A 72,089-nucleotide genomic window follows, 5' to 3' on the forward strand; every position below is an offset into this window, starting at 1 on the left:
TTCTTGAAGACAAGACAAAACTATCTACCAGAAGCAATAGCCTTGGTATGTAGGTGTTACTTTGGCAAGATGCTATTCAAGAAGCTTCTAACTTTGAAAAAGCGGCGAATACAGTCTCAACAACCATTAGGTTGGAAATTTTCCACTGGATGTTATATGATTAATGCAATAGCTAATGGCATAGCTTGGATTGATAGAGGTGTGGATGCAAATTTTCAAAAGAAATCATGTGCCTAAGAAAGCAAGATCGAATCCCCCATTGGTTGATATGTCTTGGTCACTCACATTCCCTAATAAACACCTACCAAAACAACATCATCTATATCATCCTGTGGAGAGAATATTTCATGAGGGATAGAACATAACAACATTATGTTCTCCCACGTGGTAGTAAAGGACAATTTTCAGAGTTAATGGGCAATAATTATTCTAGTCCTATGCAAAATTGGATGGACAGATCATGTAGTAGCTTATGTCAACACCTACATGTGTTTGAACATTGATGGTACCACTGATTTGCAGGTATCCAAATTCCTGTTCAGCCCAACATTGATAGAGAACCGAGCCTACGAACAATGGAATTTTGATGTTTCATTATTTTGCATGATGACTAAGCATAAGGGAAGAAAGCATTGTATTGATGAAGTTCTAAGGTGGTTGCACTAGCTCACTGATTTGAGGCAGCACCCTCATTTTTCACTTGCTACAATAGGGTAGGAAAGGAATAAACTCCTTTGAGCAGTAGTGTAGCATGAATAAGCTCCCTTAATCACTAAATTAAATTTCATATTGTCATAAATAGATGATTTGTCTTTTGCTTTGTAAAAGACAAAATTGTTTGGTGCTTTTACTAGATGTGGAGGCCATTCTCATATATACATGACAAAATTCTGAGACTCTCATGCACTCCCAAGAAGAGAACATCTCTAAGTTGGAGCCTGTGTTACCCCTTATTTTGGCATAGGGTTAATACTAGTGAATTATCAAGAGTTAACCAATTTTGATGCTCGGAGGTTGGATATAGAAATGTTAGCTATGTTGAAGGATCAACGTGTTAATGTCTTCTTCGTGATGAAGAATATGTTCACAATGGTCTTTGTGAGGAGTGATTGAAATTAACCATACAATACGGTGGGCCAATACCATGGCTTATCAATACCACATGCCCAAAAACCACCTCTCATTTCAATATATATATATATATATGTTAATTTAATTTTATTACACTTTTTGACCCAAAGACACTCTTCATCCCAATATGGAAGAGCTGTTGTAATGTCTTGTTAATAAAAATGAAAATAAAAATAAAAATTATTGATTACAACATTTTGACTTAGTGAAATTACATAAAAATAAGAATTAAACCAAAAAAATAAAATTTATAATTAAACCAATCTACATCTATATCTCTCCAGATTCAAACTTTTCTGCAAATTTTACACTAAAAAATATGTTTACACATAATCCTTTCGAAACTCAATAAATACAAAGTTAATAAAAATTTAAACTAATTTAATTATTAATTTCATAACTGAAAATCCTGATGCTCATTTCTTTAACTTATACAAAATTCTATTATATATTTTATTTGACCATCATAATGCTCATCTCTTTAACCTATACAAAATCCTATTATATATTTTATTTGAAGAATCGAGAATCTCAGTGTAATCCATACATTATAAATTAGATTAATAAGTTAGATATCTCCTTTGATACAATCTTATAAAGTTAATTATAAAGTTAATCAACCAGAATCTGTTAAATATAGACTATAGTCAAGAGCAGGCCACCGGTTAAATATAAAAGAATATACAGATACCATGTATCAGTCAAATTTCATCGTTCTTTAAAAAACCCAGATCCCAGAAGTCGTTGGAAATGCAATTTTCGTAAAGTTGACGAACACAAATTTGCTAAACACACAAAAAAATTGTAATTGTCAATTAAAGAAAGCCAGTTGTTTCACGTAATTATCTCACCTGCAACAGTCAATGTTCTTCAATATTCAAAAGTCCGATTTCAAATAGGACACTGTTAAATATTTTGAGTATATTACTCATAATCAAGGAGGCACGTTGCAGGTCTCGATTGTTTCCCAGATTTACATTCTCAAAGCAAAGTAATCAGTGTCCCTTATCTATAAACGCCACCCTGCGTAGTGAGCTCATCCCACACTTCTTCTCTGCGTAGTGATTTTACCCGTTTTCCTTTTATGGGGTGTACAACAAATCAATGGAGTTTTTAGATTCAAACAGTGCAATTATTCGGTGAGAAACTGCACTTTTATTTATGAGTTTTATGTTGTTTCCTGTAGCATTATTTTGTGATAGTTGCCTTCACAAAACAAAGCTCGTGTACAACAGTCAGCCTCCATTTCTGGAACTTATCAGTGGTAAGTATGCAATAGACAATCTCGCCACTTTCACACTTAGGCTTCCGTTTGGAGAATTGATGCAATATACTTATCAATATTATATAGAGTTAGATATCAATTTCATTTCAGTTGATTTGGGAATATTTTAGAGTTCAAGATAGTAACCTCATTCCTGTTAGTCTGAAATTTTAAGTATTATTGGAATCGGCAATAGAGATAAGAATAATTAGTGTGATTTGGTTAGAGATAAAAGTAGTTAGTGTGATTTGGTTTTTGAAAGTTTATATAATAAAAGTTAATATTACATAAAGATTGAGTATAGATTTTGGTTTGTTTTTGATAGAAAAGGTAATATAAGTTGATATTGTATAAAGATCTTGTAAATAAATTCAAAATCAGAGAAATAGAATATGTATGTCTTAATACATAGTCCCTTGTTGTTCCGGTTACTGGTTACGGGAGGCTTCGATGGAAGTTGGATAGGGCGCCCTGGATACAATTTGCTACCTGCAAACTGGAAAGTTGAGTCTGTTTACGACTCAGGACTTCAGATCTCAGAGAGGGCACAAGAATTTGACTGCAGTTCATGCGCAACTGGCGACTGGAACGATAATTTATTGCTTCATTGTGCTTCTCGTTGCAATTAGCGTCAGAATATGAGATTCCTATGATTCGTGTGTTTGCCATTAATTTGTTTTTGAGAAGAAACAAATATCGGTTTTATTATTATTGTAGCTAGGCGATGGTGTCACCTACTTCAAAAACCTTCGCAGTAATAAATAAAAGATCTTTCAAATATATATATATATATATATATGTGTGTGTGTGTGTGTGTGTGTGTGTGTGTGTGTGTGTTTACTATGCGTTTTATCTTCTTGTACTGTGTCCATGTTATCAGTCGCCAACTTCAGAATTGTGGAACCTGTGTTATTTGGGTGTTGTTCATGACAACGAAGAAATAACACAGTCGCTGGCTTCAAAACTGTGGAACCTGTGTTATTTTGGTGTTGTTCATGACAACGAAGAAATAACACAGTGGCGGATTTCAAAACTGTGGAACTTGTGTTATTTGGGTGTTGTTCATGACAAGGAAGAAATAGAAAACTCTTTTTTTGGGGGGCAACAGTTTCTTGCCATTTATTATTGAATCAAAGATACACATAAAGAGCATGGTTAGCATGGAGCGGAGCACAACAAAATTTGCAGATCAACTATGAAGGACCTATAGTAAACCAAGAAGATAGATCTGTACAATTATATATCTAGTTTTTCAACAAGAAATCCATAAAAAACAAAGTTTTATCATGAACTTATCTAAATAAGTAACACAACATACAACATAAAAATATTTCTGTACCCTCTAGATATTAAACAACCTATATATCCACAAACAACCTATAGAACTACCTTTATACTTCTAGACAAAAACAAAAAAAACCAATAGACTCCCAGAACAAAAGCTATAAGAACTTAAAAATCGCTGGTATGGACATGCAAGGAGTATTTTCCCATTAAGACGTTTTTCCAAATAAATAGTCCTTCGATGAATTGAAGCCCACTTTTTACAGGGAGTCTGCTCGAAGGTTAAATTCTATGTAGATATGGAGAAAGGACAAGGATAAAGGATACTTTGAACTTTTAATAGGACATATTCAGAACTTACAATTCAAATTTCTCGAATAGCTAATATATAATAATCTTGGAATCCTACCGAATAGCCAATATATAATAATCTTAGAATCCTCGTTTATGATAATATTGGAATCCCACCAAAAGCGATCTTGTAGATGTACAAAGATTTTGGTATAAACATGAAGGACCAACAGCTAGTAGTTTTGCTTTAGTATTGGTGCGCAAGCCAAACACCAAACTAACTTTTATAATGTGCACTGCTTAATGTGGCGATCATACCACGCTTTTTCTCCAGCCTTTTGCGCTTACTGATGAAAACCTGCCAAGAATCGATCCTCTTCTAACTCAAGTATCTACGTGAGGCGTTCTTCCATTATATCCCAATCTGCATTCTCTGTGACTGTAGCAATCCTCAAACTGGGCACTATGTACTCCATCGGCATCACTGCTTCTTGGCCATATTCCAGTCGAAATGGTGTTTGTCCGATCAACTTTTTACAGTTATTTCTATATGCCCAAATAACAGTGGGTATGCGCACATCCCAATTGTTCCTATTCACATTACAAATATTCGTCAAATCATTCTCCAAGATCTTACTGAAAGCTTCAACTGTGACATTTTCTTGAGGATGGTATAGTGTGCTTTTCTGATGATACATCTAGAATTCTTCTAGCAAAGAAGTAATCGTTTCATTCAAGAAATGTGAACCCCTGTCGCTCATTAAAATATTAGGACAACCACACCTAGACATAATGTACTCAAATATAAACTTCGCAGTTGTAGCTGCGCAACAATCCTTCACGGGTTGCACCTCAACCCATCTGGTCAAGTATTTTGTCGATGTGATGATGTAGCGTGCTCCTATTTTTTTTCCTGGTGGCTGAATAGGTCCCAAAAAATCTATCAGCCATTTGTGGAATGTCTGGAATGAGACCTGCAAGTTCAGAGGCAGTTCATCCCTTCATGACAACTTCCTCGTCCCGTGACAAACATCGCATGCCCTACAATATTCCTCGGAACCTTTGTGCATAATTGGCCACCAAAACCCAACTCATAGGATCTTCTGCATAGTTTCTCTTCCAGGATAATGTACTCCAGCAACTCTTCCATGTGCTTCATCAATGATACTTTGTCTTTCATAATCCGGTACATACCTGTGCAAAATTTCATCCAATTCCTTCTTCTCTTGCATCATATATCCTTCAGGAGCAACACCCGTAAACAAGAATTGGATTATATCCGCAAAATTTTCATCTGCAATGCGCACTTCAAAGAGTTGCGCATTAGGCAATCCTTCATCAAGACTTGTAGGTTCTTCGCCATTCTCAATCTGTGAAAGGTGATCGGGTCTAGCATTTAATCTTCCTGGTTTCACAATTACTTCAAAGTCATACTCCTGAAATAGTAGTAACCACCTACAAATTGCCCCCCCCCCCCTTGCAACACAAGCTTGTTGACTAGGTACTTCAAAGCTGAATGGTCTATATACATTTTGAAGTGTGAACCCAAGATATAATTCTTGAACTTCTAGAGCGCATATACCATCGCCAATCCTTCGCGCTCCGTAGTTGAATAATTCTTCTCTGCCTTAGACAATTTTTTTCTCGCAAATTCAATCGGATGGTCAATATCCCCTGTGCCTAGTTGGGTTAAAACTGCTCCTAACGCTATGCAGGACGCATCCTCATGTACATGGAATTCTTTCTTCCGATCGGGGAACACTAGAATATCAATCATCATCCCAGCAGAATGTCACATCTTTCTTCAATAATTTCTCCATGGGTGCGGTGATCTACACGTATGCCTTAATGAACTTTCTATAGTGTCATGTATGGCCCAATGTTGCGAGCAACTATTTTACATTCCTTGGGGGCTCCAAATTGATAATCATTGCAATTTTAGTAGGGTGTACCATCAACCCTTGCTTACAAAAATGTGGCCCAAAATTATCCCATATGGTACACAAAATATACACTTCTTCATATTTATGGAGATCCGATACTTCCTACAAGTATCTAGCATTAGGTGAATACTTGCAACATGTTTTTTAACTAACCCAAACACCATCCTATCATCAAAGTAGACCTCCAATAAAGGTTGCGACTACCACCCTAGAAAAGATCGCAGGGGCATTCTTTCCTCCTCATAGTAATCTTGGATTGGTTCAGTATACTGCGCACCCTTTGCTAGATCCAGTGTAAAAATGACTCTTAGTTCCTTCTTCTCAAATGTCATGTTGCGCTTCTTCAAGTTGATGACTACATTCATATCAATTGCCCAATTGATTCCAAGCAGCGCTGGGTAGGGATTACTATTATCCACTATTTAGATTACCTCAAAATCAGCTATAGTGTGTGCCCCTTCAATGTCGATAGTTACTCCATGTAGTCATCCCATAGGAATAATATTTTGTTGGTTTTCCATTCGCAGCTGGAATGGGGACCAATCTAACGTTGGTTTTCCCATTCTTTCCCAGGTCTGTTTAGGCAAAACATTCACATCAGATCCCAAATCTAGGATCACCTGGTCCATTTCAAATTCTCCAACTTTTGCAGTCAATCTCATCTCCCGACCAGTCATTTTCTTACTTTTTTCTACTTTATGCATTTTGCGTTGTTCAGGCAGCGGATTACCCTTGCTAGCGCAATTGTCTATTAACTATTGCAATCCCTCTACTGCTTTCTGGTCCCTTGAGAGCTTCATGCAGGTTTGCAAGAAGGATTTTAATATTGAGGGATCTGTTTCATGCACAGTAATGACCTCTTCAGGGTTTTATGTTCATGCATTCTGATTCTTTGATGTGGATGCTCCTGAATCCACAAAGCTCTTCTTTTCTTCCATAAATGTTTCTTTTGCCTAATGCAAATAAAATTCATTATCTTGGTCAGCAGCCCTGTGCACCCACGGATTCTCTTTTGGTTGTTTCCCTATGGTTTTATCATCCCCGGTATCTATACCACTTCGCGTAACTATATTAATGTTGGGGCCATCGTTGCATGGTTCTGACCTCATCATCTGGATGTTCTGAGTGGGATGTTGGTTCTTCTTCTCTTGCATCTTTGCAATTAGTATAGGACAATCTTCTATTACAAGGTCAAATTGTCGACAATACTAACAAGAGGGTGTGTCAGGTTTTGACAATCTTGGGCATTGTGGCCTGGTTCCCTACAATTGTAACAAATAATTTGTCTGCGACCTCTTCGAGCTCCTCCCCCTCGTCCTCTTCCTCGTCGCTGGAATCCTTCACGTGCTCAGGTGCGGCTTGATCCTGCTGCAAACGAGTCTTGGCTTGTACTCTATATCTCGAAGTTCTATCCATCATTAACTCATAGCTTCAAAAATTGTGCTCATCATGGCCTACATACTTACAAAAATTGCAGAATAGTTGTTGGGGAGTCTATACGAACTTCTGCAACAAATGACAATTGTCAATTGAGTGTTTTCCTGTTATTTTCCACATAACACATGAGGGCATGACACCATTACTTGGTCCAGCAAAATTTTCTGGCTTCAAGGGGTTAGGACCTCCCCTAATTAGATAGTTCTGATATATCAGGCAATGATCCTTGTCACGACCATTTCCTTTGCACTTTCGGCACCATACTTCAAAATGGGTCTCAATTTTGACCTCCTTTCCCTTTTTGAGATCCTATAACTCCATATGCAAGCTAGCCAACTGCATATGAATCTGCTTCACTCCCAAATTTGTATCTTGAATAGGTGAAGCCTCCAACTTCATAGCAATTTCTAGTGCTCCAGCTTGTGATCCAAGCTTTTGTTGTGATAATTGTAATCTCAAATGAGGAAACAACATAGCAATGTACTAGTCCTTATGTTACTCGTCTGAGATTTGTAGATTAGCCTGTTGTAGTATACATTTCAGCCTTTAATCAATATCCCATGCAAATTCATTCACCTTATGCTTAATTTCTTTTACCTTGGTTACATCCTGGGCTTGATACTTTGGCTTTCTTAATTCATTATTCAGTGCATCTTTTGTGTCTTTTAATGATGCAGTTGGATGTGTCATATTGTACTTAATATACCAATTCAGTGCCCTATCTTGCAATGTTGTGACCAACCACACTTTCTTCAAATTGTCATTCATTATATGTTGTGACTTTCACACAACATCTGCTACAAAACAAAATTGAGCAGGGTCTTATGTCCCCTGACCCCTGAATATAGGCATCTTCATAGTGTTTACCATACTAAATAGCAGAGGTGGAGGTGGAGGCGTAGGTGTGTGAGGTGGAGGTGGAGTGGATGGATGTGGAATTCCTGCAGCACCCTAATCTATTGAATGCAATGCACCTCTGGGCGTCTTTGGACTATTGCTTTATTCTTCGGTATTGGATGCTCCCAATAGAGGACTGTACTCAACAAGTGTATCTAGATATTTTCTGAACTGTTTCTCACTTCGCGTAGCTCTCGTCGAGTCTCTTCTAAACATCAATTTAGTGGCATAACCCATTTCTCGCACAATAGCATTTTAATCTAGGTTTTCAGAGACTTCAGATACTTACCTCTTGGTCCTTTGAAAAACTGGCGTTTAGCTTCACTATAACTGGCAGACGTATCAATCGCGAACTCAGTAATAAATCCACCCAAAATACTATCGATCCAATAATTGAGAGCCTTCGCAACCTTGTATTTTGATCCTTCCAGGCGCTTCACTAACTCTAGAGTCCACACAATAAGGTTATCCAGCTTCTAGGTAGGTTGAACATTCGCCAATTTAGCCAACAATTCGTATAATTCGCACGAAAAAGAGAAAAAGAAAACTTTGTGTTCACCCGTATACAGGTATCTTTGCAACCACTCTTCTTTTGATAGGCAAAAATTTCTGTTTTCCTGAGCTGCAAACTCATGTAGCTTCTGATCTATCCACTTCTCAATTTCCTTCTTAGTCGGTATCCACTTATGCCACATCACACGTCCTTTATATAGATCCCATTCCCAGAAACGAAACCATTTGTTAGCTTAAGGGGGCTTAGACTTAGGTTCGGAGTTAGCTGTGCTAACGAACAAAACCCTACACTGTCGCCCCTTTCGACAACAACCCATGTACCACAGGGTGCAATCTCTCCCAAGTCAGTATTGGGGGATGCTAGAATTAGGTTTCTACATCCAGAGGGCTATGTGATTTGTTTTTTGTGGATCTAGGGATTTATCTTGACCTTTGCGAACATTAACCTTTGAAACCCATAACTTACAGTATTCAATAGTTAACATATTTATGTCCTTCACCGATTGCGCTAAACATGCATAACATCATATAAAGAAATAGATCTACATCTTCACGAATTTATTAAGTACTTTTCTTGATTAAATGAATTCAAAAAATCATAAATACAGTAAATTCAGAGATAAAACAGTAATATGCAAATGCACATATAGTTCTTCAAGATAAGTCTTTATTATGATTTAGATCTTCAAATACAACTCTTTCTAACCCTCGGCACACAGCTGCGGGGGCCCATGCACTCAGCTGCAGACTTACCAAGGTCTTTGCGCACACAGCTATAGGAGCCTTCCCCTTTGCCCAAGTACAGAATAGATAAAATCATACTCCACTCATGCAGTTCTCTTTTGCCCCCTTTTCTTATGACTCTTCTATGACTTCCTTTTATATTCTTCTTCATTACAATACCATGGTTTGTGAACCATGGGCAGGTCTCAAAATGAATTGACTTTAACAAACTAAGGGGATTTGACCTTCCTAAAGCCCCTTTAACTCCTATTGACCTGTGCTACTCAAGCTTCGCTCCTCAAAATGCAAAATCTTAATAAAATCTAACCCCGGGGACTGTATTTTCCTATTTTGTATGTTTGGGAAAGTAAAATATAGGATTGTAAAGCGCTAGAGCTTGGGGTGTTGTTTGAAGCATTCATGCAAGGTTATTAGTGAGTTACAACAAATGAGCCCTCATTAATTAGAACTTGGTGGATTGGACCACCAAACCATCACATGGAATAGAGTGGAGGGTGAATGGAGCCAAGTTGTCTTTAAAAACACCTTGATCTATAAGTTTTCCTTTAGGGAAGGCACCATCATAGTATTCTCCATTCATAATATGGAAGAAAATTTTTCTTTATAAAGGCATGCCACCTAAAGAATGAAAACAACTAGTGGGTGCAGTGACAACATGCTTACCTCAGGGTTGCGTGACAATGGTAGCGGTTGAAGAGTTCATCTCACATACCCTTTTTACCAGTTTCTAAAGAATATAATCCTCAATAACAAGGGAGCTTGTAGGGATTGTCCAACCACTATATTATATCGATAAGAGACTCCCATTTTCAGTACAATTATACCAAAGAAATGATTTCCAAAAAAATATGTCAATGATTGCTCTTCACAGCTAAAAAACACATTGTATTGAAGTCATTCATTTCTTTTTATTTTGTTATCTATTGTTCGTATTTCACATCAATGGCATTCCTCTACCACAATATGCATGGATTATGGTACCCATTTTCAATGATTATTCAACCACAAAAATTGGAGTTCAAATTCTCAACAAAATTTTATTAATAAAGGACACACATATGTAAACAATAATAATTAGCCTTGAGAGTTAAATAAAGAAATTATATGACATTCAATATAGTAGAATAAGGTAGACTAGTATAACCAGGTTTCAGACTGATTATATACATCCTTTAAGATATCCTCTATCCATATTACTCTTGGCCTCTAGGAAGCAATATAGGGTTGATGCCAAGCTTGTAACTAATGCATTCTAGTCCACCTCCTTTTGCAAGCAATGTGACTTCCACATATGCATAAGAGGCATTGCTCAATTGAAACTAACTATCTATTGGAGACATAACAACCTTTGAAGAGAACATTCAAATGGTTGTTTGTCTCTGTGTCTATAAAGGATAAACATGGTGATAATATAGACCAAGAAGTTGCATTTAATATAAAACCACTACAGGTGATCCTAACATGTGCTTCTGAGCATTTCTCCTAATATGTGGGACCAATAATTGAAAGTTCACTAATCTTTAAGTATTTTCTCAACCTTAATCTTGAGAATGTATGGAAAATATCATAATATTTGATTCCAGGAGGTAGGTGCTATGAATTCTATGGCATTCAAGGAATTTATTTTTCATACAAACTGAAACAATGTCAATATCCTAGTGAAATGACAGTTTGGAAGTTTCAAATATCCAATATTGATATATTAGATGCCTTCTCATGATATTGGCTAGTGCAATATGTGTGCTTATGATAGACTTAGATTGGAGTAATGTCTTCAACATGAAGGAAATTGGTTCTAAATTTTTTAAGACAAGACAAAACTATCTACCAGAAGCAATAGCCTTGGTATGTAGGTGTTACTTGGGCAAGATGCTATTCATGACAAATTATTTCAAGAAGCTTTTGACTTTGAAAAAGCAGTGAATATAGTCTCAACAACCATTAGGTTGGAAATTTTCCATTGGATGTTATATGATTAATGCAATAGCTAATGGCACAACATGGATTGACAGAGGTGTGGATGCAGATTTTCAAAAGAAATCATGTGCCTAAGAAAGCAAGATTGAATCCCCCATTGGTTGATATGTGTTTGTCACTCACATTCCCTAATACAAACGTACCAAAACAACATCGCTATATCATCCTGTGGAGAGAATATTTCATGAGGGACAGAACATAACAACATTATGTTCTCCCACGTGGTAGTAAAAGACAATTTTAGACTTAATGGGCAATAATTATTCTAGTCCTATGCAAAATTGGATGGACAGATCATGTAGTAGCTTATGTCAACACCTACATGTGTTTGATCATTGATGGTACCGCTGATTTGCAGGTATCCAAATTCTTGTTCAGCCCAACATTGATAGAGAACTGAGCCTACAAACAATGGAATTTTGATGTTTCATTATTTTGCATGATGACTAAGCATAAGGGAAGAAAGCATTGTATTGATGAAGTTCTAAGGTGGCTGCACTAGCTCACTGATTTCATGCAGCACCCTCATTTTTCACGTGCTACAATAGGGTAGGAAAGGAATAAACTCCTTTGAGCAGTAGTGTAGCATGAATAAGCTCCCTTAATCACTAAATTTGATTTCATATTGTCATAAATAGATGACTTGTCTTTTGCTTTGTAAAATACAAAACTGTTTGGTGCTTTTACTAGATGTGGAGGCCATTCTCATATATACATGACAAAATTCTGAGACTCTCTTGCACTCCCAAGAAGAGAACATATCTAAGTTGGAACCTGTGTTACCCCTTATTTGTGCATAGGGTTAATACTAGTGAATTATCAAGAGTTAACCAATTTTGATGCTCGGAGGTTGGATATAGAAATGTTAGCTATGTTGAAGGATCAACGTGTTAATGTCTTCTTTGTGATAAAGAATATGTTCACAATGGTCTTTGTGAGGAGTGATTGAAATTAACCATACAATACGGTGGGCCAATACCATGGCTTATCAATACCACATGCCCAAAAACCACCTCTCATTTCAATATATATATATATATATATATATATATATATGTTAATTTAATTTTATTACACTTTTTGACCCAAAGACACTCTTCATCCCAATATGGAAGAACTGTTGTAATGTCTTGTTAATAAAAATGAAAATAAAAATAAAAATTATTAATTACAACCTTTTGACTTAGTGAAATTACCTAAAAATAAGAATTAAACCAAAAAATTAAAATTTATAATTAAACCAATCTACATCTATATCTCTCGAGATTCAAACTTTTCTTCAAATTTTACATTAAAAAAAAAATATGTTTACACATATAATCCTTTCGAAACTCAATAGATACAAAGTTAATAAAAATTTAAACTAATTTAATTATTAATTTCATAAACGGAAAATCCTAATGCTCATTTCTTTAACTTATACAAAATTCTATTATATATTTTATTTGACCATCATAATGCTCATTTCTTTAACCTATACAAAATTCTATTATATATTTTATTTGAAGAATCGAGAATCTCAGTGTAATCCATACATTATAAATTTGATTAATAAGTTAGATATCTCCTTTGATACAATCTTATAAAGTTAATTAACCAGAATCTGTTAAATATAGACTATAGTGAAGAGCAGGCCACCGGTTAAATATAAAAGAATATACAGATACCAAGTAACAGTCAAACTTCATCGTTCTTTAAAAAACCCGGATCCCAGAAGTCGTTGGAAATGCAATTTTCTTAAAGTTGACGAACACAAATTTGTTAAACACAAAGATAAATTGTAATTGTCAATTAAAGAAAGCCAGTTGTTTCACGTAATTATCTCACCTGCAACTGTAAATGTTCTTCAATAATCAAAAGTCCGATTTCAAATAGGACACTGTTAAATATTTTGAGTATATTATTCATAATCAAGGAGGCACGTTGCAGGTCTCGACTGTTTCCCAGATCTACATTCGCAAAGCAAAGTAATCAGTGCCCCTTATCTATAAAAGCCACCCTGCGTAGTGAGCTCATCCCACACTTCTTCTCTGCGTAGTGAGTTTACCCGTTTTCCTTTTTTGGGGTGTACAACAAATCAATGGAATTTTTAGATTCAAACAGTGCAATTATTCGGTGTGCAACTGCACTTTTATTTATGAGTTTTATGTTGTTTCCTGTAGCATTATGTTGTGATAGTTGCCTTCACAAAACCAAGCTCGTGTACAACAGTCAGCCTCCATTTCCGGAAGTTATCAGTGGTAAGTATGCAATAGACAATCTCGCCACTTTCACACTTAGGCTTCCGTTTGGAGAATTGATGCAATATACTTATCAATATTATATAGAGTCAGATATCAATTTCATTCCGGTTGATTTGGGAATATTTTAGAGTTCAAGATAGTAACCTCATTCCTGTTAGTCTGAAATTTTAAATATTATTGGAATCGGCAATAGCGATAAGAATAGTTAGTGTGACTTGGTTTTTGAAAGTTTATATAATAAAAGTTAATATTACATAAAGATTGAGTATAGATTTTGGTTTGTTTTTGATAGAAAAGGTAATATAAGTTGATATTGTATAAAGATCTTGTAAATAGATTTGTAAATAGATTCTGTGTGGTTTGGTTTTGAGAACTGATTTAGTATTAGTATACAGTTTGAGTGACCCAAATAGTAGAGCATGTGTTTCTTTTTGAAAGATTACAGGTTCAAAATTAGAGGAATAGAATATGTATATCTTAACAGATTTAGTAGTCAAATCCTTGCAGGTGGTTTGTTCCTTGTTCCGCAAACAAAAAGATTTTATACACCATTTTAATGTCTAACTTGGCTATAACCTTAAAATTAGATAAGAATAATAATATTAGATCAAGATAAATAAAAATCTGATTTTCAAGGATGTGTTTGTTCTCCATTATTGTAGCGGGAAAATGCGGATACGATGGGTCGTTTGCTACATATATCATGAGTGGTGGAAAGCTGTCAGTGGCAACTGCAAGTGCCAAAGTATATAGGGCAGGCAAAGGATGTGGGGCATGTTATCAGGTGTGTTTACTAGGATGCTAACGATTTCATTTAAACCTGTTTTTTAATGGAAAATTTACTCATTAAATTAAATTTAATCCATTGCAATATATTGAATTCCTCTAACATCGTCCAAGGAAAATTTACTCATTAAATTAAATTTAATCATTGCAATATATTGAATTCCTCTAACATCGTCCTCGGGACATTTCTAGTGTAATCCTTAGTTGATTACAGTTCAATCTTCTTTTTTAATTGTAGTACAATCTTTTTGTTCTCTCCTCTGCGTTGTAACTCTTTGTTTGATTGTATTATAATTTTTTTCTAATTGTATTTTGTTTGAATTATTGTTTGAATAAAATCAGATAAGATGCACAGATTCAGCACCAAATCGGGGGGTGAAGTTGTGGTTACGGACTTTACAGACGACAATAGGATAGATTTTCTTCTATACTTTTCCACCTTCGAAAGCTTGGCACGTCCCGGTAAAATCCACCAACTTCTCAACATCGGGGTTGTTGGAAATTTCTGGTAATTTCAAACACAAATTAACTGAATACAGAGCAATACTCTATTTTTCTCCTCAGGATCTTTTGCACAGGGAAGCCAAATAAAATTTCTGAGCAAAGCAGAGTTTCTCAGCCAAAACAAACTTGTATTAATTTATAAACTGCCTAATACAATTTTCTTCCTCTCTCTCAGAGGGATTCACCAAAAACTTTTACCAAAAACTAAATACTCTGCCTCTTTTACAAATGATTTTTACACTGCTGTGTAAAATCTTCATTCACATTTACTGCTGTAAAAAGGGCTTTTACATTTACAACAAAAAAATTCTTACATATGCTGTAAAAATTTCTTACATTTCATTTCAATCTCAAAAATAAAACTCACTCAGTTATTCTTCATTCGCTCTTACTTCCCTTCGTTTGAGCAACCAACAACCATTACATTTCAAAACCCTTTTTTATATTTCGCACTGTTGTGCGTTATATGCCTTGCATCACACAATAGTCAACACATAACAAAAAAAAATGTATATACATATGCGTTCCCCTTTTTTTCATTACAAATATTCGACCTTGCACTGCTATGCAAACCTCTGGTTCTTCATTCCTCGCTGCTGCAAACAACTCACCTTCATCCCCGTGTTACAATGACAACAAAAGGTCAACACTCAATCTATACATTGCTGTGCATTTGCCCCTGTTTTTTTTTTTACTGCTCCGAACCCTTTTGCCTTTTTTTTATCTCAGTGTGAAATGCTCAATTCATATACCAAAATGAGCGCACTCACAAAAAAAGCACTCACAAAAAAAAAAACATATATCAAAAGCATTAAAACTAGGGCATTGACTTGCCCATACCATTCTTTAATTCGCTGTACATCCGTGCAAACAAAAATTAAAACACTTACCAACTTTTTCTTACAATTTACGAAACACCATTAATTACATTAATTCCTTCACGTGCGTGGTCAGGCAATAAGGTTCAGGCAGGTTGACAAAGATCCATGTCCGTTGACTTGATCGGACGCATTTCGCAAACTTCAGCCACACAATCCAAACGATTTTTAACGTCCGGGAGATGGGCAGTTTTGGGTTCGTACTGTGGACGCGTGGCTGGAGCTGATTGTGTCAGAGGCCCTCTGACAAAAACCACATTGCGCGAAAGGTGGTGCGGGGAGGATACCAGTGGTTTTGATGGAAAAAATGCGGGCGGAGGTGAAATTAACGTTTCAACACTCCCCTTTAATTTCAGCTACTGGGCATTCAGTCATACCCAAACATTTCCTCAAAAATTCGAAGCTTTTCTGATCCAATGGCTTGGTCAAAATGTCTGCGACCTATTCCTGAGTCCTGCAATGTTCTAAGACAGTTTCTCCATTGCTCACCAATTATCTGACGTAATGAAATCTTGTGTCAATGTGTTTCGTTCTCTTATGAAACACTGAATCCTTGGATAATGCAATAGCTGAGCTATTGTCATAAAAAAAATCATTGTTGCTTTTGCCTGCTCTTGGCTTAAGCTCCTCAACATTCTTCTCATCCACATTGTTTGACATGCTGCTGCTGTAGCTGCCACATATTCTGCCTCTGCTGTAGACAACGCCACGATAGGCTGTTTCTTAGAAGCCCATGAAATGGCTCCTGAACCCATGTGAAGAACATAACCGGATGTGCTTTTCTGATCATCTACACTTCCAGCCCAATCACTATCAGTGTATCCAACTAAATCTGAACATTCTGAGATAGTATATAAAATGTCAAACCTTTTAGTACCTTTAACATACCTCAGAATCCTTTTTGCTGCCTGTTACAAAAAAAAAGGTCTTCCTCTTAACAGAGGGATTACAAAACTGCTGTTACAAAAGAGTCTTCCTCACACAGAGGGATTCACCAGAGATTATGCTGAAGAGCATCTTCCTCTTGACCAGAGGGATTTACCAGTCTATGCTGAAAAGCATCTTCCTCTTGACAGAGGGATTCACCAAAGACAATAGATCTTCCTCTTAACAGAGGGATTCACTGGAGATTATGCTGAAGAGCATCTTCCTCTTTAACAGAGAGATTCACCAAAAGACTGTTTCAAGTGCAATTCTAAAACAAAATAAACTTCACTGTCTCTTCTGAAATATACTCTCTCTCTGTCTTCAAAATTAACATTGTTGAAGCACTGCTGTGTCTGCACTGCTGTGTATTTTTCAAAAACAAAATACTCTGTCTCTTCTGGAACAATTACTCTGTCCCAGCTTACAAATTTACACTGTTGTGTGTAAATATTTCTTACATTCATTGCTGTTGCATATATTGCATTTCAATTCAATGAACAACACACTCACTACACTTACATTTACTGCATGTGCTGCTGCCCATTACATTTCGTTTCTTCAAAAAAAAAATTCATGTTGCTGCATTTTTCATATTCATACTGCTGTGTGTTTTTACTACATATTCTCCAACAACAAAAACAAGACTTACATTACCCTTTTCACTGCTGTGTGAAAAATTTCATGATTGCACTAATGCGTGCTTCCATTTTCTACATTACATGCTCTTCCTTCATTTTACTCTGCTGTGTAAATTCTTCATTTCATTTTATTTTTGATTTTACTCACCTTCTGCTGCATTTTGTTTCGCACTGCTGTGTGTTTCTTCCCCTTTTTCTTATCGCACTGCTGCGCCTTCACTTTCATTACATTACTTTGAACAATAAAGAAAACTTACCTCACACTTCTGTGTATAATGCATTACAATGCAACAACAAAAAAAATTTCATGCAGCCCCTGTTTTTACCCTCTTCGCACTTCTGTGCATTTCATTCCCCTTTCTTTATTCGCTGCCGGGTTCTCTCCATTTACATTACCATATTACATGTCGTGTAAAAACAAATAAACTTAAGAACTTTACCAATAACTCTACGGCCATAATAAATTCATTTACTACTTCGGCATGGTGAGGAATTAATTCAGTCAGGTTTACATACGGTTTTACCAGACATACAGAGGTCAAACAAAAATTTCACTCCACGCAATCTCCATGCCCTGCAGACTTTTCTTCTCTGCTTTTATGGCAGATTTAATTTCATATCTCTCCCCTATAAGAAGATTTTCATCAAAGAATGACTGTTAATCTAGTTCAGCAATTATGATTAAAAATTACAGGCTCCCCCTTAACTGTATGCATCATCTTCTTTCAGCAAAGTCTTCTCAAAAGAAACTTAGATTGGTTGGGGAGCTCGAAGGACTTTCGGACTGTATTTTTTTCCTTCTCCATACTTGTGTAACTTTCTTCTTTTGCATGGGTCTAGCTTGTTTAAGAGCCCATGTTAAGTTACAATCACGTGCCATATGCCCAATGTTATGACACTTGAAACATTCTACATTGTTCATGAATAAGGTTTCATGATTTCTTCCTGTAAAATTGTTTCTTGGAGGTTGTCAGAGACCATAACATCTATCTCTATGAAATTCTCTACAGTCTTTTGCCATATGACCAATGTTTGAACAAGAATAACAATAACCAAAAAATGAACTTTGGTACCTGGGAGGTGGTGGTTTCCTTGATGTACTTCTGAAGCCTTTTTGCCTTGAAATCCTTTGATGATAACCATTGCCTCTTGCCTCTTTGACATCATCAATATTTCTTCTTGGAGCTGGTTTTCTACTTGGAGTAGGATTTCTTCTATTGTAGCCTTGATCTTTCTCCTTGCCTTTGCTGGAACTAGGAGCATCACAATTTCTTTCTGCCTTCTTCACATCACCTTTGCTTAAAGCATTTTCATTCTTGCTTCAAGGTTCACCTACATACCCGAGTCCTGATTTATCAGATGGACATCTGTGATAGCTGAGCATGTCATCCAAGGCTTGAGAGCTCTTCCTGATTTTGTTCATCCCTTCAACCTTTTTTCTGAGGAGGACAGTCTCTTCTTCTAATCTTTCACACTCATTATTCTTCTTTGCAAGTTGTTCCTCAGTCTCTTCCTTGCTACGAGTAGCTTCAGCTGCTACTATTTTAAGAGAGATAATATCTGACTTCATTTTGGATATTTCTTCATTTTTTGCTTGACTGCTCTCCATTTTCTTCTCAGCTTCTTGTGCCTGTTTCCTGGCTTCTTGTAATTCAGACTTAAGGGAGGAGACCTCTACCTTGTACTGTCCAATCTCTTCTACAAGTTTGTTCACTCTCTTGTGCCTTTGTTCAAGTTGACTTGACAAGGCATCTTCCTGCTTCTTTGCTTTATTCAATTGATTTGTCATGGATATGACTTCTTCATGATGTTTCCTTTTGCTTTGATCAAGTTCCTTCTTAAGCTTGGCGAGCTCTTCATCCCTTTCTTGTACTTGAAGCTTGATGAGGTCAACCTTCTCATTTTCAGCTTCTATGATGGGTTCAGAATTTCCTTCTTGACTGATGGTCATGGTCAGTGCTCCCTTTGCGTGAAGGTCATGAAGTCTGTCCCATATATCCTTTGCTGATGAATATTTTCCTAGATTCTTCTTTACAGAATCAGGCAGTCCATCCAAGATTGTCTTTGCTGCTTTTGCATTGCACTCCTTGGATTCTTTATCCATCCTGCTATCATCAATCACTGATTCCCAAATTTCAATCCCTTCAGACTTTAAGAAAGTCCTCATTTTTATTTCCCATATATTAAAGTTCCCATTGAACCTTGGAGCCTCAAATAGAATGCTTTCAAACAAATTGTCTTCTATTTTAGTAGTAGAGGGAGAAACATCCTTAGGAGGATTGGAGACTTTCTTCTTTGACTTTTCCATTGTTAACTATGCTTCAAATATTTGACTGTATTTAAAATACTTACTGTTTCTTCAACAGCAACACAGAAAATTAATCTGAGAACTACCTTGGATTCTTTTACTTGAGACTTCACTCTGCTGGAAAAGTTGTTGCAGCAAAAAAAAACTCCTTCCTTTAGCTTCTTTGTCCCCTTCAAAGAGCCTGGATCTGCTCTGATACCATGTTGGAAATTTCTGGTAATTTCAAACACAAATTAACTGAATACAGAGCAATACTCTGTTTTTCTCCTCAAGATCTTTTGTACAGGGAAGCCAAATAAAATTTCTGAGCAAAGCAGAGTTTCTCAGCCAAAACAAACTTGTATTAATTTATAAACTGCCTAATACAATTTTCTTCCTCTCTCTCAGAGGGATTCACCAAAAACTTTTACCAAAAACTAAATACTCTGCCTCTTTTACAAATGATTTTTACACTGCTGTGTAAAATCTTCAATCACATTTACTGCTGTAAAAAAAAGGGCTTTTACATTTACAACAAAAAAATTCTTACATATGCTGTAAAAATTTCTTACATTTCATTTCAATCTCAAAAATAAAACTCACTCAGTCATTCTTCATTCACTCTTGCTTCCCTTCATTTGAGCGACCAACAGCCATTACATTTCAAAACCCCCCTTTTTTTTTTTATATTTTGCATTGCTGTGTGCTATATGCCTTGCATCACACAATAGTCAACACATAACAAAAAAAATTGTATATACATATGCGTTCCCCTTTTTTTCATTACAAATCTTCGACCTTGCACTGCTATGCAAACCTTTGGTTCTTCATTCCTCGCTGCTGCGAACAACTCACCTTCATCCCCGTGTTACAATGACAACAAAAGGTCAACACTCAATCTATACACTGCTGTGCATTTGCCCCTGGTTTTTTTTTTTACTGCTCCGAACCCTTTTCCCTTTTTTTTTATCTCAGTGTGCAATGCTCAATTCATATACCAAAATGAGCGCACTCACACAAAAAATATATATATATCAAAAGCATTAAAACTAGGGTGTTGACTTTCCCATACCATTCTTTAATTCACTGTACATCTGTGCAACCAAAAATTAAAACACTTACCAACTTTTTCTTACAATTTACGTAACACCATTAATTACATTAATTCCTTCACGTGCGCGGTCAGACAATAAGGTTTAGGCAGGTTGACAAAGATCCATGTCCGTTGACTTGATCGGACGCATTTCGCAAACTTTAGCCACACAATCCAAACGATTTTTAATGTCCGGGAGATGGGCAGTTTTGGGTTTGTACTGTGGACGCGTGGCTGGAGCTGATTGTGTCAGAGGCCCTCTGATAGAAACCACATTGCGCGAAAGGTGGTGCGGGGAGGATACCAGTGGTTTTGATGGAATAAATGCAGGCGCAGGTGAAATTAACGTTTCAACAGGGGTTGGCCTGGATGTGGAGTATAAACGGTGAGCACCAATTCAAGAATCCAATTTTTTTTCCTAGTGAAGCTAGTACGAGGAACATTATTACTGAAACAACCATAAGTTTGTCTACAGCTTGAATCTTTATTTGTTTCTCTATAGTTTGAATCTTTGTTCAATTCCGGACAGTGACATGATGGATATGTGTTTAATTGTTTATGACTTGAATATGATTATAGCATTGTTGGAAATTTCTGGTAATTTCAAACATAAAAGAACAGAGAAAATGCTCTGTTTCTGCCACAGGATCTTTTGCACAGGGAAGTAAAAAAAAAATTCTGAGCAGAGCATTACATACACCCACAAAATCTTTGTATTCATTAAAACAAAATTCCTGATACAGGATTCATCCTCTTACAGAGGGATTACACAACTGTTGTTACACAAAGGTCTTCCTCACATAGAGGGATTCACCAACACTGCTTCAAGTGCAGTTCCACAAACAACAAAAGAGTCTTCCTCACACAGAGGGATTCACCAGCACTGTTTTTACAAAAATATCTTCCTCACACAGAGGGATTCTCCAAGAGATTATGCTAAAGAGCATCTTCCTCTTAACCAGAGGGATTCACCAGTCTATGCTGAAAAGCATCTTCCTCTTGACAGAGGGATTCACCAAGAGACTTTCACCAAAATTACTCTGCCTCTTTTACAAATAATTTTACACTGCTGTGTAAAATTTTCATTCACTGCTATGTGAAAAAGTTTTTACATTCACTGCTATGTGAAGAACTTTTGCATTTACTGCTGTAAGCTGAGAAATTCTTACATTGGTTTACTGCTGTAAAATAAAAATTTCTTTCACATTCACTCCTGTGTGAAATTTCTCATTACATTCAAAATTCTGGGTTTTCACATTACATATAAAAAAAATACTTTTTCATTCCCATTCGTTTCAACAAACTATAAGCACCTGTAAAAGGGGATTCCAAATATTCATTTGCTACCGCAAATCTTTCTTCTCTTCCACACTGCTGTGCTCTTCTGGTTTTCAATTCGCTGCCGCGAACCCTCCTTTTCATCTCATCCCTGCTCTGGTTTCATTTTTTTTTTCGCTCTGGTTTCATTTTAATTTTTTTCGCACTTCATTACACAAGGTCGCACTGCTGTGCATCTCCTGGTTTTTATTCGCTGCTGCGAACCCTCTCATTCATCCCGTGTGCAATGAACATAAAACACATTACAGCCGCGAGCCCACTCTTTCATTCCATTACACACACCACTCCTATGCGAATGAGCACACACAAAAACATATACCAAAAGCATTAAAAATAGGGCGTTGACTTGCCCATACCATTCTTTAATTCGCCATGCTTCCGTGCAAACAAGAATTAAAAACGTTTACCAACTTTTACCTACAATTTACGAAACACCATAAATTACATTAATTCCTTCACGTGGGCGGTCAAGCAAAAGTTCAGGCAGCTTGTAAAAGATCCTGGTCCGTTGACTTAATCGGACGCATATCACTTGCCTAACTCACACAAACCAAATGATGTTTAATGGCCAGGAGTATGGTGGTTTTAGGATCGTACACAGGACGCGCGACAGTAGCGGAGTGTGATCGGAGGCCCTCTGACAAAAACCGCTTCGTGCGAAAGGTGGTGCGATATGAACTGGTGGTTTTCCGGAGCTGTTTTCCTGCTGCACGATGGCTGATTCAGCAACTGACTGTGCTGCCGTCGCTGTCCAACTATCCGCGTCCGCCAACACTGCATGCAGTTGGAATTAATATTCCAACAAGCATCCCATGCGATTATTCAGGGAAAAATATGTCCATCAAAGTAGACAAAAGCAGTCACTATCCCGACTATCTCGCTATCTAGTTTCTGTATCAGGGAGGCCAAACAGGCATTTCCTTGGTTCAAGTTACGAAGGTGGAGTAATCATGGACCATGGCTCATATAAGTATTAAAATTTATTTTTCTAATATGGTTCATAAATGATATTGTATCAGATAAATTGTTTTAAAGGGATCACTTGTGGTTAGATTAACCATAGAACTAATCCTAACCCAAAAATGTCAAAAGAATTCAACCCGTAAAAATAGTATTAATATCCTATAGATCAAATCACAAACAATTTACAAATTTTGCTGAAATGACTGTATTCAATCATGCGATCTGAATTGGGGGATTTTGCATGCAATGCAGGTAGGACACTGGAGTTGGCATGAAATGAGCCTGCGCAATTACAGTGTAGTGTGGGGTATTGCAAACCCTTATTCATTAACAGGTCATGCCAAACCCAGTCCCTTGTTGTTCCGGTTACTGGTTACGGGAGGCTTCGACGGAAGTTGGTTAGGGCACCCTAGATACAATTTGCTACCTGCAAACTGGAAAGTTGGGTCTGTTTACAACTCGGGACTTCAGATCTCAGAGAGGGCACAAGAATTTGACTACAGTTCGTGCGCAACTCGTGACTGGAACGATAATTTATTGTTTCGTTGTGCTTCTCGTTGCAATTAGTGTCAGAATATGAGATTCCTGTGATTCATGTGTTTGCCATTAATTTGTTTTTGAGAAGAAACAAATATCGGTTTTATTATTATTGTAGCTAGGCGATGGTATCGCTTACTTCAAAAACCTTCGCAGTAATAAATAAAAGATCTTTCAAATATATATATCTGTGTTTATTATGCATTTTATCTTCTTGTACTGTGTCCATGTTATCAGTCGCCAACTTCAAAACTGTGGAATCTATGCTATTTGGGTGTTGTCCAACACAACGAAGAAATAACACAGTCGCTGACTTCAAAACTGTGGAACCTGTGTTATTTGGGTGCTGTTCATGACAACGAAGAAATAACACAATCGCGGACTTCAAAACTGTGGAACCTGTGTTATTTGGGTGTTGTTCATGACAATGAAGAAATAACAAACTCTTTTTTTGGGGGGCAACAGTTTCTTGCCATTTATTATTGAATCAAAGATACACATAAAGAGCATGCTCAGCATGGAGCGGAGCACAACAAAATTTGTAGATCAACTATGAAGGACCGACAGTAAACCAAAAAGATAGATCTGTACAATTATATATCTAGTTTTTCAACAAGAAATCCAACAAAAACAAAGTTTTATCATGAACTTAACTAAATAAGAAACGCAACATAAAAATAAGTCTGTACCCTCTAGATATTAAACAACCTATATATCCACAAACAACCTATAGAACTACCTTTATACTTCTGGACAAAAACAAAAAATCCAATAGACTCCCAGAACAAAAGCTATAAGAACTTAAAAATTGCTGGTATGGACATGCAAGGAGTATTTTCCCATTAAGACATTTTTCCATTTTTCCAAATGAATAGTCCTTGGATGAATTGAAGCCCATTTTTTGCAGGGAGCCTGCTCGAAGGTTAAATTCTATGTAGATATGGAAAAAGGACAAAGATAAAAGATACTTTGAACTTTTAATAGGACATATTCAGAACTTACAATTCAGATTTCTCGAATAGCTAATATGTAATAATCTTGGAATCCTCGTCTATGATGATCTTGGAATCCCACCGAATAGCCAATATATAATAATCTTAGAATCCCCGTTTATGATGATATTGGAATCCCACCAAAAGCGATCTTGTAAATGTACAAAGATTTTGCTATAAACATGAAGGCCCAGCAGCTAGTAGTTTTGCTTTAGTATTAGTGCTCAACCCAAACACCAGAGTAACTTTTATAATGTGGTTATTAGCCCCAAAAAAAAATGGTGAAACCACCTGAGCTACACCATCAAAGAAGGCGACTTGATAACAAGACTTACTGCATTTTTCTTATGAAAACCTTGTTCTTATAAAGATATTCCTGCACTTTAGGTGATCACTTTTGGAAGATATTCCTGCCAGCAGGATATCACTTTAGATGTGGCCAAAACTAAATTAGACATTACATTTTCAAACATCAAATTGTTCCTTGAACCCCATAATTTCCAGGCAATAAAGATGGGAATGGAAAATAAATTTTTCAAATTAAAATACGCAATCACCTAAAGAGTCGAAATGGTCAAACATGTTAATCAAAAGTACAACCAGAACATTAGACCATAGAGTTCTATTATGGAGTGGGATTCATTATACTTTATTACCAACTTTTAGAACTTTGGACCTTTATTTTAGATTACTTTGACTTAAATTAAGACAATAGAGAAATAATAAACTTTATCATGGAGTGGGATCCATTATACTTATGCGTTATATCAATAATTATGTATGAATTTATTACGATGTACATCTTCATTGTTAGTTTGGTGTTATTTAGGGCAATGAAAAAATAACAAACTCTACCATGAAGTGGGATTCACCATACTTAATCACCAGCTTTAGACCTTTCATCTCTGTTATTTTGGTTTCATCTTTGTTATTTTGGTGTACATTAAACTAATAAAAAAATAATATACATTACTATGGAGTGGGATTCATTATACTAAATGATATTCTAAAATTTGTTATTAGGTTCTAATTTTTTAATTTTGGATTTTTCATTTTTGTAATATAATGAAGAAATAACAAAATTTACAATTGATTTATTATACCCATGAGTTGTAGATTAATTGGTTTGTGTGGGTTTAGTCTTCACCAAGTCACCAGTTCAAATCTCATGGGGAGGGCTTGATGGGACCCACTTTTGGGGGAATTAAACTATCCCAAGGGACGTCCAAGCTTCAACGAGTTTTGCACAATCTACTGATAGCATCCCGCTGGCGGGTAGATTGTTCTTCGATGATAGCATCCCGCTAGTGGGTAGATTGTTCTTCCATCCAACACGCATCCAGCTGGTGGGTAGATTGTTCTTCCATCCAACACTGGGCTAGCCCGGCCTAGCCTCAACCTCCACTAATTATGTACCGGTTTATATTGAGTGTAGAGCAAATGGTGACTTGGTGTCTTGTTAAGGCACTATATGGTGTAAAGGTCACCGATTTAAAACTCCATAAGCAAAAATCCAATCATGCTAAGGGTTGGCATGGCCCATGTCATGTGTGATCCCCAGGTGATTTTGACGACTTCAATGCCCCTAGGTCACAATGACTGAAGCCACAAGTTAGGCATGTCACTCCTCTTAATACTTACATTATAATAAGTCATTATAATGTTTTCTAAGAATCACTTAATGACATTCCAAAACTTTATAGAGAAACAAATTGTTCACCAAACCGTCTCCAACTAAGATCTTTCAACCTTAGAAAAAAAAAGACGACAAACTCTAATCTCTTTCATATATATAGAGAGAGACATAGAGAGAAGTAATTGTGTCATGACTCTTTGTGGTTTATGGGTTGTTTGGCTTGTTGATAATGTGTTATAAAGGGGAAGGATCTTATGGTATTGAGTATTGACTATTAGATTTACACATGATTAGATATGTATATGTATATTTTTATATATGTATATGTATATGTATACATATATACATATATATAGGTGGTACAGAAAGGTCCACCCATATCCAAAAGGCTCCACTAAATCAAGATTGACTACTTACATTATAATGCAACGTTGAGCCAGGACTTAACTCAATTTGTAAAATTTGTGACATACCAAATAAATGACATTTCCTTTAACATGCCCTATCATCAACAAGGCTGCATATCTAGCGTTCCCTCCGGCTTAGTTAAATTATTAAACTTTGAAAAGTATGAGTCAGCGATTTATGACATATTTCGATGGTTATGCTCTAGTTTATTTTTTTTTTTCCTTGTGTTGTGGATTATGTGTAAAAGTAATAAGGATTGTTTTTTTTCTTATGCATATTATTTAATATTTGACGGAAATCATTATAGCCAATGCATATTATTTCATTTTATTTATTAATCAACGACAAAAATTTATAATAATTTATAATAAACGTATTTACATTTGAAAAAAAATAGACAATAATGGTAGCATTAGTATCATTAAACATTGCGGTCAATTTTACTAATCTTCACAAAATAATCTAAAGAATATTTTCTCAGAACCAATAAAAAATTGAAGTATTGGGTGAAGAAAAATATTGTGCTCAAGATAATGTCCACTAATTAAAGTATACATTTTCTCAAGCATAATTGTTACAAATATAAATTACCTAAAATAAAATGAATATAAATAATGTAAATAATATATAATCAAATATTGATTACGTTAAATAATCATTAAGTTAAGTGAAAAACCATGTCTAAAAGACATGCTCAGTCACGAAAAGACACCTACTTATGTATATATATGCGGGTATTCATTGTAACATTCATCACTTGTATATATATATATATATATACACACACACAAATACCTCTCGTGTATTTTTACATTCAAGCCAACAAGTCTACAAGTTTTGTTGCTTCAGTGGTATCAGAGCCATGGCGCACAATATAATCATGTGAGTCTTTGAACGTTGTTCGCTGCACAATATGCCATTACATTCATGTCCTGAATTCATGGAGTAGTTTAGTAAAATTCAAGAAACATTTTAGCATTTAGAAAAATCCTATGTAGATCTAAAGCATGTCGAAAAGAAATCAATAATAAGGAAGATAATAGCGACAATGAAGAAACAAAACAAGGTGAAGCAAGAGAAGAATATTTTGATCAAAATGATGACAATGAAATGAAGGTATAATATATCATGATGAAAATGATATCGATCAAGATGAGGATCTAGATGAAGATGACGTGGATGAGAACTATCTTGAGAAACAAGAAGATAAACAATATCATAACAATGAGGAAAATGCTAAAGAAGACAATGATGATTCTGAATATTGCAAACTTTAAGTCATGAGGAATCTATATTTCCAAAGGAGCTACAAAAAACACATTGGCCAAAGATTAAAAAAAAAATTGCAATTTGCTGCCTACTAGCAAATTTATTCAGCCTAAAGAATCTATGCAAATAGAATCTGCGAAGTCTTAGAATGATTCAGATGATGATGTTCCCTTGCGTATGTGGTTTCAGGTAAAACAATTGACAAAACCACCTAGTGAAGGTTTCCCTATGTGTGGTGTTGACTCCGAGAATGAGAAGCCTTTAGCGTTAAGACATAAACCAAAATCTCCCAGTGGAAGTTCCCCCATGGATAGTGACAAATTTGAAGATGAGAAACCTTTATCAACAAGAGACAATCTAAAACAAGCCAATAAAGGGTCCCTTATGGATAGTGATGTAAATAATGTAGCATTAAAGAACAAACCCAATGGATTGGTTAAGAAAGACATAAATGGAAAAACTCAATTTGTTAAAATTGAAATTAATTCGAAGAAGAGACCTTCAGATCAGGGGATAACAATCTAAGCTCTTTAGTCACCCAAAAGGCCAAGCCATCAAGGGTATCACCAGAGGCCAAAGTGAAAGAAGAACCAGAGGTTAAGGTAGAGGTTGATGGATATATTGACGTAGAGAGGATGACGATAAAGGTAAGTAGGAAGATACGTTGAGGCAATGGAAGGTAGATCAACTACCGAGAATTCAGAGATAAATATATGAAGACCAATGAACCAGTCCTCCTCACTGGCCTCGTGGATGATTGGAGGTCTTGCCGCGATTGGGTTTCTCCTGATGGCCAACCCAATCTCTCATTCTTCTCCCTAAATTTTTCCAAATCCCGAGTTCAAGTTGTAGATTGTGACAGGAAATAATTCACAGACCAGAAGAGACTGGAGATGATTGTTGCTGAATACATCGAATACTGGCATAATCTCAATTGCATATTTTATGACACAAACTGTGATGGGAACAAAAATTACTCATCATTTCTTTAAGGATTGGCATTTTGTAAAGGAATATCCTGATTACAATGCTTACACTACTTCAACAATTTTCTTAGATGATTGGCTCAACTTATACCTTGATTCTTATAGCATCCATGGCATTCAAGGTGTTGATGAAGGTTGTGAATGTGACGTGTCATGCTCAGATTATCGCTTTGTATATATGGGCCCAAAAGGTACTTGGAATCCATTACATGCAAATGTCTTCAGGTCATATAGTTGGTTTGCAAATTATTATTGCAAAAAAGTTTGGCATGTTCCTTCACCCTCCCAGTCACACCTTTTGTATGATAGATACATGAAGCACACTGTATATGATATTTATGTAGATGTCTCAGCAACACAGTTCCCTAGATTTTCCAAGACATATTGGTTGGAGTGTATCCAAGAAAGGAATGAAATTATCTTCGTACAGAGTGGCTGGTTTCATCAAGAAAAAAATGTAGAGGACACTATTTCAATAAACCACAAATGGTTCAACGCTTGCAACATTTCATGGGTGTGGAACCGCCTTGTAAAGGACTACAACAAAACACAAGAATATAGTGAAGACATAAGAAGTGTAGCTGATGACTTTGAAAGCCTTTGTCAACGCAATTTGGTAGCTAATACAAGGATGAACCTTGATGTCTTTTTTGTCGTTATTAGTCATATGGCTCTTATAAATTTTACCTAGCTCATTGATATCATGCATTCATGGGAAGGAAGATTTGTAGATTACTCACATACATTGGAAAGACATAACCAAATACACAGAAGAAGAGAATTCCCACCACGCTTCTATTAGAGAGAAGACAACACTCGCCACTATGATAAGAGACAATTCCCACCGCGTTGCCTATGGCGACAAATTCTCCCCGCACTATTTTGGAACTCCTTCCCCTGTCCATGCATCCTCAACATTCTCATCATTGCCATCATACCCTGCCTTCTTGTTGCCCGACAAACCAATACACAGTTAAAAAAAAACAGTCGTCTTTCCCCCGCCATCAAGCATCGTAACCAAGGTCAAAGGGTCAATAGGTGTGAAGTGTGACCCCTGGCGGCAATTTGTACGGGCTCGGTGACGTAAAGGGTTGGTCGGTATATATATATTTCGATACACTGTAATTAATATACAGTTGGGCAATGATTCGTACGTGGAGCAGTGTGTATAATTGGTAATCGATATATACATTACGTGAATGGTATATAGTCGGGTTATGGTGATATGGTCGATATATATATATATATATATATATATATATATATATATATATATATATATATATATATATATATAGATATAGATATATATATATATATATACATATATTACAACCATGGGTGGAAGCAGCCTCCTACACCACGATCACAGCGGCACACGTCATAATCTTTCTGAAGAAGCAGCTTCACATTCATAAGCTTAAGAACGTTAATGCCATGTGACTCTTGTCCGAGCTCTAACTAACTTCCAGACCTCAAGCTGATAATATATATATATATATATATATATATATATATATATATATATATATATATATATATATATATATATATATATATATATATATATATATATATATATATATATATATATATATATATTATTAAAAAAACAGTATATCCGATAACCCTGGATTCAAGATAGTGTTACCAAACGAATTATGCAGGCAGAGGTGCCAATGGCGTCGAGTTACATATGCCGAGATGACAAATGCAAACTGAAGGAAACTGTCGACAATAAGCTTTGAGGACAAAGCTTTTGAAGGAAGGGGCAATGTTACAAATATAAATTACCTAAAATAAAATGAATATAAATAATGTAAATAATAAATAATCAAATATTGATTATGTTAAATAGTCATTAAGTTAAGTGAAAAGGCATGTCTAAAATACCTGCTCGGGTATATATATGTGGGTCCTCATTGTAACATTCATCACTTCTATATATATATATATATATATTAAATTATTATTACAAATACCTCTCATCTACTTTTACATTCAAGCCAACAAGCCTCCAGGTTTGTTGCTTCAGTAATAAAAAATAAACGTAACATATTTTTATTAATTGGTAATTGTACATATGCATCGACAAATGCTAGGGTGAAGAGAAGTTCAATATCCAACATATAATTTATTTGTTTTTAATTATAGTGTATTTTTTAATGAATATATTTTATTTAATGGAACTAATGAATGTGATTTAATGAAATCAAATGAAATTAAAAAACTAATTATTTCTTTGAAAACCTAAAAAGGTCTCAGATCCATTTCTGCCTCTCGCTTACACACGTTTAGACAATCATAGTAAATTAAACAGAAGAATGATACAAAATTAAAACATAATTGATAATTCTTAGCATTGAACATCAATGATAAACTATTGAAAAACAAATTTTGAATTAAGAAAATTTTAGTCAAAGGAAGTCTGACATCTACATTGATTTCAAATTGTTATTATTAGAAATGAAGTACCTCCAAGAAAAAATGGCATGTGTTGACATACTCATTATCTAACTTAACAATTAAATTAAATCTTATATGCAATGATAGACAATGGATCTCACTGTTGGTGGTGTGGTTTCCCTTGTTGCACACCACTAACAATCAATTCTAATTTTGTATGGAAGTTATTTCGAAATAATAGAAAACTTAACTAAGAAAAAAATATAATGAAAAATAAAAATTAAATGCCTTGATAATGAAAAAATTTATTCAAATTAAAATTTTAATTAATGATATGTAAGAATTTTACTAAATGATGTAAAAATAGTAATGGACATTGTCTAAAATGTGGAGAGTCTTTGGATTTATATAACATAATACGTCACTAAATTTAAGCTTTAAGTCTTTGGATTTACATAATATAATAGATTACAAAATTTAAGCTTAACATATAAGTTAATTAAAAAATTAATTTAATGAAATTGACTATTTGGAAGTTATTAAAAATAAATAAATAAATAAGGACAAACCCAAATAAGGACAACTCCTGTAATCCTCCATCACAAACCCAAATAAGGACAATTCCATAGTGATGAAGACTATCCTGCCAGGGCATCCCCTCAAAGCCATCATCTACCAATCCTCGTCTAGTCCCTGTTGAAAAAAATAGAAAGGAAGGCCCTCCTTGACCCATAGTGATAATCCTAACAATCCCCGGTCTTTCCTCCTAAAGGAGATGCCATCCTATCACTATCATCTCTATGATCCTTCCAAAATAAGGTAGTCCATTGACCCAATGGATCCCTGGATCCCATATCCATATTGGAATCCCATCACTCCCCATTCCTACTCCCTGCCACTAAGTAGTGCCAATGGCCTCCAAGAACCACATTTACCAATTGTCCTGCCATACTAGCACAGTGCCCCAAGTCATCAGTGATTCACTACAGGGAAAATTTCTCTCCTTGCAACTGAAACCCAATGGAAGACCTGTGTGATCTTCCCCTGTAGAGACCAGCTCATCCTTGAAGTTGGATGAATTGCTAAGTCCTGAGATGTCTATATTTGGTGTTAATTACAAAAAGAAAATGGCATGTTGACGTTGTGACTCCCCAATCATAATTGACTGTCCATCATGCTCATACTGGGCCCTCCCTTTCTATATCTTTTGACCACCATATAGGTAATGACCAAAGATATGGCCAACCTGCGAGGATAACTCAACAATGCCTCAGCCTCCCACCCCATGGCTAGCCTCAATCCTAAGCAACAACAGGGAATACCGACCTCGCCATGTGGTGAAAGTCTCAGTGATCTCCCATGTGTTAAACCAAGAATAAGCTAGATCACTCTCTATCAAGATCCTACTTATCTCAAAGTAGAGTGACCCACTCATCAACTGAACCTTTGGTTAGCATAGCCAAGCCTACGGTGGCATAGTTCTAACCACTATTAGGATCCATCTGTGCCTCCTCTTTGATCCCTGCTGGTGTAGGCTCCATATATCAAGGAACAATCTAGTGTATACCCCATGGCCCTGCTCTTTACTGGTCACACGACAAACTCTACCATCCCATATCCAGATGGTGTTCCAAAAAATTGTTATAAGCCTATGTGACCTCCTACATAAAAGGCCTATCATCCCCTACACCACATGCCCCTGCAATTCTTCGGAATGCCCTATCTAAGGTGTGTGATACAAGTCCCCCATTGTCATATCCTCAAGTGGCGACTCGGGGGAAAAGCATATGCTACCTCTGTAGTAGCCCATGTCATCCTTGCGCCTACACCTGCCAACTCGTGCATAGTTTGTCTACCCAAACGGTAAAACTCCTCTCTTGTGCATGATACTCTAGGTCACATCCAACTACCTCAAGTGAGCCTCTCGTGCCCTGCTACTAGTGATGATGGCATCAAGGGATAACAACCAACTCCTTTGTGATTGTATGCGAGTCCCCATGGGTATACTCAAGAGGCACTAATCGTTTCATATCTCTATACACCACAGAAATCCACAAGCTAAGGCTTAGTCAATGTGCAACAACCCACATCCAATCGATATCACCATCTCCACTACCACGACTCCATAAACTCGGATGGTTGAACATCCCCTCTTGAAACTCCATATGAGAACTAAGAGGCAAATCTCCCTATGTGCCAGTGGTGATGTCAGTATAGCTTGGCTCCTAAGTGACCCCTATTCCCCAAATGTCTAAGGGAAGTCACCACCCCCCCTATGGCCTTGTCTGGTGGCTTGGCAATGTCACCTCCACTTTTGTGTGAGTATGTCGAACACCCAGCAACCCCATATATGACCAACCTGACAGGACAACTCACTAAGTCTACCTAATCCCCTATCAATCCAACCTACCACTAGTGTTGACCATAGATCTAATGGAGATCTGAAGGTGAGTGTGCACTTAGTCACTGAATCCACCACCGAGCTACAACCATCACCGACCAAAGAGCTAATGTGGTGGGGGATCCCACCTAAATCCCAATAATAGTTTGGCCTTAGATCTCCTCTAGTAACCCAAATCCCTTATTGAATTATGGCCATGGATATCTCCAAACACCTAGCTCGCTCCATTGAGTACCATCTCAACACCTCTCACCATCCAATCCCATGAGAGGGATCAAATTCAAGAACCCCTGTACACATAACAACTCCATCACGTGAATGTTGCGCCTTACACATCTCGTATTGCCTCATATCATCTACCTGATAAAAGCATAAGATCAGTCTATGTAACTTTGCCTCTCCCTCTCTAATGTGCATAGGCAACCTAATGAGGATGCAAGCCCCATCGATGTATGCCTAAAGAGGGTTGTCGTCTAAAAGTACGACAACTATTTTCGCTACCAATTCACCTAAAAACTCCTCATCGATAGTTGAATCCAAGGATAGTTTCTCATCCTCCTTACCTGTTGGAAATAATACTGAGAGGGGGGTGAATCAGTATTATGAAGCCAAATATTCCCTTTTAAAAATCAGAGGATATACGCTACTTCAGTTAGTAAAACCTACGTATATACGCAACTATGTAGAAGGAGACCCACGTATACAATGCAAACTTATGATTTAATTTATCTTTCAGATGTTCATTATTAATCTGTGTATCTGAGTGAAATAAACAGTAACCAGACCAGTAAAATAGAACAGAAGACAGTCACACACAAGAACACAAGATATAAGGTGGAAACACAATGTGGGTGAAAACCACCTGCTGCAATTCGTCTCTATCTTTCTTTAATTAGAAACTTCCTTTTTACGATGTACTAGTACAGTCCTTTACCAGTACGCAGGCTACAACCTGCAGAGAGCTACAATGCTCTCTCGTTTTCCAGCTTCTCCTGGAAGGGTGCTACAACCCCCTTAGCTCTTGTACTAGCCAAGATACTAGTACGTAGGTGCTGTCCTATTGAAGGCTACAACCTTCTCTTTCTTCCAGGGACCACGTTTCATAATTTTCAGACTGGATCCATGAACATCAATCAATCATCAAGTATATCTACATCAAACAATCTCCTTTTCCCCAAATAGCACTGAATCTGACAGCTGTACCGAGAACACAGTAACAATAACCGCACACCAAATTTTGAACCCAGAATACTGCAGCAATAAACAGAGGCAACTAGATCATAATTTAAGAGATATACGCTACTTCAACAACCTGAAACCTGCGTGCATACGCTCCTGTGTTTGGACCAACCTGCATATACGCTGTTTTCATTCACTGAACCAGCATGTATACGCTCTTTCACTTCACTGAACCTGCGTACAGATCTATAAAGGATAATTCATTCCTTCAAATATTCAGACACTAATTAACCCAAATTGTCAGATTTATAGATCAAGCATGCGCCTCATATAACAGTTCAAAATCATACAAAGATACTATTATTCAAGTTTAAAGATTATGACCCATCAATAGAACTTATCCTTCTTTATGCGCTAAGGTTCCTCCTTCATTTAGATCCAGATCTGCACCATAACCCCAATCACAAATATTTCAGATCTAGCACTTATTAGATATTCAATTCATTTAGATTAATTGCCTTGCCAAATGATCTCCTTCCTCTTTTATAGTCTTAGGCCTTTCACAATACCACGGTCCCAAACCATAATAACACAATACCATGAACCCAATACTTGGGGTCAACACTTTTGGATGCAATACCACGGACCAAAACCATAGGATCAAAAACCATCGGACTAATACCATGAGCCAACCATGAAAGTGTGTGAACTTTTCTCTGCATGAAAGTGCATGAACTTTTCTCTGTATGAAAGAAACTTTTCTCTGCATGAAATTGCGTGAACTTTTCTCTACATGAAAGAAACTTTTCTCAGCATGAAAGTGTGTGAACTTTTCTTTACATGAAAGAACCTTTTATCTTCATGAAAGTGCGTGAACTTTTCTCTACATGAAAGAAACTTTTATCTTCATGAAAGTGCATGAACTTTTCTCTACATGAAAGAAACTTTTATCTTCATGAAAGTGCGTGAACTTTGCTGCACTATAATTTATCATTTGAGATGAGTTTCCATCAAGTACAACATATGTATCATAATGCCAACAATCTCCCCCTTTGGACTTGATGGCAACAACAACCAATCACTCTCCCCCTTTGTCATCAAGGGCAAAGGGCAGACCAACATAATCTCTTTCCTAGATAGACTTTCCGCTGCCCATACTCCCCCTGAGTACTTGCTGAAATCTCTGATTGAACTCCCCCTTTGTATATGCCAAGGTGTACCACTCTGTCCATGCTTCCTCTGAGTACATGCTAAAGTCTCTGCTCTGCTGAAGTGTGCTATTCATGCTCCCCCTGACTATAAGCAAGGTCTGCAAAAATATGTTTTACAAGAAGAACGATGACTTATACATCATAAAAGACCTTCCTATCACCAAAAGACTCAATACATACATCCATCACCCAACCAAGTGGGGATCATCCACCCAACCAAGTGGGGATACATTAGAGAATTACATGTGACAACCAAATACATTGCATCTTCATCCCAGGCATAGTGGGGAACCAAAAATAGGCCGTTACATGACCTTGACACCATAAAAGAGATACATGACATAGAGACGAAATATCTAGAGCAAGGCTTATGAAAGTCACAATAACTGATAGCAACAACATCTGTCAGTCACCATTCAGATCAGCAACCATGATTTCCTTCTGTTCTCCCTCTACATTTGTTCCACCTGAATCCAACAATAGTTGTGAACTAGAACCAAAAGCTTCTGTGATAATGCCAACAATGCATCATTAGAAGTTTATCTACTCCCCTTGAACATGTGCTAGATGGTCTCTGTCAAACCCATACTAGATTATCTTCAACCAGAGCCTGTCCCTACTGATATCCATCAAACCTCCATATACGCGACTGTCTCTGCACAAACCTGCATATGTACGCGGATCCTCCTTAGGCAACTCGCGTACCCCCATTTTTCTCTTAAACAGACAAGATTTAACAACAAGATGATGCATCAACTACACCCAGCTTCTGTCTGAGGTATTCAAATGTCTCCCTAGGCAGTGGTTTGGTGAGAATATCAGCAACTTGTTCCTTAGAAGGAACATACTCCAACTTGACCATTTGTTCCAACACTTGTTCCCAGAGAAAGTGATACTTGATTGGTATGTGCTTGGTTTTTGAATGCATGACTGGGTTCTTTGAAATGCTGATTGCACTTGTATTATCACATAAGATGGAGATAGGTGGTGTACAAGTGATTTCAAAGTCCTGCAAGGTTTGCATCATCCAAAGAAGTTGAGTGCAACAAGATGCAGTAGCCACATATTCCGCTTCAGCTGTAGATAAAGCAATCGAACTCTGTTTCTTGCTGAACCAAGATACTAATCTGGAACCCATAAAGAATGCTCCACCACTTGTGCTCATTCTATCATCCACACTTCCCGGATGTGCAAACTATCCTCCACTGTGTTATTACAATTGTAATGAAGTGGGACATATTTCACAAAGTTTTCCACAATATTAGCCTCCCTATGGTCACTACTATAAAACATGTTATAATAATAAGTATTTACTCTAGCTGATAGAAAAATAGTTGGTGCAAGTTAGGTGGAATTGTGATAAGAACATGGCTAATTATAAGATATTGATCCTTGGTAGTGTTAATAATGTTATTTATCCATTAGTATTAATATTTTCACTTGCAGTATAATGAATGTAGGTGTAGATGTTGGAATTCTAGATCAAGGATTGATCCACTTTGGCACCATGGAAGGGTATAGCTTTTGATCCCATCAATAAGAGGATTTTTCTATATGATGTGGTGGAAGTCATGAAGGATGTTCTACATGTATGGTTTTCTAGCCTAGCTGATGTGGAAAAATTATGTACCCTAATCTAACCACTATATGTTGGCATTATGACTAATGTGTTGTCCTTGATGGTAACCTACTTGATGTATTTTCTTTTGATGGAAACCTACTTGATGAAGACATCAACATGACATGTCTACATGTGACAGAAAAATATTATCAATTCAGAGACAGAAGAATGATAAAGATGAAGTTTGAAGAAGTACACACAAGTAGGTTCTATGAAGAAAAGTAGTGTACACACTCAAGTTTGGTGAAGCAGAGTAGAGTATTCATGAGTTCTGTAAAGAAAATCCACGTACACATGTGGGTATGAAGAAGGAAAGGCATGTACAGTTTCTAAACCATGGTATTCTCAATACCAGGGGTCTTTACCATGGTATTGACTTGCGGTATTGAGCCCAACAACAGATGTTTGATCTCGTATAAGAATACCATCAACATTAGTACAATTTTTCCCTATGGTACTGGATAAAGGCTAATCTATATAAGGAGATGAATATCAAAGTGGTAGATGTGTTCAAGTGATGAAAATTTTATGAATAGTTAGATCTGAAAAAAATATCCATGTAATGGGCTGCTAATGATTTGCTTGATCTAAAAATAAGTATGCACTTGGGAATTTGATGATGGATTAGATCCAATAGATCTGAGATGACAGTTTTGATTATGGGTTTACTTGCTCAGTGATGATAGTGTCTTAATGTGTGATTTTTATGTGTATACCGAGATATGGGTATGTCTGAAGCTCTGTTATGTAGTGAAGTTTTGTGCGAATAATTATATATCTTTATGTGGGTTTGATAACCTAAAAGGTGCGTACACACACAAGTTTAATACAGGTAAGTCACGTATATATTTAGATCTATACGCGGGTTATTTTCTTGAAAAGCATGTATACACATGGAAATGTTTTGAGGAAAGAATGTATATAGGCTAGGGTTTTGCTAGAAAATATGTTTGATTAGTTTAATCAATATCGTTATGTTCCCATTGTCTTTCAATGAAGTCTTACTTGATGATCTAGGCTTAGTATAATTTTTTTGATTGAGGATTGATAAATTCAAGAATGATGAAGCTACTAGTTGTTTGTGATTGAAGATCAATGATGGTTCTATGATTATTTCATAATGACGGAGTGGTTCTATGTATGATTTAGTGTTTGTTTCAGAGTGACAGTGGTTCAGTTTCAGGGTTCAATGTTTTGAGCTCTATACACGAGTAATATTGAAGGAAGTCACGTATATATACATGTTTGCTACAGTAAAGTAGTGCATATATTCTGATAGTTTATTGATCTGGGTTTTTAGTTTATTCAATGATTGGTTTATTCAGTTGGGTCATAGATTGCTTGTTTAAGTTGATGATTGAATGATTTTTTGTAGTGATCAGTTTCAATTTTGATATTTCTTTTTGGGTTTAAATGATGGTAGTGGGTCCCATCTAAAAATTTGATGAAATGTGACTTACAAGTTGTGATGTTTTTTAGTAGGTGGATCTATATCAAAATTTATGAAACATGGTCCACAGTAGTGTTGAGGGTTGGAGCCTTCAGTGAGGAAGTCAAAGCTTCCTTTCAGTGGTAGCTAGTAAATCACATCACGGGGTTGGAGCTCCCTTCCGGTGGGTGCCAATAAACAATATCACGGGGTTGGATCTCCCTTCCAGTGGGTGTTGAAGAACGAGAGAATGTTGTAGGCTTCTACAAGTGGGTGTCTATGTGCTGGTATGAGTCTGCACCAATGCAATATTGTAAGAAGTTTTCTTTACAATAAAAGGAAGATAGAGAAGACAATAATGGTGGGTTTTTCCCACATTTGGTTTCCACCTAAAAATCCTGGTGTTCATATGTGTTGATTATGTGTGATGGTTTATTTTGTTCTTACTCGACATGGTTACTATTTATTTAATGTCTAATGAGGTACTGATGCACTGGCTAAGATAAATAGATGATAAATTAACTGAAAAGTAAGTTTATTGGATATACGCTAGTTGTCTGAATAACAGTTGCATACATACATGGGTTCCCTTTAGTAAATTAGTATACATAAATCTAAATATAAAATAAAAAATCTAATGATTTGAAAATGTTGATTCACCCCTCCCCCCCAGTAATTTTCCCAACAATTGGAATCAGAGAAGTTTCTGCAGAAAAATCTTGATCGCTTGAAGGAGATCCATCAAGATGATTAGTCAAGAAGAAGTATTTTCTATTAGGCCACCTATATTTGATGGAACTAACTTTGTCTTTTGGAAAGTTGGGATGAGAGCATACTTGCAGGCACTAGGATTTGGTGCATGGGAAATCATTGAAAGAAGATATCAATATCAAACCTCCATTCCCATAGATATTGCAGTTGAACACAACAAAGGGAGTGTGGGATAAGATTATCCAAAGTTATGAGGGCAAGACCAAGGTAAAAAGTGTTGAACTCCATATTGGGCCTCCAAAATGTCATCCTCTTTTACCCTCATTTCCATCATTTTACCATATTTCGTAACTCTTTAACATATTCTACAACTCCATAACCCTACATTAATAAACATTTTCATGATCATAACGGCTTATTGTTATTATTTTCCAATCCCTTTATTTTAAGTATTTTAAGAGAATTTATGATTAAATGTTAGGAAATTAACATGTTTTCATATATATATATATATATATATATATATATATATATAAAGGTGGTATTAGTTTTATGATATTATAGACCTCTTTGAATATTCTAGAAGGGTCCTATTTGGCTACTCAACCACAAATTCGAATTTAAATTCCAACTCATGAAGATTTGTGGAATAATTGTAGAAGATTTGGATCATTGACTAAGAGAATTCAAAGGAGAAGAATCATGGATGTTTTGATGTGTCTCCTAAAGATGTGTGAGAAGATTTGTATCTCATATATCTAGGTAATTGGTGGTAACTGTTAGGTTCCTATACCAATAGGAGTCATAATTTTTGAATGACTGAAATTAAAACCTATAATATGTACATACCTTTTCTTTCTGCAAATGTTTTCCATATTCAAAAGTTTAAAAAATGTAAAGAGGTTATGTCCTAAAAGAAAAATCAAAGGACAAAAAGAATGAAAAGGTCAAAAAAGATGAAAAATATGAACCCCAAGAAAAGAAAAGACCATGAAAGTGTGCTAGTCAAAATGGCACTACTATTTACTTTTTATGAAGAATAAATGAATTGTGTGTAGTTTGTAACCTATTCCATAATCCATGATAGTCAAAATGTTCAAACTTGGCTATTTCATGTTTCAATCTCATGTTTATGGATAGAAAATAAAAATCTAACCAAACAGTATAATCTTGGCAGATAAGTAGATTAGGTAGAGTAAATAAAAAGGAGCTCAACTATTTAATATGAGCCCTTGGATGTAATAAGGTTAGATTTAGTTATATTACCATTGTAAAGAAAATAAAAATGTTTGATAAGGGTTTCCTAGCTCAAATGCAACCTAGTAAAGAGAAGTAAAAATGTTAGGATGGGTAGATGGGTAAGTAGGAGAAAGGTTGCAGAATTGTGATGATTGTTAGACAAAAAGCACATTTATCACCCTCATCATGAAAGTTCTAAGTATGAATGAGAAATTGGACTAGAATAAAGTTCACAAAGTCAAATTGATTAATTTCCCCTCATTCATTTCACCCTTTACTTAACTAGTTTCCCACAATAAAGTTGAAGTACCCAAAATCTTAAGTCAAAGGGGCTCAGAGCATTTCTATGACTTCTGGAGGGACTGAACCTTCGGCCTAATGAATTATAGATCTTAAGCAATAAAATCCCCCCAAAATCATTCACCCCCTTCCATTCATTCATTTTCCCCTAATAAATCCCTTTTCCTAAGGTTAAAACACCATTCTCCCAAGGAAAAGCAATCACCCCAATGAATGCCCCTTTTTATGAAAAACCCACAAAACACACTTAGCCTAAGTTATAATGTTCTATGTAAAAAGCAATAAAATTACAAAAACACATTATGCTTAGTGCACTTCATTTATCCCTCGCAATTTTCATATTAACTTTTAACATTATTTATATGTTAATTCCCGAAAAAAACCCCTTTCCCGTATATTTTATTAAACCCCTTTAATATTAATATCCCTATCCCTAAGTTTGAAATATAAACTTTATAATTACCCAACCCTAACAAATGACATAATTAATTGATCTGTGATTAATTAAAGTCAAATCATCTATCAATCATATCTCATCTGATATTTTAATCCTCGCCTTAATCCCTCATTAAACTAAAACCACTGCGTTTAATTTCCCGTCGGGTCCCTCCATTACCCTCCGTTCATTTCCCACACCCAACCACCACATGATCTCCTCCATCCCCATTCGACGGTCCACATTGATTTCGGAAGGGCTCAAAGCCCGAACGATACCTGCCTGAAATGGGTTGTTTTCCATCGGGCCCCCTAGGTGACGTGGTGCACGATGAGTAGAATCGGGCGGCCTCCCCTTAATACCGCCAAGAATCCAAAGGTTGCGCGAAGTAAACCACTTAACGCCAGCCTGCTACCCGCCAAAACTATCACTTTTTATGTAGCTATGCAACAAACGGTCATTGTTCACCCGTACCCGCTGGATTGACTTTTTGCGCATAAATTCAAAACATCCCCAAATCATTGTTTTTATCGTTTTAACTGTAATTTCCATGCATGTGCCTGTGAACGTTGAAAATTCATCAAGCCTCGTACACCTGCACTCTGAAAACGCCAAAAGCTCCCAGATTGTCTTCTAGCCTGATTGAAGCCTTTTCAACCATTCAGAATTGCCAGTTACCTAGTTCACACCCCGTTTTCATCAATTCCAAGTATTTAAGCCAGAATCCATTGAAAGCCCTGTTAATTTCTGAACAAGTCTCTAAAGATTTCTTAATTGAAATTTGAAAGGAACTTTAGTAACATAAAACTCACCTAGAATTGAACCCCCATTACCTCAAAGAATGAAAATTTACTTTCCCCCCATTCTCAAATCCACAAGAACTAAGGATGTCTGCCCCTATTTCCATGGATGTCAGGCCAATTACTACTCCTCACCTAGACCTGGATCACCTTCCTCTTGCTGATAAAGATTTCCAAATCAAGGACACCTCTGTCCAAGAATCCCCGATCAAACTGTACTGCCAATACAAAGACCAATACCTAAACCAAGCTGATAAAATAGGTCTGTGGGAGTCTAATCCCAAGTATCAATTCCCTGAGGTGCACATTTTCCCTAAAATCATTTATTATTTCCATGCAAACTACATTCCCAGTCAAAGAGCAGTGATGTCCCCCGACCAAACCATACTTTTCACCATCACTGCCGAGTCAATCAATGAGATGTTGCAACTACAACCAAGGCATAACCTAACCCCTATTTCAATTAGAGACGTACTAGAAAAATTTCCCAAGCTTACCACTACTAAGATTGTTCAAATGCTTCAAACCTTCATCAGGGAGGAAAAGTGTGTCCCAACAGAACCTCCTCCATATGTGGCTACCATATTTTCCCCATTTGGTCAGGATATAGTAGCAATGATTTCTTGTGTTTTAGGCTATTCCATCAGTGAGTACACAGATCAAATAATTTTAGCCTTCATGTCCATTTTCACTCTAGGACAACCCCCTGTTGTAATATATGACTTTTCCAAATACATAGCTGATAGGATGCATGAACAATTTCTGAGAATGAGTAATGAAAGAGTGTTTAAGTCTTCTTCAGTTTTGTACCATGTTTTCCTATATTACCAAGATGACAAGTTCCCTTTCACTCTCCAAAATCTTGACACTAAAGGTCATCTTAGGTCAGTAATTTTTTGGACTCCTCTGATACATAAGCATGATTCCCCTTATCCATACACATATTTCATTGATCCTTTTGTACATCCAGTAGTGACCATGCTGCTAGGAAGTCCTCCTCCAAGAATCAGTTCAGATATCAGGAGGATCCTATAGCTGTCAAAACAACATAAAGTGGGATATTGGTACTTGTACCAAAATCACATAGAAATTAGGATCTATCGTTGTGACTTGGCCCCATATAAACTGCCCAGATACCTCCCAATGAGTTTATTTTCTCTGGAGTACTAAAGGCAAATAATCAACTTAGATGAGGTGCATTTTGTTAAGGCCAAAAAGAAGGTCAAGCTCAGAATCAAAGATCAACTAGGCCCCTTTGTATGTAATAATAGAGAAGTTGGGAAAGAAGCATAGGAAATCCTCCACAGACTTAAACTTAAACAAAGCTTCATGTGGAGATATGACCCCTGTGACTTCATCTACAATAGGAGATAGAAAAACAAGATGGCTCCATACATTCACCACTAAATCCCTAAGATAGAGAAATATGTAAACAAATTGGAATGGGTGGAGAATACTTTAGTAGACAGGGATAGCACTCAAGTAGCGGTTGAAAATGCTCTAATTGATTTAGAGAGAAGGCTTGATGAGGGTTATTTCCTGCAAGTGCCAGGATAATCTCAAGCATAAACTAAATCATAGGCCTAGGGAGAATCATAGGTACAAAGTGAATCTCATATAGAAGAAGAGTCCTAGGTGCAAGAAGAATCAGAGCAGCTAGACCTATCAGAGGAATTAGGTCAAACAGTTATGAAACAGTCCACTATGAGTACTCCCCCTAACTTGCAAACTCCTCTAAATGAGGAGAAAAGCCTCAAAAGGAATAGGGAAGGGGTCACTACATCAGGTAGAGTAACCATACAAACATATGCAGAAAACAGCCTAGTCAAAAGGCCGAGATCAAATCCTGTGTCAAGACAGGAATTCACAGAAGAAACCGTTGGGGCCACCAGCACAGAGAAAGAAAGAAGCAGGCCTACCACTCCTTCTTTGGGCACACTAGAACCGTCCACATCAAAAACTCAGATGTTGGAAAGGCAACAGAGTGTTAAAGTTTCCTCCTTTAGGATGCCAGCTAACAAGGATCAAGATATCAGAGAAAGGTACAAAGATATAAAGGCCATGAATGAGAGGCTAAAAGCCTAGACTTATGCACAGTACCTAAAAATGGAACCTACAAACCAGACAAGGCTTATGTCATCCTATGATGTAAAAGAGGGAAAAATGGAGATAACATTTATGAAGCCTACTACCCAACAACCAAGAATAGCAACGGACTTTAAAATGGTATATTTTGAAGTACTAGCAAAGGACATACATCCTATTGACCAAATTGAGTTGCAAAAACAAACAGGGGAGATGATTTACTCCACCTTGACAGGGAAAGCCATTGCAGCTCACCAATTGGAGAATTCCATAAATAACATATCAGCTCAATTCTGATTGGAAAGGTCCTCTTCATAGGCAAAAGATACCAGAATAAAGTCCTTAGAGGACTTAATAATTGAGTTGGGACATGATCCCAAAGATGTGAAGGCCATTGAAAGTTTGATCAAGAAGAAAAATGATGACATAGCTGCTTTGGAAAAGAAACTTAAGGTTCCACCACTTCATCATCCACAGATAGCAGAGGTCCTAGAGACCCAAAATGGACAAGAAGAGCTTATGGACTTGGTCCTAAAGCTAAATGACTAGTTGAAAGAAATAGAGAAAGAATTGAACACATTGATTCAGTCCAAATAGAGTGAACTGGCCACTACTTCTACAACGGCTATTCCCACAATCACAACTAAAGTTCCTTCAACACTAGCAGCATCTTTGGCACCAACAGCTCCACCTGCCATAGCACTGCCAGTGACAACTGAGTCTACAACAACAGGTACTTCAACGGAAAAGATAGCAAAGCTAGTGAAATCCATGAAGGAAATGTCCATCCAGGCAATAGAGCTTAAGAGACATAAGGAGAAAGTGGCAAGCCTAGAAACTAACTGCAAGCTTGCCTAGATTCAACATAGAGAGGAAACATAGAAAGCCCTAAGGATGGGTGAAGATTAAGGTCCTAGAGAAGGATATAATTCTACAAAATCCACTAGCACAAACTAAGGAGATGCTCTGGGCCAATATCATTGAATTTGTCAATGATATTTGGCCATCAATTCAAGTAATATTTGAGAAAATAGAACTGGTGAAAGTGGCCACCGAAGCAATACAAAAGGTAAAGGAAGACTTAGGAGACCAACCTGAGGATGCTAATCGACTCATCGATTTCTTGAATAGCAAGAACAGGTATGAACTAAATGAGCTCAGTTTCGAGGACATAACTGAAGCCATCATAGAAGTAAAAAAGGTTCTGTCTAAAAGAAACCTTATGCTTAACCTAGAGGAAAAATGCCATAACATGCAGGTGGTCATTGACAGATTCATGGCAAAGTTTCAAATTTTGAGGGATAAAGGCCTTCCAAGTCCCATGGTCATCCAAGACAAACTTATGACCCAATTGGACTATGTTGATAGATTAAGGAAGTTGTCCAAAGAACATGAAAGAACTTCAGGAATCAAAGCCTTGCCAATAGGGAAAGAATTGTATGATACTTTAGGAAATCTATTTTTCCTAGAGCATGAGGTGAAGCATCTATTTGTCACCAAGCCAAATTTTGCCAAATACACTGAGGCAGATGAGATATATAGAAGGATGCTCGAAGTAAAATTACCTGAAGATGAATGGTGTGAAAAGATGACAGATTTAGTATAAGTTACCACACTAAATCTAAATGGCAGCTAGATGAAATAGGTAAACAAGGTCAAAGAGTAATAGGTTAAAGAGTATCAGTTAAAGACCAAAGACAAATATGATTACAACGTACACATATCAGCCATCCTAAAAGGGCTCAAGTTCAACTGCAACAACCAGCACTACCACAATAAGAGGGACAACATGATGCAATTTCCCATCTGTCTCTATCTTCATGCTTGAAGATATTTTTATTTCCTTAGTTAAATCTCAAACTGTTATGAGATATTTTGTAATATTTTTTGTATAAATACTTCCCATTTCGAAGTATTTATGGTGGATTCAAAGACATTTCTGTAGACTTGTATCTAAAATCAAAGTGCTATTGTATCAAGACTGGATGGGCTTACTAGATCATGGAATAAAGTTCATACATTTTGCAGGATTCTTGTGTTAAGTGAAAATCAAATAAGTATTCTCTCATGTGTATTATTGTTTTTCCTTATGTTTATTAATAATCATATGTGTTTCTATGAAATCTGAATGGTAAAATAGGAATGATATTTCAGAACATTCTTTAATGCACTCTGTTTTGATTATTTACCCTCTTAATGTTTTCTGCTAAACTATCTTAGTTAGGGAATTCTTAAATTCTCCCTTACTTCCATAGTTTCTCCCTGTGGTTTATGTAGCAAAGAATTCTTAACTGCTCCTCGTTGATGATCACCCTCTGCTCCTCATTTTTCTCCCGATCTAAGGATTCTTCATTGCCCTTTTACCTTGGTTAGAATCATTCCATCCATCAGCCCTTTGAAGATTTTCCTTCTGCTTTGCTAGCCTGCTCTGTAAACAATCCCTTTAATGATCTGGTCCAATTAAGTTATCCATTGATTGACTCCATAGCCTAATGGCTTAAAAACCTAGTTCTATCCATCTGTTCCAAGAATTCCACCACCAAACTTTCAATCAGAATCAAAATACTCATGAACACTAAGAACTAGCCTAAAATCTAATAAAAACAAAGTTAAATTATAAAGAGAGAGCCCTCTCTGGACTTAGGTTGGCTAGAACCTGAGTCTAAAAGATTTGGTTTGTGGTTACCTCCGATTATTCCTTCTTTTAATAACTTCTAAGGAAAGTTCTGAGTGATAACATAGTGGTGACCATACTGGGGACTCAAATCCTCAGTCTTAATAAACTTTTGAGAAATTTCAAATTTTTATTTCAAGCCTCTTGCAAGGTTTATTAGAAGTTATTTATAAAAATTTCATAAAAAGAAAGTAATTAGAAAAGTTTGAAACTCTAGCTTCAAGGAGAACTCACTATACTAGGGCCAACCCATGCCCAAATCCTCCCCAAGTATTCGATAATCCTAATTTTATTTCAAGAATAGCCAGAAGACAAGAAAGTTTAGTCAGTCCTACACCTTCAATTAAAGAAGATTCGTGCCCTGATGAGTGGTTGTTTTTAGAAGTCCTCCCCTTTGACGAGTCATTCAACCTTTCCCTATTTAGAACCAGATCTGAAAGTGCTCTTGATGACATAGTTCTAGATCTAGAATTCACATCAAAACTTGAAGTCCAAAGGGAAAACTTGTCAATTGATCAGTATATTCTAAATTCCCCTCAGTCATCCCTTACTATTGTTAAGATCCCTGAGCTTTCTGAAACAGTTTCAACTCCCTTTAGTTCACCATTATTCCCTTCCATCTCTGAAGTTCATTCCTCACCTCCATTTATACCTTCACTTCCCCACCAACCTACCATTACATATCAGTCACCCATTAGTCCTAGTTCCACATCACCCATTGTATCATCCTCGGGAACCCAAACTCCACTTATTAGTCCTACCCAACTTAGAGCCATGGCAAATAGATATGCCCCTCTTATGTTGCTTGCTCCACGAGGTGCCATGCCAAAAGATTACCAGAAAAAAATTGTCCAATTTGATGGCATAGGAACTTACACATCACAACAACATACAAACAAAATGACAGATTTCTTTGAATTACATGAAATTGATATTGGGGATGTCTAAATGAGACTGTTTGCTCGGACTCTAGTTGGTGATGTAAGAACATGGTTTAGATCTTTACCTGCTAACAACATAGACATTTTAGAAGTATTTTATCAGCGATTTTTAAATAGATGGGAGAAGAAAAAGAATCCTCTATAGATCCTTTCAGAATATGAAAATATCAAGAGAGGACCAAATGAAACAGTCCTGGATTACTGTACTAGATTCAACAATATATAAAGTGCAATACCAGTCAATCTCAGACCCCACCTGGCTTGGCTCAGATAAAGTTTCCTGATGGGTTTGACACTGAAATGGCCTTCCAACTTAGAGAGAGAAATCCTCCAACTTTAGAAGAAATGCAAAGTGTAGCAGTTAGTGTAGAAGCTAATCTGCTAGCAAAAAGAGCTAGCATTAGGAACGAAAGGAGAGGACCCCTGAAAGATGAAGCCTCATCCTCTGACCTTAAAATAGATGCCCTAGCCAAAGGAATGGAAAAACTAATAGATAGGATAGAGAATATTTAAAGGAAGCCCCACTAGGATAATCAACAGACACCTCCAGTGAAAAAGCCAAACATTAGAAAGAATCAAAATCAAAACACTGGAAAAAATGAACCTGATCAGAATATTAGGCCTCATTATCAAGAAAAATATGCTGAAACTTCCCATTCAGAAGACCCTGAAGAAGACACACAAATTAACTTAATGGCATTAGATGAGGAGGAAATTATCTTTTTGACTTAAGATGATTAGGAACTACACATGCTTCAGCAATTGTAGACCCAATTAGGAGAATCATTTTATTACAAGCAAGGATATGATTCTGCTATCTTCAAAGTGCACAAATAGTACAGTTTGAGGAGTAAAAGGAACACTAATACTCCTGACCAAAACAAGAAAGCAATATGAAATCAACCTAAGAAAATCAAAGTAGTTCCAGTTACAAAAACTCTCTAAATCCTCTCTAGACCAAATCAGAATCCTTCTAGTCCCACCATTGTAGATATAACCAATGACCAACCCCTTAATGATCAATCATCCACTTCAATCCCCTCCAAGGAGACGGTGGAGGAATCTCCAAACATCATATTAGAAAATCCACAGGGAAAGACTTCAATTATAGAAAAAGAAGACCAACCTACTCCAAATCCTACCATGAAAATTCCAAATCCTCAAACAGAGAAAGCCCCTTTGCCTTTCAATTTGGGAGTAGAGGCGGCCAAGCTAAAAATCTCAGTCCCCTTAACAAAGTTGATTAAAAATGGAACTTACAAATCTCAAATAAGCAAATCTCTAAACTTTGTTGAGAATGAAGACTCTGTTAACTTATTTGATGATCAACCTGAGCTTATTTTTGGTCCTGATATTAATGGAAAACTATTAGAAGGAGGGATAATACCATTTTATATTAGCCTTAACATTCATGATAATATCTTACACAATGCAATGTTAGATTCTGGGGCTTCACACAATTTAATGCCTAAATTTGTTATGGCAAAGTTGAACTTAGATATCAATAGGCCTTACAAGGACCTGTTTTCATTTGATTCGAGTCAAGTCAAGTGCCTAGGGCTGATCAAAGGCCTGTGTGTTTCCTTAGTACAACGCCTTGCTAAGACAATTCTCATGGACATAGTTGTTGCTGATATACCACATAAACATGGCATGCTATTGTCTAGATCATGGGGTGCTAAACTCCAAGGATCTTTCCAACTTGACATGTCATATGCCACAATTTCAGTATTTCGACATCCTAAAAAACTATACAGAGAGACCCTAATGAAATATGTAGTGAGTAGTCAGGCTAGGCCTCAAAAATTTCCTATCTATTCCATGCATTCTGACATTGATTCTTTTATTATGTACAATGTTGAACAAACACAAGACACCACTTCAAACAAAACTATTTTAGAACCAAAAGAAATTGCAGTTATAGTTCAAAGTGAAATTGTCCAATCTCAAGAGCTTTCAAAGAGAAAGGATGATCAAGATACCTTAATCAAAGAAGATTTTGTTCCCCCAAATAGTAAGAATTATGAACATGAAATATTATGGCATCTTGAATTTGATGGATCAGTGAACAAGTTAGGAGCAGGGGCAGGAGTGTGGATTTACAATTTAGAGAATGATTATTCAGAGGGCCATGCTTACAAACTGAATTTCAAATGCACCAACAACATGGCTGAGTATGAAGCACTTCTTTTAGGTCTAAAATTGGTTAAAAAGTTAGGAGCTATAAGAGTTTCTATTATGCGAGATTTTGAGTTGGTTATCAAACAAATTAATGCTGTATATATGACCAAATATCCTAGATTGAGTTTTTTTAGAGGAACAGTTGTAGAAATATTGAACACTTTTCTAGAAACCAAGCTTGCAATCATTCCAAGGAAACATAATATACAGGCTCATAGTTTAGTAATGTTTGCCAGCACTTGTAAGTTACCATTTCAACCTAACCATCAATACACTGCTGAGGTTAAGCATAGACCTGCTATCCCAGACAACTTGAAAAACTAGCAAGTATTTGCTAATGACCAACAAATAAACAATTTTTTAACTTTAGAAGAACAATTTGCAAATAGAAACATAGATACTGACATAACAATATATATTGATTTTATAGATAAAATAGAAATTAAAAAATTAGAAGATGAAGAGATAGATAGATTCCACCCTACAAAGTTTACAAAATCTGATATTCAAAACCTAAAGCAAGTTGAAATTTAAGAGATAATTAACAAAGATTCTAAAATCATTAATCTCAAAGACAACTTTTTGCCCAAAGGATTAACCCCTTTGGAAGACTTGTTTGATTCAAATGATGTCCCTAGAAAACCAAAGATGGAACCCTTAAAATCTGATATAGAGGAGTGCAACATAGGGACTGAGGAAAATCCAAAATTGATAAAACTTTCAAAGTCTTTACGTCCTATAGAAAAAGTGAAATACATAGAACTGCTAAAGGAATTCCAAGATGTATTTGCTTGGAGTTATGAGGACCTCAAATCCTATGACACCAGCATAGTACAACACACCATCCCCATTAAAGAAAATCAAAAACCTTTTAGATAGAAGCTTAGGAGGATTAATCCTGTTCTATTGCCTTCTATTGAAAAGGAAATCAAAAGAATGTATGAAGCCAAGGTAATAGCACCAATTAGATTCTCTGATTGCATTTGAAATTTTGTGCCCACAAGGAAAAAAACTGGTGAGATTAGACTGTGCGTTGATCTCACGAATCTCAATAAAGTTTCACTCAAAGACAATTACCCTCTCCCTAAAATGGATCACATATTACAAAGGGTAGTAGGATCGACCAGGATCTCATTATTGGATGGGTTTTCTAGTTACAATCAGATTTTAGTTCACCCAAACGACCAGGAAAAAATAGCGTTCACTACTCCTTGGGGCACATTCATGTATATGAAGATGCCTTTCGGATTAAAGAATGTAGGGGGCACTTTTCAAAGAGCGATGGATATAGCTTTCACTAAGGAAATCCATGACTTCCTAGTAATATACTTATATGATATCACTATATTCTCTAAATCTGATAAACAACACTTAGATCATCTAAGGTAGGTTTTCATCAAATGTAGGAAGTATGGAATTTCTTTGAATCCTAAAAAAAATCTTTATTTGGGTTGGAAGAGGTTAAATTGCTAGGCCACATAATCTCTAAAGATGGTATCCAAATAGATCCTGCAAGAATTGAAGCCATCTTACTAATACAACATCCTAGAAGCATTAGGACTTACAAGACTTTTTAAGAAAAATAAACTTTCTTAGGATATTTATTTCTAGCTTGGCAAAATTAATTAGATCACTGAGTAACATGTTGAAGAAAGATTAGACCATAAAAGGGACAGTTGAGGCTAAGAAGTCTTTTGAAGATATTAAGTTAGCCTTAACAAAAACAATAGTTTTGATTAGTCCAAAGTTTGATAGGGATTTCATTATATTTTCCTTTACCTCAGAACACACAATTGCTACAGTCCTACTACAGAAAATGATGAGGGTTCTGAACAACCTATTGCCTTTTTTAGCAAAGCCCTGAGAGATGCTCCTTTAAAGTACAATATAATGGAAAAACAAGATTTTGCTTTGGTCAAAGCTATCAAAGACTTTAGAGTTTACATTTTATATTCTCATATAATAGCCAATGTCCCCAATGCAGTAGTCAAGGATATCCTAACACAATATGGTCCAGATGGAAAAAGAGGGAAATGGATAGCTACTATATTAGAATATGACCTAGAAATCAAGCCAACAAAGTTAATCAAAGGCCAAAGTTTAGCCATGCTCATGGCTGAATCAAACTGTCAGGCCTTAGACATAAATTTTATGGCAGAAATGGATAATGGAGAGGAGATGGTGACTCCACCAATTAGCCAGGCTTTTATTGAATCACCATGGTATGCTGACATCACATATGTTTTATAAAATTTACATGCTCCTCTTGAATTATCCAGGACCAAAAGCAAGTTTTTAAAAATGAAATCTTTAAAACTTTGCATACTTGACAATGCTTTATTTTGGAGGAATCATGAAGGTATCCTTCTTAACTGTTTATTAAAAGAAGAATCTTACAAGGTGTTACAAGAGTTTCATGCAGCTGACTGTGGAGGACATCTTTACTAGAAAACCACTGCTTACAAGATTCATAGAGCTGGTTTATAGAGCTGGTTTCTATTGGCCCACTTTATTTTTTTATGTAAAGAAATTTGTAACATCATGTCATAAATGCCAAATCTTTGAAGGAAAGAAAAAGCTTTTACCCCTACCCCTAAAACTAATATCTGTTGAAGCACCTTTTCAACAATGGGGTCTTGACTTCATTGGTGAAATCCATCCACATTCTTCTGCCCAACAAAAATGGATTCTCACTACTACGTATTACTTTACCAAATGGATAGAAGCTATACCATCAAGGCAAGCCACTGACATTGTTATAATAACCTTCCTTAAATCCAACATCCTATCTAGATTTGGGTGCCCAACCAAGATCATCACTGATAATGCAGCAGCCTTCAAATCTAAAAGAATGATTGATTTTTGTAATAAGTGTCATATAACTTTGGGTCATTCCATAGCTTACTACCCCCAAGGAAATGGACTAGCAGAATCCTCAAATAAAAGTCTTGTAAATATCATCAAAAATCTGCTAGAAGACAGCAAGAAAATATGGAACAAGAAGCTAGAAAATGCCTTATGGGCAGACAGGCTAACCACAAAGAAATCCATTGGTACAAGTCCTTATCAATTAGTTTATGGAATGTAAGTTTTTTTCCCATATTCCTTGGGAACACTAGTGATGAAGTTGCTCCAAGAGTTGCAAGTTTAACCAAATGACATCCAAAGAAGAATCAACCAAACAATTCATTTGCAACAGACTGTGAAAGAAGTGTACAATAGATATCAAGTTATGCAGGAAAGGATCAAAAAGGTTTTTTTACAAAAGGACTAAGGTAGAAGATTTTTACCTAGGGGACAAAGTTTTGAAATGGGACTCTAGAAGAGAGGATAAAGGTAAACATGGGAAATTTGATTTCCAATGGAAAGGCCCATATGTCATCTATGCATTTAGAGGTAATAATGCTTTCTTCCTCAGAGAAATGGATGGCATAGAAGAAGGAGGAGGACCAGTTAATGGTCGAATGTTTAAACACTACATTGAACCTAATTACTTATTCCACTAAGCATTTGTATATATTCTAGTTTTCAAAGTTTAGAGTTGATTGGTTAGTGAATCTTTGGAGTTGAGGCCCGAAGAGAAGGCCCTAAGCTTCTAATATTTTACTATCATAAGTAGTAATAAGGCAGAAAAGTGAAAGGTAAAAAGTTGTAGAAGAAGATCACAACAATTCAGAAGGCCATTGATCTACAAGTTCTTGACATTTCACAAGGAAATGCCATCCCCAAGTGGAGCCACTGTTAGTTTCCTATACCAATAGGAGTCATAATTTTTGAATGACTGAAATTAAAACCTATAATATGTACATACCTTTGCTTTCTGCAAATGTTTTCCATATTCAAAAAATAAAAAAATGTAAAGAGGGTATGTCCTAAAAAAAAATCAAAGGACAAAAAGAATAAAAAGGTCAAAAAAGATGAAAAATATGAACCCTAAGAAAAGAAAATACCATGAAAGTGTGCTAGTCAAAATGCCACTACTATTTAATTTTTATGCAGAATAAATAAATTATGTGCAGTTTGTAACCTATGCCACAATCTATGATAGTCAAAATGTTTAAACTTGGCTATTTCATGTTTATGGAGAGAGAATAAAAATCTGACCAAACAGTGTAATCTTGGCAGATAAGTAGATTAGGTAGAGTAAATAAAAAGGAGCTCAACTATTTAATCTGAGCCCTTGAATGTAATAAGGTTAGATTTAGTTAGATTACCATTGTAAAGAAAAGAAAAAAGTTTGATAAGGGTTTGCTAGCTCAAATTCACCCTAATAAAGAGAAGTAAAAATGGTAGGATGAGTAGATGGATAAGTAGGAGAAAGGTTGCATAATTGTGATGGTTGTTAAACAAAAAGCATATTTATCACCCCCATCATGAATGTTCTAAGTATGAATGAGAAATTGGACTAGCATAAAGTTCACAAAGTCAAATTGATTAATTTCCCCTCACTCATTTCACCGTTTACTTAACTAATTTCCCACAATAAAGTTGAAGTACCCAAAATCTTAAGTCAAAGGGACTCAGAGCATTTCTTTGACTTATGGAGGGACCAAACCCTCGGCCTAATGACTTATAGATCTTAAGCACTAAAATCCCCCCATAATCACTCACCCTATTATGCTCCTATACCAATAGGTGTCATATTTCATGATTGACTTGATGAGCTGTGAATATGTTCATACCTTTCCTTGTTGCAAAGGTTTTCCATATTGTTAAAAAATTAAAAAAATTGAAAAATGTAAAGAAAAATCAAAGGGTGAAAAGAATTAAATGGTCAAAAAAGTGAAAGAAAATGAACCCCACCAAAAGAAAGACCAAGGAAAGTGTGCAAGTCTAAATGCCACTACTTTTTACTCTTATGTAATAAACAAATTGTGTGTAACTCGTAACTTATGCCACAATTGATCGATAGTCAAACAGTTTAAACTTGACTAGTTCATATTTTTAATTTTATGTTTTAGAGATAGAGAATAAAATCTGACCAAACTGTTTAATCTTGGCAGATAAATAGATAGATAGAGTGAATAAAAGGAGCTCAATAGTTTAATCTGAGTGCTTGGATGTAATAAGGTTAGACTTAGATAGATTTCTACATGTAAAAGAAAAAGTGTGTTAAGGGTTTGCCAGTCCAAGTGCACCCTAATAAAGAAGAAAAAATGTCAAGCTAAAGTAGGTAGGATAAGTAGATGATTTTGCAGAAATACTTGTGATGGATAATGTCTCTAAATGTGTTAATTTTCACTTTTATCACAAGTGCAAGGCAGACATTACTCTTGATGCAATTCAAGCAAAAAAAAGGTCAAATAATTAACTTCCCTTCTCATTTTTCCTTGACGATTTCACTAATTCCCCTAAAGTATTAAGGTCTTTAAAAATTAGAGGGGCTCATAGCATTTCTCTGACTTCTGGAGGGACTAGACCCTCAGCCCAATAATTTAGAAAAAGTCCTAAAGTACTTAAAATCATCATTCATTCACTTTGATAAGTCTTTTCCTACGTAAAATTCTATTTTATTTAGGAAAAATACACAATATTACATAAAATCCCCTTTTCACCTAAGCCTAAGTTAAATTTACACTCTAAATGTTTTACTTGGCGCTTTTATTACATTTTTCATATTAATTTCTAACACATATTATATAACTCCCGGCGAAATTTCACCCTTTCCCGTATTACTAAAATATATATAAATCCCGAAATATTAATATCCCGCCCCCATTGGTTAACTATAACCATAAGTACGTTTGAAACTGGGATTAACTAGTTAACCCATAACTAGTTAATAACCCTGATCTCCTGCTGCATTAACAAGGAATTAATTAACCCCCAAGGTTAATGAAGAACCTCCCCACCCATTCATAATCACCCCGATATGATTAATTAACTTGTTAATTATATTGGGCCTGCCGCAGTTAAAACTCCACCGTATTACTCGCCCGTCCATCGTCCGATCCTGTCCCCATCATCTGATGGTAGTTATTAATAACGCGCCCCCCTTTGTGACTGTGCATTAACGCGCAATCACTAGGTGGTTTTCCTCCCGTACCTTTGCCATGCGTCATGCAATCAGTGGAATCGCTAGCTCCCAGCCAAAACCCGCCCACCTCCAAAAGTAGTGCTATCAAATATCGCTTACCACCCTCCACATATGACAAAGTGTCATGTCTTGCTTACGTCATCCCCCGAAATAAAAATAAACCCCTTCCAACCTTAATTTTGCGAATAAAACCGACGAAATGTCATTTTCATTGTTTCATATGACAAAATGTGTTCCCATGAAAAGCAACATCCAAGTCAACCATTGAAGCTTTTCAACAGCCACCTGGTCAGAAAATTTGCAATGACGCCTTCCGGAACCTGTTATCCAACCTGCCATTGCACTGTTCACTTCCCCAATACAGGTATTTACCCATTTCCACCGAAACTCTGCAAGTTTTAGTTTTACATTGAATATTCCACAAAAAAAGACCAAATTCACTATAAATTCAGTCTTTGTTTTACTATATAGGTTCCCAAACCTGCTGTTTTGACTATTTTCTCACAGAAATCCCAAATTCCATTTCTGAATCCACAAGAACCAGAGATGGAAACCCCTATAGCTCTGAATGTCACACCCATGAACGCTCCGCACAAAGATTTAGATTATCTACCTCTGTCCGATAAAGATTTTCAGATAAAAGACTTATCCGGTAATGAAAACCACCCTTAGATCTTTTGTTAGGTCAAAGATAGTTATTTGAATGGCTCTGACATCTTAGGACTATGGGAATCCAACCTTCCCATGTGCTTCCTCCCTTTAGTCCATGTTTTCCGAGAGATAATTCATCAGCTATGCCAATTATGACCCTAACCAAAGGGCAGTCATGTCCCCAAGTCAAACATTCCTTTTTCCCATAACTGCTCAGTCCATCAATGAAATGCTACAATTCCACTCCAATCAAGCTCTCACTCCCATTTCTATGGGATACTTACTTGAGAAATCTTCCCAATTTTCTCAATCGGAACTGACTTGCATCTGTGAGATGTTCATGGACTCTAAACATCAGCCTAAAGGCCCACCTCCTTATCTACAGACTTTCTTTACAGATATAGGAGAACTTATTGTTGATATGATAGCCTCAATCATTGGATTCAACTCCGGAGAGTATGTTGATGATGTAACCTTAGTGGTGTTGTCAATTTTTACTCCTGGAGAGCCCCCTGCTGTTAAATATGATTATGCCTCCTATATTGCAAATAAAATTCATGACCAATTCCTAAGACTGGACAATGAAGGAGTCTTCAAATACACCACTTTCATCTATCATATTATGTTGTATTATCAGTCAGACAACTTCCCTTTCTATGTCAAGAAACTTGACACCAGAGGCAATCCAAGGTCTGTCATCTTTTGGAGTCTCATCTTCCATAATTCCATTGAAACCCCTTACACCTACAATGAGTTCATTGACCTATTTGTCCATCTAGCAACCACTTTATTGACAAGAGTTTCCCCTCCTAGGATCAATGGTGATATGAAGAAAATCCTCCAGCTCTCCAAGCAATATAGGATAGGTGACTGGTACCTATATAAGAATCATATAGAAATTAGGATTTATGGGTGTGAACTCTGCCCTTTTAAGCTACCAAAGTATGTTCCAATGAGACTCTTTACATTGGAATATTTCAGGCAAATGATAAATGTAGACCTCGTCCATTTTTGTAATGACAAGAAGAAAGCTCAACTTAGAATCAAGAACCAGCTAGGCCCTTTCGTTTGCAACACTAGGGAAGCATGGAAAGAAGTAGAAAAAATTTCAGAGGAGCATCTTAAGTTACAAAAGAGTTTTGGGTGGAAACCATATGACCCTAACAGCTTTATATGTGATAGAAGAATGAAGAACAGGTTGTCCCCATATATTCACCATAGGATTCCAGAAATTGAACAATATGAAAATATGGATGAATGGAGGGAAGGAACCCTAGTAGAGCATGATAGTGAACAAGTCAATTTTGAGAAAGTTATGAGGAATCTTGAGAAAACACTTGACTTGGATTCTTTTGGAAAGGTACCATTTAAATTATCTCAAATATCAGGAGTTGGTGCATCTACTGCTAGAACCTCTTAGCAACCTTCACAGAAAACAAGTACACCAGTCATAGGAACATTAAAAGGCAAGGAATTAGAGACCATCTTTCAACACACTGAACAACCTACAATGTCTAAGCACCATGGAACTTCTAGAGAATAGGCTCAAATATAGACTCCTCCCACTCAGATCAATATGGGAGAGCCTCCAGTTCTGCAAACTCCTCTAAATGAAGAAAGAAACAAAAAGAGAGACAGGCAAACAACTACCCCTGCCAATGAACCATCAGGACAGCCCAGAACAAAGAGACAAAGACTAAATCCCCTATCAAAAGAGGAATTTGCAAAAGAAATTACAGATAGTCAGAGGGAAGAAAGAGTGGAAAGTCAGCAAACATTCCCAACAGAAGGAACATCCACTAGCTCTCAGAGGCAGGAGCTAGAAAAGCAGTAAAGGGTAGAGATATCTTCTTTTAGGCCACTAGGGACAGATGACTCAGATATTAAGAAAACATTCACAGAAATAAAAGCCAGGAATGATCCATTGAGGCTGCAAGTTTATAACCAATATTTGAATATGGCTCCCACAAATCAACAGAGCTTGATGTCAGCCTATGACATCAAAGAATGCAAGATGATAATGAGCTATTTTAAGCCAAAGTTGCAGCAGCTTAGATCAGCAACATATTATCTCAGAACAAATTTTCAAGTTATGGCCAAGGATATTCATCCTTTGGATCAAATTGAGTTGCATAAACAAACTGGGGAAATGATTTACTCAACCTTGACTGGTAAGGCAATGATGGCCCATAGGTTGCAAAATTCTTTGGATAATACTACTGCTCAACTACACTTGGAGAAGGCCTCTTCTCAGGCCAAAGATAATAGAATAAAATCCTTAGAAGAAATAATTATTGGATTGGACCATGATCCCAAAGATGCAAAGGCTATAGAAGCCTTGATCAAAAAGAAAGATGAATATATTGCTGCCATAAGGAAGCAACTAAAACTGCCACCTTCAAGGCATCCATAGACTGATGAGGTTATAAATCAAAAATCTGAAGAAGAGCTGATGGATTTACTCTTAAAGCTCAATGAACGACTGAATGATACTGAAAAGCACTTGAAAAAGCATTGAATGATAAGCAGGGAGAGTCGACCTCTCAGCCTCCTAATGTAATACTAGTAGTATCAATAGCAGTCCTATCAACTCTTGGAGCAGCCTTGGAACCAAATATTCTAGCAGTCACAGCAGAGGCAGTTACAGGTACAAAAACAATAGGAACAATAGGAGTAGCACAGGGCGGCACTGCTAATTTGAGCACAGAAGAGCTAATAATATCAATGGAGGACATGAAACTACAAGTTTCAGAACTAAATAAGGTAAAGGAGCAATATGCCAAAATGGAACGAAGCTACGATCTCTCAAAGACAAATGTTGCAGAAAAGACAAGAGAGATTAAAGTGTTAGAAAACAAAGTGAAATCATTGGAGAAAGATCTTACTTTTGATAAGCCTCTGTTAGAAATTAAGAAAATTCATTGGGCCAACATCACTCAGTCTATAAATGATGTTTGGCCATCCATCCAAGTAATTTTTGAGCAGATTGATCTTGTGAAGGCTGCCCAAGAAGAAGTCCAAAGAACAAAAGCAGAATTAGGAAAAATGCCTCAGGAAGCCAACAGGCTCATACATTTTTTGAATACTAGAAATAAAGAACAAATGGAATAATTAGACATTAACGACAGAACAAAAACCATTTTAGAAATCAAAAGGGTATTAACCAAGAAAACTTTGATGCAGAATTTAGAAAGAAGATGTCATGACATGCAGGCAAAGATTAATGATTTTATGGAGAAGTTTGATATTTTGCAGGGTAAAGGGCTACCTAGTCCTTTAGTGATTAATGACAGATTAATGAGGCATAAAGATTATGTGGAGAAATTGAATAAGTATGCAGGAAACCAGGCAGGTTCATAAACAAGTGCATCAGGAATAAAATCATTTCCTATAGGCAGAGTTCTCTATGATAGCCTAGAGAACTTATTCTATGTTGAGCATGAACTGAAGCATCTGTTCCCAATTCAACCTACATTTTTCAGGTATACAGAAACAGATGAAACCCTAAAAAAACTTTAGAAAACTAGAATACCACAGCCAAAATGGTGGGAAGAAATGGTTGAAATTTTGTAATTTATTCTAGGTAAAAGATAAATTTTGATTTTTACTACAGTTAATGAAGGTAAAGAGGATGAAAAGAGATCAACAGGTAAAGGGTATCAGATGTAGGTAAAGTGTATCAGTAGGAAGATCAAAACAGAGCAGCCAGGACATAATTACACCAAGGACAGTAAGAGGCAAAATCAAAGGGCCTAACTCCATCACATTCTCAAGAATAGTGACAGCAAACCATTCGGTTGCCTTATCTGTCATCTACGAGGTCTTTTGGCCCTATTTTCTTGAAAGATATGATTAGTCATCCCAGTTTATATCTCACTTTGTTATGAGATATTTCATTGTAAATTTTTTTGTATAAATACTCGCTCAATTGGAGTATTGAGGGTGGATTCTTAGACATTGCTGTAATATTGATTATTTTGGAATAAAGTGTTGTTGGGCCAACTTTTGTATGGCTTGCTGGATAAAGAATTGATGCAAAGGACTTTCCACAAATTTCTTGAATCAAACACCGGATCAATAAGTCCTATATACCTTATGTTTTAAATTTTTCCTTGTTTCTTATATCATCTATGTTTCATATCTGAATGATAAACAAAAAAGAGTAATTCGGAATATGCTTGGTTGCACTCTATTTTCAATCGTTATTATTCTCTATGCTTTTTTCTGAACTAGGATAAATAGTGAAATTTTAATTGCTCATATCTTCTAGATCGTTCATTTTGATTATTTAGTAAAGAATACTCAACTGCTCTTTATTAGTAATCATTCAAGTTCCCTCTTTCAGATAGGTTGAAGAATTCTTAATTGCTTTTCATCCAATTTGAGTCCATTCCATCTATCCCAAGTTTTTATTTGTTCCCTGTTTAACAATCTTGCCCTGTGAAACCATCTTTTGTTAAGAAGCCAAGTCCAGTTAAGCTGGTTTCTTTGACTCCATTAGCCCAATGGCCTAAGATACTCAGTTTTACCCCTCTGCTATTGAATCTCACCACCCAAACTCAAGCAAAACCCTAAACTTTATAACTAACCTAACATCTTTCAAAACCAAGCTAAATCATAAAGAGAGAGCCCCCTTGGGTACAAATTGGCTAGATTCTGTACCTAAAAGTTGGTTTGTGGTTACCTCAGACCCCTTTCCTCTTCCCAACAACTTCAACGAAAATCTGAGTGATAACATAGTGGCGACTCCACTGGGGATTTGAATAATTTGTTTGTTACTATTGTTTATTTTATAAGCTACAGACAAAGCTTGAAGTTAGCTAGGTAGCCTTTGAACTACTCTTACTTTGCAATTGCATAAGTAAATGAATGTTGCTTCAGTCTATCTCTGGTCTAGTTTATGGATTGAACATCTGGTTTCAAATGCTTGAACGGTTAGTCTTGTCAAATAAATCTTTAAGAAAGTTCAAAACCCATACCTAACGTGTCTTAAAGAAACTGTAGAAGTTGTATTGTCCAACCCATTTAGAGAAAAAACCAAAACATACCTAGAAACCTGGCTTCAGAAAGGACTCATTACACTAGAGCTAATCCTGACCCAAATCCACCACCTATGTTTGAAAACCCTAATCTGATCCCTAGGATTCTTAGGAGACAAGAAAGCCAAGAGAGTTCTGCTAGTTCTCGGCCTCTATACAGATCAAGATCCTGTCCTGTGAAGTGGATTTACCTTGAGGACGAATCCTTTGATGAGTATTTCGAGACCTCTTTATTTGTAACCTTTTCTGATTCTGGGTTAGCCCACACAGTTCATGACCCATTATTTGTTGAAGATTTACAGCTCGAGGTTGTCACTTCACATCTTGACAGACATTTGCAGAATTCATGGATACAATTTGAGCTTACCGCTGAAGAAACACCAAACCTTTATGTGATCACTACAGCCTCTCCAAGTTCATCAATAGCACCTCAAACCACCCCTTCCACCCCTCCATCCACCACTCCAAGACCAACCCCAGCTGTTGTTTCAACCCTATCTACTGCAATGGCAAACATATGGACTCCTTTGGTATTACCAACCAATCCAGGTGCTATGCCCCAAGACTATCAAAGTAAAATCACTCCTTTCAATGGTTCTGGCACTTACACTACACAACAACATACCAAAAAGATGACAAACTACTTTGAGATATATTAATTTGATACAGATGATGTCAGAATGAGAATATTCGTTCAAAGTCTAATTGGAGAAGTTAGAACTTGGTTTAGAGCCCTCCCTGCAAACAATATCAATAACCTAGAAGCTCTTTATACAACATTCTTGAATAGATGGGTAAAGAAGAAATATCCTCTCCAAATCTTATCAAAATATGAAAACCTGAAGAGAGGAACACAAGAAACTATGCAAGATTACTGCACTAGGTTCAATAATGTTTACAATGCTATCCCTCAAAACCTCAGAACTCCTCCAGATTTGGCATTGATCAAATTCCCTGATGGATTTGATTCTGATATGGCATACCAACTTAGGGAAAGAGCTCCTAGGACTTTAGAAGATATGCAAAGTATAGCTATCAATGTTGAAGCCAACCTGATATCCAAACGAGATAAAGTCGGAAGTGAAAGGAGGATACCTTTGAAAGAAGAACCCTCAGCCTTTGAACAGAAATTGGATGCTATTATTAAAGGAATGGATAGGTTAGGAGATAGAGTAGAAACAATTGAAAGGAAATCCCCTTGGGATGGTCAACCAAGCAATATTAAGAGAAATCCAAATTTCAGGAAGAACCAAAACCAGAACACTGGAAAATTATGCTGAAGCCTCAACTTTTGATGAACCATCCAAAGATACTCAAATCAATTTGATGGGACTCAATAATGAACAACAATTTTTCTTGACCCAAGAGGATCAAGAAGCTCACATTCTTAAACAATTCCAAACTCAGTCAGGTGAGTCACTTGACTTTAGGGAGGGATATGATACTGCCATTTATGAAGTCCACAAACACTATAATCTGAGGAGTAGAAGAATTGATGTCCCTGAAACCAATAAACAGAAAGCTACAAAACAATCTAACAAAGGTAAGACCAATACCACCCCTGTGCATATTCTTTCTAGAACAAATCCTAATCCAACTAACCCAATTATTGAAGATGTATCTGATAATCAACCAAATAACAGAAAACTCTCCACTTCTCTTCCTTCCAAAGGAAACATGGAAGAACCTCTAGAGGTTCATTTGGAAACAACTTCAACTCATAACCCCACTCCTGAAAAGGAGAAAAACATAGAAAATATAGAAGATAAAGAGAATCGAACTGTCCGAAATACAAGAACTCAGACTGAAAAACATTTTAATCTGGAGACTGAAGTAGGCAAATTAAAAATAGTTGTTCCATTTTCTGAATTAGCTAAACATGATGTCTATCGAAGCCAAATCAGTAGATTAGTCAAAATCTTTGTTAATGAGGACTCAGTAAATGTTTTTGATGACCAGCCTGAATTAATCTTTGGCCCTAAAGTGAATAGAAAACCAGTAGATGGAGGAATTCCTCCTTTTTATGTAAGTTTTAACATACATGATAAAATACTTCATAATGTTATGTTTGATTCTGGTGCATCTCATAACTTAATGCCTAAATCTGTTATGGAGAAATTAGACCTAGACATCACCAAGCCATACAAAGACCTCTTTTCTTTTGATTCAAGTCAAGTTAGATGTTTAGGATTAATCAAAGACTTGTGTGTATCACTAGTTCAATATCCTGCCAAAACAATCTTAATGGACATAGTAGTAGCAGATATTCCACCAAAGTATGGCATGTTATTGTCCAGGTCTTGGGGTGCAAAGCTTCAAGGATCTCTACAATTGGACATGCCTTATGCTACTATTTCAGTGTTCGGTCAGCTTAAGAAACTATATAGAGAAACATTCATGAAATATGTTGTAAGTAGTTAGGAGAAACCCCAAAATTTCTCTATCTACTCAGTACACTCTAATATGGATTCTTTCATTCTTTACAATGCTAAAAGTGATTCCTCAAATGAATTGGAAGTTTTAGCAGTAGAACCAAAAGAAATTATAAATGAAAAGTATAGTGTTCAAATCCAAGAAATTTCTGAGAACAATGAAACATCATACACCCAAGAGAAACCGGAAGAAAGAAAAAAACCAGATCTCTCTATTAAACAAATTCCTGAGACTCCTAATACCGATTATGAACATGAAATCCTTTGGCACTTAGAATTTGATGGTTGAGTTAACAAATTAGGAGCAGCAGTAGGAGTTTGGGTGCACAATCTTGAAAACGATCATGTGAAGGCCATGCCTACAGACTAAACTTTAGGTGCACCAATAATATGGTAGAATATGAAGCTCTATTACTAGGCCTTAAACTGGTCAAAAGATTAGGGGCAATTAGGGTATCTGTCTTAGGAGATTCTGAGTTAATAGTTCAACAGATCAAAGGGAAGTATTCAACAAATGATCCCAGATTGAAGTGTTACAGAGATACAGTGATAGAGATTCTCAATACATTTCTGGAAACTAAGCATGCCAAAATCCCAAGAAAACATAACTTTCAAGCTCATAGTCTAGTAATGTTTGCCAGCACCTGCAAATTACCATTTGAACCTAATCATCAGTTCACAGTTGAGATTAGACATAGACCAACCATACCTGACAATTTGAAAAACTGGCAAGTGTTTGATAGTGATAAGCAGATTAACAATTTCTTAACCTTAGATGAAGAATTTTTTAGCATTAACATAGATGTAGATACAGTTAGTGAGTTTGATCAAACAAATAAGATAGAAATAGACATTTCAGGAGAAAGTGCAACTCAAATGCTTCATCCAACAAAGTTTACTAACAAAGAAATGTAGGACCTTAAAGAAATGGATATTGGTGAAATTATTGAAGGAGAATCTGAAGTTATCAATTTAAAAGACAATCATTTGCCCAAGGGATTAACTCCTTTGGAAGATCTCTTTGATTTCAATGATATTCCAAAGAAACCTAAGATGGAACCATTAAAAGCAGATATTGAGGACTATAATTTGGGAATTGAAGAAAACCCAAAAATGGTGAAGTTATCTAAATCTTTTCCCCCAACCAAAAACTCAAATGTGTTGAACTAATGAGAGAATTCCAGGATGTCTTTGCCTGGAGCTATGAAGACTTAAAATCTTATGACACCTCTATAATTCAACATACAATACCTCTGAAGGAAAATCAAAAACCATTTAAGCAAAAACTCAGAAGAATTAACGTTGTGCTGCTTCCCTTAATTGAAAAAGAAATCAAACACATGTATGAAGCAGGGATAATTGCTCCTGTTAGGTTTTTAGAGTGGATGTCTAATCTAGTACCTACTAGGAAGAAAATTGGAGAAATCAGATTATGTGTTGATCTAAGAAATGTAAATAAAGTTTCTTTGAAGGACAATTACCCTTTACCCAAGATGGATCACATTTTACAAAGGGTAGTAGGTGCTTCTATGATTTCACTTTTGGATGGGTTCTCAGGCTATAACCAAATTGTGGTTCATCCTGATGACCAGGAAAAGACTGCTTTTACAACACCATGGGGCACATTAAAGTATGTCAAAATGCCATTTGGATGTAAAAATGTGGGAGCAACCTTCCCAAGAGCAATGGACATAGCATTCGCAAAAGAAATTCATGACTTTCTGGTTATATATCTAGATGACTTGACTGCTTTTTCTAAATCAGATCAGTAGCATCTAGATCATCTTAGACAAGTATTCTTGAAATGCAGAAAATATGGTATTTCTTTGAATCCTAAGAAGTCCTTGTTTGGTCTAGAGGAAGGCAAACTTTTAGGCCATATCATCTCCAAAGATGGCATCAGAATTGACCTTGCTAGAATAGAAGCTACTCTGCACATTCCCCACCCCAGAAATGTCAAAGAAGTTCAAGCTTTCCTAGGAAAGATTAATTTTTTGAGAAGATTCATATCTAATTTAGCTGAATTAATTAGATTGCTTAATAATATGTTGAAAAAGGATTCAAGTATTAAATGGACAGTTGAAGCCAAACAAGCCTTTGAAGAAATTAAAATGGCTTTGACTAGAACACCAATCCTTACAAGTCCAAAGTTTGATAGAGACTAATTTTCATTTGCATCCAAACACACCATAGTAGTTGTTTTACTACAAAAAGATGATCAAGGATGTGAAAAACCCATAGTCTTTTTTAGTAAAGCACTTAGGGATGCACCATTAAAATACAAAATCATGGAAAAACAAGCTTTTGTTCTTGTAAAAGCTATTAAAGACTTCAGAGTCTACATATTGTACTCCCATGTAATAGCCTATGTGCCAAATGTTGTTGTCAAAGATATCTTAACCCAGGATGGAATTGAGGGAAAAAGAGGTAAATTGATAGCTACTATATTAGACTATGATATTGAAATAAAACCTACAAAGCTTATAAAAGGACAAGGATTGGCCAAGCTCATGACTGAAACAAATTGTCAAGCCCTAGACATTAATGAACTGGATAATGAATAGGAGATGCCGACTCCACAAATCAGCCAGGCCTTCTTAGATTCACCTTGGTATGCTAATATAATTTATGTATTATTAAACCTAAAGGCTCTTTCAGGGTTATCCAGAACAAAGAAAAAGTTTTTAAAGATGAAAGCTTCAAAGTTTTGTATTTTAGATAATGCTCTTTTTTGGAAAAATCATGAAGGTATTCTATTGAATTGTTTATTAAAAGAAGAAGCTAACAAGGTTCTCCAAGAATTTCATGCAGGAGACTGTGGTGAACACCTTTACTGGAAATCAACTTCAGACAAGGTCCTAAGGGCTCGATTTTATTGGCCAACCTTGTTCGCTGATGTAAAGAAATTTATGACTGCTTGCCATAAATGTCAAATTTTTGAAGGCAAGAGAAAGCTATTACCTTTACCCCTCAGACCAATTTCCACTGAAAAAGCCTTCCAACAATGGGGCTTGGACTTCATGGGAGAAATCCACCCTCCCTCTTCTAGCCAACATAAATGGATTCTCACTGCCACTGACTATTTCACCAAATGGATAGAAGCCATTCCTTCTAGGCAAGCAAATGACACAGTGATTATAGGATTCCTAGAAACCAACATATTGTCTAGATTTGGCTGTCCTGAGAAAATCATAACTGATAATGTTTCTGCCTTTAAATATAAGAAAATGATAAGTTTCTATAATAAGTACCATATCACTTTAGGCCATTCCATAGCCTATTACCGTCAAGGTAATGGTATAGTTGAGTCTTCCAACAAAAGCCTAATTAATATTATTAAGAAATTATTGGAGGAGAACAAGATAAATTGGCACAAGAAACTTACTAATGCACTATGGGTAGACAGACTCACCACCAAGAAATCTATTGAAACTAGTCCTTATGAGTTAGTCTATGGCATGGAGGCTGTATTTCCTTCATCTTTAGGAGTTCCTGTAATCAAATTACTTCAAGAAGCTCAGGTGGAACCTAATGATATTCAAAGGAGGATAAACCAGACCATACACTTGAAGCAGACCAGAGAGGAAGTGTATCAAAGATCCTAAGTGTTACAAGAGAAGCTTAAGAAAATTTGATAAAAGAACCAAGGCAGAAGATTTCTACCTTGGAGACAAAGTTTTAAGATGGGATTCCAGGAGAGAGGATAAGGGAAAACATGGGAAATTTGACTTCCTATGGAAAGGACCTTTTATTATCGATGCCTTGCAGGGAAACAATACATACTATCTCAAAAACTTGGATGGAACAGAAACAGAAGAAGGGCCAGTTAATGGTCAGATGCTAAAACATTACTATGATCCTAGTTTTTAATGTATTCTGATTTTAACATGTATATACTATATCCTTAGTAATGTCACAATCTGGATTGGATAATAACTTGCTGGAGTTGAAGCCCGAAGAGAAGGCCCTAAGCTTCAGAAGTGTTACTGTCATACATACAATAAGGCAACAAACAAAAGAAGATTTCAGAGCATAGTCAAATTCTTTCAGAGACCATTTGACCTACTGCTCTTGACTTTCCCCCAGGAAAATCCATCCCCAAGTGGAGCCAATGTTATGCTCCTATACCAATAGGTTTCATATTTCATGATTGACTTGATGAGCTGTGAATATGTTCATACCTTTCCTTGTTGCAAAGGTTTTCCATACTGTTAAAAAATCAAAAAAATTTAAAAATGTAAAGAGGGTATACCCTAAAAGAAAAATCAAAGGGTGAAAAGAATGAAATGGTCAAAAAAGTGAAAGAAAATGAATCCCACCAAAAGAAAGACCAAGGAAAGTGTGTAAGTCTAAATGCCACTACTTTTTACTCTTATGTAATAAACAAATTGTGTGCAACTTGTAACTTATGCCACAATTGATGAACAGTCAAACAATTTAAACTTTACTAGTTCATACTTTTAATTTTATGTTTTAGAGATAGAGAATAAAATCTGACCAAACTGTTTAATCTTCGCAGATAAATAGATAGGTAGAGTGAATAAAAGGATCTCAATAGTTTAATCTGAGCCCTTGGATGTAATAAGGTTAGAGTTAGATAGATTTCTACATGTAAAAGAAAAAGTGTGTTAAGGGTTTGTCAGTCCAAGTGCACCCTAATAAAGAAGAAAAAATGTCAGGCTAAAGTAGGTAGGGTAGGTAGATGATGTTGTAGAAATACTTGTGATGGATAATGTCTCTAAATGTGTTAATTTTCACTTTTATCACAAGTGCAAGGCAGACATTACCCTTGCGCATTTCTCTGACTTCTGGAGGGACCGGACCCTCGGCCCAATAATTTAAAATAGGCCTAAAGTACTTAAAATCATCATTCATTCACTTTCATAAGTCTTTTCCTAAGTAAAATTCTATTTTACTTAGGAAAAACACACAATATTACATAAAATCCCCTTTTTCACCTAAGCCTAAGTTAAATATACACTCTAAATGTTTTACTTGGTGCTTTTATTACATTTTTCATATTAATTTCTAACACATATTATATAACTCCCGATGAAAGTTCACCCTTTCCCGTATTACTAAAATATATATAAATCCCGAAATATTAATATCCCTCCCCTATTGGTTAACTATAACCATAAGTATGTTTTAAACTGGGATTAACTAGTTAACCTGTAACTAGTTAATAACCCTAATCTCCCGCTGCATTAACAAGGAATTAATTAAGCCCCACGGTTAATTAAGAACCTCCCCGCCCATTCATAATCACCCTGATATGATTAATTAACTTGTTAATTATATTTGCCCCGCCGCAATTAAAACTCCACTGTATCACTCGCCCATCCACCATCCAATCCCGTCCCCATCATCCCATGGTCGTTATTAATATCGCAGCCCCCCTTAGTGACTACACGTTAACACATGATCACCAGGCGGTTTTCCTCTTGTACCTCCGCCACGCATCATGCAATTAGCGGAATCGTTGGCTCCTGGCTGAAACCCACCCACCTCCAAAAGCGATGTGATCAAATAATGCTTACCGCCCTCCACATATGACAAAGTGTCATGTCTTGCTTACGTCATCCCCTGAAATAAAAGTAAACCCCCACCAACCTTAATTTTGAGAATAAAATCGACGAATTGTCATTTTCATTGTTTCATACGACAAACTGTGTTCCCATGAAAAGCAACATCCAAGTCAACCGTTGAAGCTTTTCAACTACCACCTGGTCAAAAAATTTGTAGTGACATCGTCCAGAACCTATTATCCAACCTGCCATTACACTGTTCACTTCCCCAATATAGGTATTTACCCATTTCCACCGAAACCCTACAAGTTTTGGTTTTACACTGAATATTCCACAGAAAAATACCAATTTCACTATAAATTCAGTCTTTGTTTCACTATCTAGGTTCCCAAACCTGCTGTTTTGACTATTTTCTCACAGAAAACCTAAATTCCATTTCTGAATCCACAAGAACCAGAGATGGAAACCCCTATAGCTCTGAATGTCACACCCATGAACGCTCCTCAGAAAGATTTAGATTATCTGCCTCTAGCCGGTAAAGATTTTCAGATAGTAGAATTATTCGGTAATGAAAACCACCTTAAGATCTTTTTCCAGGCCAGAGATAGTTATCTGAATGGCTCTGACATCTTAGAACTATGGGAATCCAACCTTCAAATGTACTTCCTCCCTTCAGTCCATGTTTTCCCAGAGATAATTCGTCATTGTTGTGCCAATTATGACCCTAACGAAAGAGCAGTCATGTCCCCAAGTCAAACAGTCATTTTTCCCATAACTGATCAGTCCATCAATGAAATGCTACAATTCCACTCCAGTCAAGCTCTCACTCCCATTTCTATGGGATACTTACTTGAGAAATCTTCCCAATTGTCTTAATCAGAACTGACTCACATCTATCAAATGTTCATGGACTCTAAACATCAGCCTAAAAGACCACCTCCTTATCTACAGACTTTCTTTACAGATACAAGAAAAATTATTGTTGATATGATATCCTCAATCATGGGATTCAACTCTGGAGAGTATGTTGATGATGTAACCTTAGTTGTGTTGTCAATTTTTACTCCTGGACAACCCCCTGCTGTTAAATATGATTATGCCTCCTATATTGCCAATACAATTCATGACCAATTCCTAAGACTGGACAATGAAGGAGTCTTCAAATACACCACTTTCATCTATCATCTTATGTTGTATTATCAGTCAGACAACTTCCCTTTCCATGTCAAGAAACTTGACAACAGAGGCAATCCAAGGTCTGTCATCTTTTGGAGTCCCATGTTCCATAAGTCAATTGAAACCCTTACACCTACAATAAGTTCATTGACCTATTTGTCCATCCAACAACCACTTTATTGATATGAGTTTCCCCTCCTAGGATCAATGGTGATATGAAGAAAATCCTCCAGCTCTCCAAGTAGTACATGATAGGTGATTGGCACTTATATAAGAATCATACAGAAATCAGGATTTATGGGTGTGAACTCTACGCTTTTAAGCTACCAAAGTATGTTCCAATGAGACTCTTTGCATTGGAATATTTTAGGTAAATGATAAATGCACACTTAGTCCATTTTTGTAATGCCAAGAAGACAGCTCAACTTAGAATCAAGAACCAGCTAGAACCTTTTGTCTACAACACTAGGGAAGCATGGAAAGAAGCAGAAATTTTTTTAGAAGAGTATCTTAAGTTACAAAAGAGTTTTGGGTGGAAACCATATGACCCTAACAGCTTTATATGTGATAGAAGAATGAAGAACAAGTTGTCCCGATATATTCACCATAAGATTCCAGAAATTAAACAATATGCAAATATGGATGA

General features: G+C 36.3%; 2 pseudogenes; both read left to right on the forward strand.

Moving 5' to 3' along the window:
* Nucleotides 1-13,561: 13,561 nt before the first annotated feature.
* Nucleotides 13,562-23,705, forward strand: LOC149144006 (expansin-like A2; annotated as a pseudogene).
* A 2,557-nt stretch (nucleotides 23,706-26,262) lies between these two features.
* LOC149144007 (arginine-specific demethylase JMJ20 pseudogene) lies at nucleotides 26,263-29,657 on the forward strand (annotated as a pseudogene).
* The last annotated feature ends 42,432 nt before the right edge of the window (nucleotides 29,658-72,089 follow it).

The sequence above is a fragment of the Pinus tabuliformis genome, chromosome X, assembly GCF_031772625.1.
Source record: "Pinus tabuliformis cultivar Carrire ecotype Pingquan chromosome X, CPIR1, whole genome shotgun sequence".
NCBI lineage: Eukaryota > Viridiplantae > Streptophyta > Pinopsida > Pinales > Pinaceae > Pinus > Pinus tabuliformis.